The 72,089-nt window shown below is 36.3% G+C and overlaps 3 protein-coding genes and 1 pseudogene across 5 annotated transcripts; 2 read left to right on the top strand and 2 right to left on the bottom strand.

Annotated features, from left to right (window-relative positions):
- Window positions 1-18,560: 18,560 nt before the first annotated feature.
- LOC117932807 (probable inactive ATP-dependent zinc metalloprotease FTSHI 1, chloroplastic) lies at window positions 18,561-39,290 on the top strand. Of its 2 annotated transcripts, XM_034854138.1 has the most exons (15): window positions 18,561-19,301; window positions 19,490-19,574; window positions 20,344-20,778; window positions 20,874-20,927; window positions 21,026-21,091; window positions 21,976-22,071; window positions 22,149-22,277; window positions 30,244-30,296; window positions 32,015-32,210; window positions 32,625-32,739; window positions 35,145-35,419; window positions 35,887-35,970; window positions 36,062-36,174; window positions 36,269-36,518; window positions 38,677-39,290. In XM_034854138.1, exons 1-15 carry the CDS (start codon window positions 18,715-18,717, stop codon window positions 38,860-38,862), a joined length of 2,724 nt encoding a protein of 907 aa, XP_034710029.1. In that variant the 5' UTR covers window positions 18,561-18,714; the 3' UTR covers window positions 38,863-39,290. The 2 variants fall into 2 exon arrangements, with proteins under 2 accessions (XP_034710029.1, XP_034710030.1); XM_034854139.1 differs by lacking the exon at window positions 20,344-20,778 and having other exon boundaries at window positions 18,562-19,301.
- A 344-nt stretch (window positions 39,291-39,634) lies between these two features.
- On the bottom strand, window positions 39,635-53,369 carry LOC117932808 (AUGMIN subunit 7). Of its 2 annotated transcripts, none has more exons than XM_034854140.1 (10): window positions 53,335-53,369; window positions 51,186-51,357; window positions 50,518-50,606; window positions 48,379-48,440; window positions 47,694-47,785; window positions 47,349-47,474; window positions 45,294-45,384; window positions 41,533-41,640; window positions 41,024-41,122; window positions 39,635-40,164 (listed from the first exon to the last, which is right to left on the bottom strand). In XM_034854140.1, the coding sequence occupies exons 2-10, from the start codon at window positions 51,317-51,319 to the stop codon at window positions 39,967-39,969; spliced, it is 999 nt and encodes a 332-aa protein (XP_034710031.1). In that variant the 5' UTR covers window positions 51,320-51,357; window positions 53,335-53,369; the 3' UTR covers window positions 39,635-39,966. The 2 variants fall into 2 exon arrangements, with proteins under 2 accessions (XP_034710031.1, XP_034710034.1); XM_034854143.1 differs by lacking the exon at window positions 53,335-53,369 and adding an exon at window positions 52,456-52,803 and having other exon boundaries at window positions 51,186-51,354.
- Window positions 53,370-65,002: 11,633 nt separating this feature from the next.
- Window positions 65,003-66,979, bottom strand: LOC117932026. The gene has a single exon (XM_034853075.1). The coding sequence runs from the start codon at window positions 66,977-66,979 to the stop codon at window positions 65,003-65,005; it is 1,977 nt and encodes a 658-aa protein (XP_034708966.1).
- Window positions 66,980-67,116: 137 nt separating this feature from the next.
- LOC117932025 lies at window positions 67,117-69,923 on the top strand (annotated as a pseudogene).
- The last annotated feature ends 2,166 nt before the right edge of the window (window positions 69,924-72,089 follow it).

The following is a 72,089-nucleotide window of genomic DNA, read 5'->3' as shown; positions in this document are numbered from 1 at the left end:
ATATTTGTCAATCTGTCCCAATACGTATGGTCAAACAATAATTGCTCCAATTCTCGTCCAAGTTTTGTTTGACTGAGTTTGTGTTGTGCCCATTCATCACTCATAAACAATTTTTTCAAATCAACCCTTTTTTTGAGAAGACTGTCAAGAGCAATATAATTGGTAGCAAACCTTGTAGCTCTTGGTCGAACAATGTCTCCACCACAATACTTTCTCATTTGTGCTAGTAACCAACCATGATTGTAAATGAAGTTAGTTATCTTGCGAGCATTGTTTATCACCTCGATATCACTAGGTCTTTTACCGATGTCTTCAAAGATTAAGTCGATGCAGTGCGCCGCACACGAAGTCCAATATAAGTTATACTTCTTCATCAATTGTTTCCCTACTTTCATGAATGCCGACCCATTATCTGTGACAATTTGGACCACATTTTCCTTATCGACTTCTTTGATAATAGTCTTCAAAAGCTCTTATATATACTTATGGTGTTTGATATAGTTCGATGCATCGACTGACTTAAGGAACACTATGGTCCCTTTAGAATAAACCATGAAGTTAATAATACTTAATTTCATGGGTCCTGTCCATCCATCTGACATTATTATGCACCCATATGTCTTCCATTTTTCCCTTTGTTGGTTCACATAAGCTTCCATTTCTTTGTACTCCATTTCCAAGTATTTGTTCTTTATTTCATATGGAGATGGGGGTTCGATTCCCATTCCTGCACTTCATATGTAAAACATGTCACAAAATACTATACTTACTAAAAGTATAACACAATATAACATTTGATAAATTAGTAATTACCTGCTTGTTGTGCACCAATAATCATATTCTTGAAGTGATGAGACTTTGCTTTTACGGGTGCGATACTCTTATAAATGAAGAATTTGCTGATTAAGCATCCCATCGTTTCTTTAATTGCACCACCCTTGAATATATCTTTGATATTTTTTTGTCTTGCTGTAGAAGACTTGTAAAGCGAAGGGGCAATAGGGGGTGAATGATGCGAATGTCGCATACTATGTGATTTTCGCATCGTCGACGGTATACTAGTAGAAGACTCTCCCGATTTACATTTGCTTCCTACAATATTCTCATGTTGTTCACGTTCCCAATTAGATGCTTTCGAGGCACGAACTGCAGATCGATATGCATCTCGCTCATCTGGGTGCATATCTGTCGGATACATATACACATCTTCATCCTCAGCATCTTCATCATCATCATCTTCGTTTACTAAATGTGTATGATGCGTCCCCATTGTGCCACGTAATTGACTATGAATGTCTTCAATATCAGCATTTTTCTTTACTTTTGCTTTTTGTTTGTCATGCACCAACAATCGTATCTCTTCTTTCACTTCGGGCGGCACTCTTGGACACTTTTTGGTGTTGTTATGCGGGTCCTTATGCATTAAATGAGACTTGAATCGCATGATGCCTCCACTTTTCATTACCAACTCACAAAAATTACAAATTGTTCCATTTCGGTTACCCTCAATTGGTGAACAATACTTCCAAGCCGGATCTCGCCCTGGCACAGCAGAACCACCTTCACTAGCCATGCTAAATCTATTGTAAGAAAAATACACTTAAATTTAAATCTATGTTAATTAAACTAATTAAATAATTTAGTTAAGTTCATGTTTTAAATGTAAATATAATTCTATTCTATGACAAATTTACTAAATATTGAAATTAATCATAATTGAATATGAAAATAAATCGCGATAATATAAAAAATTGAGCATATTTAATATTCCATATATAGTAGTTCATGTTAATTTAACTAATTAAATAATTTAGCTAAGTTAATTTTTTAAATCTAAATGTAATTTTATGACAAATTTACTAATTATTGAAATTAATCATAATTGAATATGAAAATAAATCGTGATAATATAAAAAATTGAGCATATTTAATATTCCATATATAGTAGTTCATGTTAATTTAACTAATTAAATAATTTAGCTAAGTTAATTTTTTAAATCTAAATGTAATTTTATGACAAATTTACTAAATGTTGAAATTAATCATAATTGAATATGAAAATAAATCGCGATAATATAAAAAATTGAGCATATTTAATATTCCATATATAGTAGTTCATGTTAATTTAACTAATTAAATAATTTAGCTAAGTTAATTTTTTAAATCTAAATGTAATTTTATGACAAATTTACTAATTATTGAAATTAATCATAATTGAATATGAAAATAAATCGTGATAATATAAAAAATTGAGCATATTTAATATTCCATATATAGTAGTTCATGTTAATTTAACTAATTAAATAATTTAGCTAAGTTAATTTTTTAAATCTAAATGTAATTTTATGACAAATTTACTAAATATTGAAATTAATCATAATTGAATAAGAAAATAAACCGCGATAATATAAAAAATTGAGCATATTTAATATTCCATATATAGTAGTTCATGTTAATTTAACTAATTAAATAATTTAGCTAAGTTAATTTTTTAAATCTAAATGTAATTTTATGACAAATTTACTAAATATTGAAATTAATCATAATTGAATATGAAAATAAATCGCGATAATATAAAAAATTGAGCATATTTAATATTTCATATATAGTAGTTCATGTTAATTTAACTAATTAAATAATTTAACTAAGTTAATTTTTTAAATCTAAATGTAATTCTATGACAAATTTACTAAATATTGAAATTAATCATAATTGAATATGAAAATAAATCACGATAAAAAAAATTGAGCATATTTAATATTCCATAATTAATCATGTTAATTAAATTAATTACATAATTTACTATATTAATTAAATTAATTAAATAATTTAGCTAAGTTAACTAGTTTAATGTAATTCTAAATGTGAATCTAAATCACAAATAATCATCTAAAATAAATATATCATAATCTAAATTAATTCAATAAAAATATACAAATTAATTACAATTGAATGTAAACATACTAATTAATTAAAAATACATGAATTAATTATTGCAAATAAAATTAATTATAATTTCAAACAAACATACCTTAAAATGATTGAATAATTGAGCAACCTTGGAAAAAATTGGAGTAATAAGAGAGCAAATGAAGAATCAAAGCAAAAATGGATGAAATTGATGCAAAATTGGCTATTTATAGATGAAATTTGGGCCAAAATAGCCGTTGGAACCTTAAGTTACCGTTCAAAATTAATATTGGTCGTTGGATCACAATTTGGAAGCAATCTGGCCGTCGAATCACAATTTGGAAGCAATCTGGCCGTTGGATCTCTTTGTTAATGTTGGGATTCAAATTTGGGCGTTGGATCAACACGGGCGTGATCTGAGTCGTCAAATCACGCTGGAGAGAGAGGGGCGATTTTTCGCCAAAAATCGCCAAAAAATCGGTGATAAAAGGGATTCTCAGGCGATTTTTTGAATAAATCGTCGATTTATCGCCAATCGCCGATATATCGCTAATTTTTTGGCAATTTTTGGCGAAAAATCGCCCCACCGACTTATCTCCTCCATATGTCGTTTCGCTCCCTGCCGACACGAGATATATCGGCGATATTTCGCCGATATTTTTCGACTTTTTCCTCCTTGATACCAGTGACCTAACCCCCCTTTTGGGTTTGGTTGTAAGAAAACAAAGGAAAAAGTTTTGCTTTGTTTCATAAGCACCACTGCCTCACTCGTGCTAGATAGAAGCAGTCATTTAGAGGTCTTACTAGTGCATTTATTCCTCCAAGTCCTTTTACTAATTTAGCTGCATGCATTATTCCTCTGACCCATTTGTACCACTCGTACAATGGATGACTCATATGAGATTTATATTTCGAATGAAATTGTGGTTTGACCATATTTGTATTATTTGTGGATACAATAAAACTTACAATATACACAAATGTTATTCCTAGATTGCATGTATGTTGTTTATATAAATGCCCAAGTTTTTTTGTGCTTGTTACTAAACAATCCTTCTTGTAAAGAATATAATGTGAAAAGTATGGAGATAGAGAAATAGAAGAAAATTACAAACATAAAGATGATTGTACTATTGTTTCTGTTTTGATTTTTTAAAAGTTTTGTGAATGGATTTTCTTGACTTATGTCTTCATTTAGCATAATAGATTTTAAGGTTATTAAATTTTATTGAATATTTAGAGATAGATAACTAATTTAAGCCAAGTTAATCTTATTGTAAGCATATAATTTGAGCTTGTAAACTTTCCAAAGAATGATCACCACTAATCACACACCAATTGTAATAACAAAAATTCAACACACAAGTTCCAAAATTACATTTTGAAGAACTAATCTATTAAATAAGGTTGCTTTGGACTTTTTAGTTGTAATTCAAAATATGCATTTCTCTACCTTGATAGGTTGAATCTGTGAATGGTAAGAAACATTTCTTCATCAACTTTTCTCCATTTCTCTCATTCTTCTCTTTCTAAGCTCCTAACTTAACAAAGTCTTTAGACTTCAAGGAATAAAAAACTATAATTTTCATTTGATGAAAAATGTTTAACTAATAAAAAATAATTTTAATTATTTTAAATAAATTCCATTGATTCAATAATATAATCATAAGATTTAATTAAAGTTGAAATTGATGAAAAAATAAGTATTGAAACATTTTGATTTTATTTTATTGTAGATAATAGTACAAATTAGGGTTGAAGATTAGTTATAAAAATAAAAGTTATTGTATGTATTTAAAAATTTGTTAAACTTTAGGCAAAGTTAATCTAATAACATATATTTTTAAGCATTAGATGAAGTTTAGTTTTAATGAATCTAGTCAAATTTGTGTTAAATTATAAAAATAAATAAATCTTATAATTTCTAAATTGTACTAATATAAACTACATTGATTTGACTTGGTGAATACGTACAATAGAGGCCTACCATATGATTCAAAGGCTAACTCACTGAAATGCACATTGTGTGTTTTTATTTAGGCAGTGGGCATCATAGTGGGTGCTGCTATGTTTAACAAGTTAACCCCCATAGTAACCATATAATTGAGAGGTTGAGGCTAGCCTATCTCAATGATTTTTATTTAAATGATGTGACAAAATGTTTCCCATTTATTTGTTAATGTATGTTATATTTGTGTAATAATTATAATGATCGCATATCAGAACATTATATTCACATTCATATGTCTCTAACAATTTATTCCTTTAATAATGAATTATGGTTGTTTAATGCATTGATATTATGATGAGACATTCTCATTGTTCTAGGTATAAATTCTTTTTGGAATACAATTTCTCTTTGAAGTGAAGAAAGATGTGATAAGAGAACTTGGTTTCGGGAGGCTACTACAATTAAGTTGCAAGGAGTTGAATTTAGATTTATGTTCTTGGTTGTTGAGAAACATAAACATTACTTATTCCCAACTCAAGTTATCTGGAAGGAAGACAGTCCTTTTGACTTCTCATGATGTTGGGATCATGATGAAAATTCCACATGTTAGAAGAAAGTTAATTGTTGAAGAAGAAATTGTTAAACCTAGTCTAGTGTCGAATTTGAAGGATATAGAGGCATTGATGGTTAACATTGATGATATTGATGAATTTAAAAGGCTCTTCTTTATATTCTCGTGTGCAAAGTTATTGGCATCCACATCTTATTTGGAAGGTAGTCACACGTTGTGGAATACACCTTGAGAGCAGTTACTTAGGAACATAAATTGAGGAGAATTAGTATTACAATTTTTTTTATTTAATCTATACATAAACATAGGAGGAAGAAAAGTATTTGGGTTAATGGGTGTTTAATGTTTTTACAGGTAAAACTATTCATCTTATTTATAAGTATACGATGAAGTATTTGACATTTAATAATGGTAATAGATTACGTTGGTCATGATGTTAACACTAATTATGTCTAATATAAAGCAACATATATTTTACCTTTCAATATCTAATTTTGTAACCATGTATATGGAACTTACCACGCCGCACTATGCTGCATGGACTGATTTGTTGGTGAAATAACGATTAAAGTTGGAGTTGGAAATCTTAGGAGGATTTGGTAAAGTTGATGTATAATTGACTGTTGGTTATGTTAAGATAGTTAATGAACATTGCGATTGAACTATTAGGATGACAATTTGCATGTTTTGCAATGATAGTTGGTTAACACATCAGTGGAGCAAGATAAGATAGAAGGAAGTGAAGGTCTTCCGGTTAGTGAGTCGATTGACATAGCCAAGGCTGAAGACTTTGATGTAATCCTTCATATCTAATTATTATAAATGGAAACTTGTATTTAACTAAGTCTCAGGTCCAAATATATGTAATTTAATTACCTTTTATTATGTTTAACTTAGGTTGGTTTTGCTCTTATGGAGGCAACTCAACGTTGGATATAGATGCACAAAGTCATTTGAATAAACTTATTGCATCATACCATCGTGACATGAATGTGTTGAGGACTTGTTTTATGTCTTCACACTATGGCACTAATGAAGAACAACCTTCGAGTTGGCATGAAGATATAAATGAAGTGATGCACCCTTCAATATAAATAATGCTTAACAGTCACATGTTTATTCCGATGGTCAAAGAACATTTGTTGAAAGTAGCATTAGATGTGCTCATAGAGTGTCAGAAACACCATATGTAGAAGAATGTGTGTTCTTTACAAACGAGGATGGCATTCACCCCAAAACACCCAATATGTTGGTGCCAATGCAATCGTGCGGGGACAACAATATGGATGTAGAGTCACAAGCCTTAGGAAAAATAGAACCATGAAGAATTATAATCAAAACATGTCATCATAGGCAACGAGCAATTGTGTGCAAGTCACCTTTTGTACAATTTTATGTATCATAATACAAAAGGGTGAATGAGGAAAAGACACATGTTGCTAACTATGTGTTTGATGAGTCGAGAAATCCTAAGTTAATTTGAAATCACAAGTTTACTAATCATTGTTCTTACAATACGATAATTATGGGTTTGTCTCAAAAAAATAAAAATAATTCTCATAGCTTTTGTTTCATGTAATTAATAGCGAGGTGGTTTGTGCATATGGTGGTTGAGGCGTGACACGAGCACAACTTTAGTGCTTAGCAAATGAGAGATTTATTGATATTCCAATACCACCCCCCCCCCCCCCCCCCCAAATTTGCATCCATCTTTGTAACAAATGAAGAGACATTATTTAGTTGATTTTCATGTTATGTCGGTACATGACTGCAAAAAAAAAAAAAAAAAAAGGAATCTCTGTTGTAGACACTTTTTCTCTCCATACTTTAAGGTGAGGTTTCTTTCCCGATTACACCAAATGTTGTCCCTAATATAATACACATGTATAGCTTTACTCATACATTATGTGAACACGCTCTCAATGACTTTTTATAGGAAATATGTGGTTCAATGAGCAAGTCAATGTTGAAATCAACACTTAAGAAAAGATTAGGTGGCTATTGTGTTGATCTTGAAGAAGGAAATGCATGTACACTTATATGATTACTCATTGGTGAACCTATTTTAGGCAAAAAGAATAAAAAATTGACATGATGAGACATTTAATGTGTTAATTTAATCTCATCCTTGAGAATTGTTTAAAATTTATGAACCTTGAAAATGAAAAAAATAAAATTTAAGATATATAAAAATTACAACAATATATGTAAATATTATATGTTGGCTATCATTATTGATTATAAATAAATATTGATAAAGTCCATTTATTTGACAAGAATGTTATATTTTGGTGTTGAACAAAATGAAATAGAGATTATGAAGTTTAACATTAAGCATGTCATGTAGTGATGTGCCATAAGGTTGGTTAGTGTAGTATAATTACTTTGCACAAAACTTGTTGGAATGGATTTTTGTAGGCCTTAACATTACAGAGATGCATAGTTTTCATTATATATAGTTCCCCTTTTAATTGTGTTATATTTTGTAAAAAAATATATTTGGACATTTCATCCATATTAGGCATCTTCGTTCATTTTCTATTTCAAATTAACGACATACATTTTCATAAATATGTAACCAAACAATATTTATTACTAAAACTCAATATGCTCTGTTTGTCTTAATTGTTACATGTAGATTAAGGACAAACATTAGATTGGTGACAAATATTTGTAATTTCAAAATTATACTTAAAACATTTTACTTCAACATTGTTACTTATGATGATTGTATGTTTTGTAGTTTTACATCTACTTATTTCAATTTAATGAATGGGTGATCATGGTCATCAATTAGAATGTTAAAAGGGTGAATATGTTTTCATCATATCAAAGTATGCAACGGGTTTGCTTTGTTAATGAAGTTTCCAAAGTTGTTGGCTTTATATCGCAATTAATAAAAAATTCCCTTTAGGTGAAACAATGTAAATATCAAGAACTTACTTTTACAGTATGCAAATATAGTAGGACATTCTAAATTGTAAGTTAAAATTGTATTTTTGATTCATGTATTTATTTTTGAGTCTAATCAAGTCCTCTGTTAATAATACAACGCAAATCATGTTCGTTATTGTAGTTGTCATATTGGGATGTATGCTATTCTTTATATGCAACATTGGAATAGAAATGGTCCTAATAGAGCCACTAATTTTGTAAGTTGTTAAATATCATGTTATACCTAGATTTTGAAATCTATAGTTTAAATGTTACCGGGAAATGAGGCCTAACATAAGTTTAATGTATAGGAACACAAGCCTTAAAAGACTTGAATTTGCAATTCAAATGGTTCTCACTAATAAAAATGAAGTTTGTGAAATGGTTGCAGCCAATATTTGGGCAACCAACGATGCATAATAGTTGTGGGTTACCTTCACAATTCATTTATTTTGATATATTTCATTCAATTCTTTGACTATACATTCTAATTTAAAATCTTATCCCACCATATGTAGTGAATAATAGAATCTGAGGTTATGCCATGGCTTCTTTTTGGTAAAAATGAAGGGATAAGTTATAAATACATTTGCTTCAAGTAGATGCATGGTTGATTTTACTACCAGGTTAGCTGATATCCCCTCCAAATAATATCAAACAATAGTAAATGACTTTTATTTATTTTTGGTATAATATTTACAATTCTTTGTGCTTCCATATTAGTCTTTATTAGGAGTATAGTTGTGTTCTATTCATTCTTTGTAACTTAAACGAATTGTTTGAACCTTCCTAAAAATCATATTTCCTTCTCATTCAATTGCCAATCTTTCTTCTATTTTCCTCATTCTCCACAACAACCATATATAACACAAACACAATAACACAAAAATAAAACAAAATTGATGAAAGTTACCACTATCTCATTTTGCCATCATTTTTCAAATTTTAAACTGCATTTCGTTACAAATAAACCCTAAATACATTAAAATATATATTTAGATACAATATTAATGAACATTCAATATGTAGAAGTGTGCAATGTAATCAAGTTTAAATTACAAAAAAGCATAAATCACATAACTAATACAATTTTCAAATCTCAAAGAATCAAAATTACAAATCAAAATAAAAATTATCACAAAATTTAATAAAATACATATACCACCTAGAAAAACCCTTACTTCAAAAGTGAATGCAACTACAATATTTATATGTTTTGTTCCCTCTTTCTCTCAATTGCTTTCTATCTCCTTCTTGAAGGTAAAAGCAAAAGAGGAAGTAAAGGAAGAGGAGAAATTACTTTGTTTGTTGTGAAAAGAGGAGAAGAAAATGGGTTATTTGTCCAACTAGGGTTTATTTGGAATTGACACTTGGATTGTTGTTTTAGGGTTAATGTTTGGTGGGATAATGAAGATGTCGTTTTCCTTATGGTGATGGAGGAAAAAGAAATTAAGGGATAATGTTTGGAGGTTTTTTGGGGTTGATGGGTTATGACGAATTAAGGAGCTAACAAATTTTTTATGAATTGTTTGGGTTGTGGTTGTGAACAAAGAAGAAAGAAAATAGGTTTTTGGAGTTAGGGTTTGGTTGAAAAGGGAATAAGGTGGGGGTAAATCTCAATATATTTTTTTCTTTTTTGAAAATTATTTTTTTAAAACCTAATCCATGCGGATTGTCTAGTTGGATTATGACATATACATGAGCCATGTCATTAGCTTAAGTAGACAGTTGATTTGGAGCTTCCTCACATGACTTTTCCAACTAAGTGATCCAACTAGAATTGTTGTTAAAGTGTTGATGACATTTTTGGAAGGCTTTTAAAATCAGTATGGAAAGACATTTTTGTTCCCCAAATTCCCGTGAACCTGAAAGGTAAAAAGTAAAATTTCCAAAAGAGAATTTTTTGCTCCTAATGTATGGTTACATAAATTTCCCTATAAAGGGAACTGTTTTTATTAATTCAACCAAAAATATTTTTTTATTTTGTTGGAAGAAAAAATCTATTTTTTTTTTTAGAATTCAGCTTCCAAATGCAATTTTACTATTATATATTTACAATTTAAAGTTAATTGAATTAAACACTAATTAAAAAAAAAAACAATAACTTCAAAACATGTTTTACTTATTCTAAAAAAACTTTTTTTATTAACTAAACCAAGCATAATTTTTTATTTTTTTATTTTGGAGAACAAAAACCATTTTTCAGTATTCAATTCTTAAATACAATTTTTGTTTTTGAAAACACAAAGAACTGTTCTTAAAAACTGTTTTCTAAAATAGTTTTAAAAAACAACAACCAAACATACTCTATATAACTATTAGTTTTTTTAATTTTTTGTTTAAGCACCAAGAGTGTCAATGATTAATTTAATTTAATTCCTATTCTTGTAAAACTTAATTGAAAATATTTTTAGATTTTATTTTAAGCCAAAGAAAAATACCCTCCAACCACTTTCCATTTTTTTTTTTACAAGGTCTTTAGAATGGCAATAGAAATATATGAAATGGGTTAAGGGTAAGGATTGTACTCAAAGGTTTTTTATTTTTTATTTTTTATTTTTATTTAAGAATGAATTATTTTTTAAGCTAAAATATGTGGAGAGTTAGTGTGGACCCCGCATTTCTGCTCGTGCGTTTCCCACTCGAATGACACAAACTCACTTTTTATTTATTTTGAAAAATGATTTTTGAAATAACTTGGAGTCGCAACTTATTTTTGTTTTATTTTAAAAGGGAAAACAAAATAAGAAAAAAAACCCTAAGTGTGACTCCTTATTTGGAAAAGCAGGTCTATGAAAAACGGAGTTGGGTTCGGGGGTCAGGTTACCTATTGGGAAGATACAGTGGTGAGTCATAGCACCCCTTTAAGCCCTATAATAAGGTCTCTACTAAATAAGGTAAAGCAAGTGTGACAATTGATAAATCAAACATGGATACAAAGAGAAAATCAATATAGAAATAATCAAGTGAACAAGGAAGACAAGGCGTGTACCTGAATAATGAGTTGTTTGCTTCATGGGAAACAAAGGTGAGTAAACGAATACAGAATAGTCGCATATCTCTCAAAGCAAATCAATCAAGCATGACATTCAATCAACTGATCAAACAATGAGAAAATCACATATGTTGGGCCCCACCAAAGCCCGATTCATTCTTGTTTGAATTAATCCCATTATTTTGAATTACAGAATTAAATTCGTACTTATTTTAAAACATTTTTAAAAATCAAGGAAAATGGGAAAAATGTTGGCCGAAGAGAAAATGACAACAAATTTTATTGAAAAATGGGATTTTCAAGACCTAAAAATTCTAAGGATGAAAAATTGAAGAGTCGAATTATTTAAAAACTGGATTTCAAAAATCATTTGAAAACTAGATTTTGGGAAATTATTTTTAAAATCAAAGAGTAAAAAATTGAAGAATGACACGTGGTCTGCTCCTCTTGTTTCTATTTCAAGCGAGTTAGTGTAACTGGCAAAGCAAGAGTTGCATGCTTCCTCAATACGTCCATCACATCAAGCCCATGATCACCATATAAACGTTCAATGCATCTAAGATTCAGAGCTGTGAAGTAGTCTTCAATACGAATTGGACTATCTGTTTTGATAATATTATTGTTGATCTTATGTAACAATTCTTCCACACGCTTAGTTATCACATTTACAGACTCTAACAGCATGTCCAGTTCAAACCTGTCATCTTCACATCAGAATAAACTCTCTTCATATTGGTTTTTGCGCATGTGCTTTAAAGAATAATCCTCACTTCCCGAAGCGACAGATACCCAATAGTCATTCAACACTTCTGCACCAAGTTCTGTTCTCTGGCTTGCAGAAGGTATTGGATAATTCTTTGGAAGAAGTCGATAATTGGGAGTACAACGCTCACAGTTACAGAGATCAAGTTCTTGAATGGTGTGAAACCAAGGTTTGGTTAATCTTGATTTTGATGATAACAAAACAAGGTTTAGAACTAATGATCATATTTCAAGTGTGATTAGGCAAGACGACTTCCAAAGTGGCAATTCAAAGACAAATCAAGCCAAGGAGAAATCATGAAGAAGAAGACCACCTCAAAGAGAAGAGTTTTTCAAGACCAAAGCTTCTTAAGATCTCTTTATAAGGTTGTTGGTGCACTAGGACTTTCATGCATTTCATTCTTTATTTATGCACCAAAATCATCCAAGAGTAATATTGTTTTAAATATCTTAAGAATTGGATGATTTCATGTTTTCAACTAAAACCTTGTGTTAAATGATTTTCAAACTTGTGTTAAAAGATTTTAAGTTAAAAAGGTTGAGTGTTGAGCCCAAAAAATGGCTCAACCGGTCGACCGGTTGTGCTCGTCCGGTCGAGGATTGATTGAGGGATGCCAAAAAGTTTCTCTCTCCCAGTGGCTTTCTCTTCTCGGTCAAGGTTGAACCTCAACCGGTTGAGGTCCGATTGAGGCCCAACGGTCACTTTTTCTAACGGCTAGTCAACCGGTCGACCCCTAGCTCGACCGGTTGAACCCCCAACGGCTAGTTTGGCTTTTTTCTTCTATAAAAAGGCTCCAATCTTCATTGTTTTATAAGCTTAACCTTTCCAAATCATTCTTGATTATATTTGAGCCTTGGAAGAGTGTTTTTGAGTGCACCATTGTTTCATAACTTGCATATCTTTAGTGCACCATTCAATCCTAGTTTTTCTTGTATCTTTGAGCCTAAAGTTCTATTACTAGGATTTTTGTGAGATTAATCTTTGTATATCTTTGAGAGGAATTTTCTTAAGTGAGGGGTATCACTTGAGAGGTTGTTCAAGAGTGGGATAACTCTTGAGAAGTATAAAAGGTGCTTGGAGCCAAAAGTCCAAGAGGGTGAATTGGAACCATAATCCAATTGTAAAGAGATTGGAAGCTTGGTTGAAGCTTCAAGATAGTGGAACCCTCACTCGGTTAGGAGGTTGAGGAGAGTGAACATAGGCAAGGAAGTGGCGAACCACTATAAACTCTCGTGTTTGCACTCTCTCTTCCCTAACTCTTTTAAATTATATGTAATTGTGTTTATTTTGTTTATTATATATTTGCATATAATTGTCTCTTATTTTTGCATAGTTTAAATTTGTAAAAAGAAACCATCACCCTATTTACCCCCTCCTCTAGGTGATTACCATAGTTTGGATTAGCCTTAAATTTCTAACAAATGGGTTTTGCCATATGTTTCTCCTTGTTTTGGGACAAGTTGATATTTCTTACTTTGATATAATGATAAATTAAATCTCAACTCAAGGTTCTCCTCCAATTCTCCTAAGAACACTTCATACTCTATATTCATCTTCTCTTGGTCAACTATACTCTTGGAATCATCTACTTCCAGGTTAAGGGATTTAAGCTTCCACGAACGAGGCTTTCCACACTTTCTTTGGCCCTTCTCCAACTTTCACCTGAAACCACTTCATAGCATCATCTTTCGTGACCCTGTGTTGGATTCTAACAAGAGGCTTGCACCTTCTACGAAGACCAACACGGTAACCCAGGCACTCCAGAACAAGAAAGAAGTCCATACCATAAATTCCGATTGATTCTTGGGTCATTCTGGATTGCACTATGAGTGACATCAACCAAGATTATCTCATAGTATTTGTAAGTGGAATCCTCATTGATCCAATAAGAGTTGAGAACCTTGAGACCAACCAGCTTCCGTCCAACACGTTCCTCTGTAACTGAACTCTTATTGCGTTGAAATTCCAGCTAAGTGACACCTTGGTTTGTGGGCTTCATATCGACTGAAACACTGATACTGTTGAGAGTGGCAGATGTTGGTGGAGAGACAGAATGAGGGAAATCACAAAACTTGATGGCTCCCAAGCATAGCCTTCTTTTTAGTCACTGCAAATTCCTAGCACGTTGTCTTCATTAGTTCAGTCATGGCATTCTTCATCTCAACGTCATCAACAAACTTCTAGCAAACCGAGGTTGCCAACCACATGAAGAAGCTACTAAGTCGTAGTGTACGATCTAGCTTCTGAAAGAATCTTGCCGCTATCTGTGCTCATGACGGCATAGGTACCAGGAATCCTTCTCTTTAAACTGACTGGCAGTAGTGCTGAAGCTCCCAAAAATTAAATGCATTAACCTTCTCTGTTTGTTCAACCGCTTTATGATTCTCTTCCTTCTATAACGCTCACTCTTTTATCACCATCCAAAGATGCTAAAATGAGAGAGCCACGTGGAATGAGACTCTCGGCACGTCTAAATTGGGTTCTCATGTGGAGTCATGGAAGATGGGTTCGAAAGGCGCACACCATGTAGATGCCCCTTATTGATATGAAAGAATGGGTATGAATGATTAATCTATGGACGTAGAGACAGGTTGGTGTGAGCCTTGCTATTAATGGTTGGTATGGTGGGTATGAAAGATAGGGAATAGGTGAGCATGAATGGTGATATGGGTATGGTGGCAATGGGTAATAAATAGAGAAAGGGGTATGGTTATGAGTATAGTGGATATGAAGTTGGAGGTGGGGGCCCGAAAGTTAGGATATGGTGATTTGTAGGATGAGGATATAAGTGATGAATGTAATGATGGGTATGGTATGAGCTGCAGGTCCTAGAGTTGATAGTTGTATGCTATTTGGCTGTGGATGATGGAATTCACATGTTTCACCAAACTTGCAAAGTTTTGTCTCCACATAGTAAGAACACTCTTTTTCATCTTTCTTGTCAAAATCAGAAGTGAGCTTTAGCTCCACCATGCATCTGCTCCAGATGTTTGTTTGACTCATTCAATTCTTTGTCTGTGGCCTTCTGCAGAAGTGCATGCTCTCACTCTCTTGTTGTCGCTTCATCCATCTCCCCAGAATTTGCACCACTTATAATTTCACCCATTGGATAATCAGATGATTCCATATTCTGCAAGCCCCTCTTGAGTCCATCAGTTTTTACAAACAAATACCGTCTTCTTAAGCATTGGATTCATACTGCCCTACAATAGCAAGAAATGAAGTCCTTGAGGTATCCTTCAAGTAATAATAAACCATATGGCTGCCCTGCTCCAAACAAATTACCTGTTCTTCCCATGCCTCAAAATGAGGAATATTTGCAAGCATTCTGATTACTGAAAGGCCCACTTGAGTTGGCAACTGAGAACAACACCTAGTGTCTTGATTGATAGCAGCCCATGTTCAAAAACCCCCCTAAGACCCATTTATGTGCAGAAGATTCCCTGTTTCAGGAAACCCACTCCACGAAATCATTTTCTTGTTCCAAGCTTAGAAATTGTGCCCATATGAAAACCAATGGCAATGCTAACAAAACTCTTCTCCTCGGGAATACGAATGGCCACTGAGAATAGAGAGTAAACAACAAGGGAGCAAGCATGAAAACAAAGTATCAAATGAACTAAAGAAAGCACTGACCTGAACCCCATCTCATATTGAAGTCGATGGGCTTACGTATAGGTGGGAAAACCAAGTGGAAATGAGATCTAAAGATATGACTCAGACACTCAAAGGAGAGCTAAAAAGGAACTGGATCACTCTTAAACAAATTCCACACAAAGAACAAGGCATATATTTATTAACATAGTCACAACAACCCAAAGAATATCAACGACAATCAATATGTGGTCTAGCAAACATACTTGAAAATGCACCAGATGTCTTCCCTAGCCTCTTCCCTCCTCCTCGCTTTCACTTCCTTTGTAAAAAAAATGCATCTGCTCTTATCTTTTTTTCTCCCAGGCTGCTCACTGGTTCCCTCTCAAGCTCTATCAAAATTTTCTTTTTCTTCCTCCTTCTTTCTTTCCCCTCTCTTGCTATCTTGATCCTCCTCTTCCTTTTGAGCTACAAACTATCAGTAGGAAAGCAAAAGCCACAAGCGCAACTTCGCTCATTTTCACCAAGCCCCAAATCAATCGACCCATCAATCACAACAAAAATACAAGGATAAAGCAAAAACAAAAATTAGAATGAACATTGAGGACAATGCAAATAGGAGAACATGCAACCTTCTGATGTACAGGGCCTCATTTCAGGTGACATCCATGGGTTCAAAACAGGTGGGATCAATGAATCAAAGAAAACTCAAGAACATAGCATGTATACAGAAGAATAAATTCAACCAAAACAAACAAATAACTCTGCCTATCCACACCAAAGCAGCAAACTGATGCTCAGGAAGACAACTAAAAATGAGGGTTAAACAGTGCAAAAATGAGAAAACAAAGAAGCTATAGTTGCCATACTTGGAAAGCTCTCCTCAAGCAACCCTCCGCTCATTTTTTTGAAACTCTGTTTTTCCTCCTTTTCAAGCTCTCTACCACTCCCCTCGGTCTAGCTGATTTTTTTTCTTTTCTTCAAGCTCCTTTCCTCATTTACTCCCTCTCTGCAGCTCGTCTTTTTCAAAATTTTGATTTCTTTCAAATTTAATTTCCAAAATTCTAATTCTTAAATTTAATTTTCAAAACTCCAATTTTCAAATAATTTTCGAAATTTCAATTTCTTTCAAATTTAATTTCCAAAACTCCAATTCTTAAATTTAATTTTCAAAACTCCAATTCTCAAATAATTTTCAAAATTCTGATTTCTTTCAAATTTAATTTCCAAAATTCCAATTCTTAAATCTAATTTTCAAAACTCCAATTTTCAAATAATTTTCGAAACTCCAATTTCTTTCAAATTTAATTTCCAAAACCCCAATTCTTAAATTTAACTTTCAAAACTCCAATTCTCAAATAATTTTCAAAATTCCAATTCAATTTTAATTTTCAAAATTCCAATTCTTAAATTTAATTTTCAAAACTCCAATTTTCAAATAGTTTTCGAGACTTCAATTTTCAAATAAATTTCAAAACTCTAGTTTTTTTTTTCAAATAATTTTAATTTCACTACAGTTTTCAAATATTTTTAATTCTACCACTTTTCATCATTCATTAGGGTTTTAAGTCACTAAAAATCTTGTTTTTAAATAAACTTGCTACCTTTCCTTTTAGGTAAACACTTTTCTCAAATTTTCTTTGATTTTAAGATAATTTTTCATTTTCTTTAATTTTTAATAAGCATGAATGAATTTACGTAATTTCAAAATAATAAAATTTATGGAATTGATTCATGCAAAAATAAATCGGGTTTTGATGGGGCCCAACATGATATTTTCTCATTGATTAATTGATTGATATGCTATATTGACTTGCCTCACTTTATCACATGCGTGCGACTGTTCTGCGTTCGTTCACCAACTTTTGTTTTTCATGAAGCAATCGGTTCACTACTCAGGTACGCTTTTTGCCTTTTTTGTTCATTCGATTATTTTTTGGATTGATGTTCTTTTTGGGTATCTACGTTTAATCAATCAATTGCCACACGTGCTTCATCTTATTTAGTAGAGACTCATTTTTGGGGCTTAGAGGGGTGTTACGATCTTTACCATATCTTCCCAATAAGTAACTTGATCCTCGAGCCCAGATTTGGTTTTTCGCGGACCATCTTTTCCAAATAAAGAGTTATACTTAGAGTTTTTTTTTCTTATTTTGTTTGCCCTTTGAAAATAAAACAAAAATAAGTGGCGACTCCAAGTCATTTTCTAAAAAAAATAAATATTTTTCAAATAAAATAGCGTTCGTGCAATTTGAGTGGGAAACGCACAAGTAGAAATGCGGGGTCCATAGTTAGATTTGTAATGTGGAATTATTTCATGACTTTAACTCTTAATGAAACAAGCAAAGTAATTTTAAATTACATTATCAAACTAAGTCATTTTATTTTTTCTTTCTCTTTTCAAAGCCAGAATGAGAAATTAAAAATTGGTGTTTTTTTTTTTAAATTTTTGTCACAATGAAAACCTAAAATTATGGGCAAAATATTTTGCTAAAATGCAAAAATTTAGTAATTTTTTTTTCTTAAAAAAATTCAAAATTAGTTAAAGTATTTTCTTTTGGGGAAAAATTCAATTGTACTTTCGTTATTCACCAAATATTTATTTTAAGTCTTTTATTAAATATTAAATAAAAGTATAAATAAATGGATTAAAATATTAGAAAATAAGATCTAAGTATGAATAAAATAACGAAACTAAAATATAAAGAAAAAAAAATGAAAAAAGAAATCGTCTCAAGATATAAAAGAATGGGCGCCATAGCTAAGAAAACATTTTTATTATTTTTTTAAAATTTTGATTGTGATTTTTTTATTTCCGATTCCACATTCGAAAATTACTTGGGAAAACCTCTTCGGATAAAAATTGAAAAAGCGGCAAGAATGGCAGACACTGAAGCAATCCTTCCTCTCTGCCACGCTTCAACACCCAATCTTCTACAGAAGAGGATGACGACGACGCTGCATTCTCATTGATTACAACCACCATCATCGCCAACATGCTCTTGCAAACGACGCCGTTTCACCCCCACCCTCATCTCCACATCCGAAAACGCTTCCATTTTCCCAGAAATCCATCAGTTCCTCTTCGCATTTCCGCTTCTCAAAACGGAGACAAAGAGGATTTCATCACCAGGGTTTTGAAGCAAAACCCCAGCCAAGTAGAACCCAAGTTCCTAATCGGCCAAACTCTCTATACCCAGAAGCAGAAGGACGAAGCTTTCAATAAAAGTCGACAAAATCGATGGAATTGGCTAAGGTTGAAGCTGAGGAAGGGGGAGAAAAATGGGGTTTTGGAGAATGAGGAGGTGGGTTCTGAAGCTGTGTTTCTGAAGGATATTCTGAGGGAGCATAAGGGGAAATTGTACGTGCCGGAGCAGATATTTGGGACGAGGTTGTCGGAGGAGGAGGAGTTTGATCGGGACTTGGAGTCGTTGCCGGTGATGAGTTTGGAGGAGTTTCGGAAAGCGGTTGAAAATGATAAGGTTAAGGTGGTGATTTCCAAGGATGAGAGTTATGGTTTTGGGAATTTCATTGTAGAGCTCAAGGAAATTCCTGGTGACAAGAGCTTGCAGAGGACCAAATGGTGTGAAAATGGGGTTTTTGAATTTTGTTTGTGTGTTTGCCTTCTTTTTTTGCCAAGATGGGTTTTTTTAAATGTTCGTCATTTGTTTTGGTTTCTATTTGATTGTTTTCTAATATTGTTCTGTGATTTTCATTTTTTATTTTTTTTGTATAAAGCAATAGTTAATTTTTTAATGCATGAATTTTTAGGGCGATGAAGCTGGATGAGGATCAAGCATACGAGGCTATGGCGGGGTACACCGGCCCTCGATATGAAATAGAGAGGACGACCAAGGTGATTATCGATTCTTTGATAAACGCAAAGTTATTTGTCCATTTGATTTTATGTTAGTATATGCCAGAATCTACAAGAAGTTTCTATGTTCAAGATGAATTCACTGCTAGGCCTTTTGATGTGGTTCCATCTTAGCTCTGTGAATAAAAGAGCTGGAAATTAGGTTCACATTTGGAAGGGAGTGTTTCTTGTTGGCTGGGTTCTAGGTTTGTTTCTCATGAAGTTCCTTTTCTTATCCACATTAATGGAAAATAGAGCCTGAGTAGAGTTCAAACCTGAATATGTGGTAATAAAGTAGAACTGAAATATTAATACTTAGAACAAAGGTCCCATTATCAAAATCTCTATGAAATTTGTTTGCATGAAGGGGATAAAATAACAAACCAATCAATGATAAACATTGCTTAATTTTTGGATTCTCATGTCATCAAAGAATTGAGGGTTAATTTATATTTTCCAATATTCATCTTTAAGGCTTTTTTAGTGTGTGTAGTGCTTCTTGCTTTTGAGGAGCTGAAGTATCAAAGCGTAACAGACACATATACTTATAATTGATATTGTAGGCATTGTCTGTATCATGCAAAACACACTGCAGAAAATGGCTACACTGTTGAAACTTACTGTTCAAGAATTTAAAGATCTTTGTTTTTTGCCTGTTAATATGGGAGGCTCCATGTTAGATTCCTAGCAGGAAAAAAATGTTTTATATATACAGAAATGTATTTGCTAGTTCTATTATGGTGCCTTATAGCTGAATTTTCTGTTGCAGTCTTGGGTGGGGAAATTGCCCGAATTCCCTCATCCGGTCGCATCTTCCATATCTAGTAGAATGATGGTAGAGCTTGGAATGGTAACAGCTGTAATGGCTGCTGCTGCAGTTGTTGTTGGAGGATTCCTTGCCTCAGCAGTATTTGCTGTAACCAGTTTCATATTTGCAACAGCTGTATATGTTGTATGGCCTTTAGTCAAACCATTTTTAAGGCTTTTCACTGGTATCATCTCTGGAATTTTAGAGAGAGTTTGGGACAATGTCATTGATGTTTTTAGTGATGGGGGAGTTTTCTCCAAGTTGAATGAAATTTACACTTTTGGTGGTATATCTGCCAGTCTTGAGATGCTGAAGCCAATCATGCTGGTCTTTTTGACTATGGTCCTTCTTGTCCGTTTCACCCTTTCTAGAAGACCTAAGAATTTCAGGAAATGGGTAAGGCATTATTTGCCACATTTTAACGAATTGACTGATATTGTGCTTTATTTGATCACCATGAATTTTCCTTCATACTGTGTTTTTGTTGACAGGATATATGGCAAGGCATTGAATTTTCACAATCTAAAGCACAAGCTCGTGTTGATGTTAGTATCTTTTAATTACCTACTTCACATATTCTTGAATGTTGTTATAGTTAAAATTGAAATCCTAAGGCTTCTATTTTGCTATGAAATTCTTTCAGGGTTCAACAGGAGTCAAATTTAGTGACGTTGCAGGGATTGAGGAAGCAGTTGAAGAACTCCAAGAGGTTAGGGATTTAATTCCATCCATCACTTGAAATAAATCATGTGTGCAAAGTGTTGCAGCATATTTTGGTTGTTGAATTATGCTCATTTGCTTTCTTTCATACCACATTCTGTTCCATTTAGGTGTTGTTCAAGAAGAGACCCTTGATTATATGTTCCCTTGTATTTTATCTCTTTTATATGTGTAGGGACAGAATGTTTGTTTGTTGGTTGCTTTTTTTTTTTTTTAAAACGATATAGTCAAACAAAAGGAATTCATTAAAAGGTGCCTAACAAAGAGGGGGAGAAACCCTAGTACACATAATGTATACAAACAGCTCAAAACACTCAGAAACACCATAGCTAAGCTAACCAACAAAATGGCTTCTGTTGATTGCTTCACTTCCTGTTTCCTTTTGAGCAGAGAGATCAATTTGAATCCTTTCTGAAAGATACCTGTGAAAAAAAATATCCATTTTCAGTTTTGTGTCATTTGCATCAATGAAGTTTTTTATCATCACGTGCTTGGACTTTTGTAGAGTTCTTGTTCTATTGGGCTGCTGGGCCTTCTTTTTGGTTACTTTTCAGTTCCATCATTTTAATATTTTGGAAGGTTGAAAAATTAAATTTTCTGTGCAGTCCTTTTTTAATTTTTAGTTTTTAATTTTTTAATTTTAATTTATTTATTTTTAAATTTCATGCTATCCCCTCTTCATCAGTTGCTGATATGTGTTTCGACATTTTATTGTTTCTGATGTTGGTGATCCCTTGCCTATTAGCTTCTATCATTTTTTTTCCCCAAATGTATTTCCTTCATGTATGGATATATATATCATTTTAGATTTGAATCAGTATTTTTGATTTAGCAAAGGCAATTGACTCCTTGTTTAATATTTTGTTTGATTAGCTGGTGAGGTACCTGAAGAACCCAGAACTATTTGATAAAATGGGAATAAAGCCTCCACATGGGGTCCTTCTAGAGGGCCCTCCTGGATGTGGCAAGGTTAGTTAGATTCTTCCACTGGTTTGCCATATGTGAGACTGTATAAAAAATTTGAAAGATGCATCATGATTTGCCAGACATTGGTTGCCAAGGCCATAGCTGGCGAAGCTGGTGTTCCATTTTACCAGATGGCTGGGTCAGAGTTTGTTGAAGTTTTAGTTGGTGTTGGTTCTGCTCGAATCAGAGATCTATTTAAGAGAGCCAAGGTGATTGTTCTACCCATTTATGTTTACATTTTATGTGTGGGTTTGCCTGTTATCAATTGTCATGACATGATTGCAGTGAATTGTGACCACTTTCTCTTTGGTCCAGATTTTATGTCTCAACACTTGAAATTGAATAATTTGGTGAGGCTTCACACTTTGAACTAACTTTCTCTAGTTATTTCACTAGGTTGTGCAGGGAATTTAAATTCCATAAAAAACAGTAAATTGATACCTTTCTCTATTTAGCTGTTGTATCAGTATAAAGAACAGCCTTAAAGAAGTGTTTCAGGAGTATTGGACTTCCAACCCACTTAGGGTGGGCATGAACTTCCATTCTTATGTGAGTTGACCCATCTCTTTCAATTGAACATGAAGACCATTCTCTAAAAATGAACATGAAGGAGCCTTTAAGCTGAGGTAATATATCCTAACAATTGCCACCTTCTTTTGGTAAATAAGTTTAGGATGATCTAGATGAACTTGTTTTACAGTTGAGGTAGCCTAAAACTGATGCAGGACAAGAAAGTAAAATGCAAGGAGAGTAGTGTAATTGTGAGAACTCTAGGAATCACTCCTATAAACCTTTGGCTTTACACCCAAGTGCTCTTTGTATCACACAAAGAAAATAGTGGCTGTTGGAAATTTTATCATTCATTCACTAATTATTTTCGAAAGACAGATCATGTACCATATAGAACTTCTCTAGGAACTTATAACTCTTTGAAACCAGTCACATAGTAGTGATGCAACTTGAAAATAACAAAAACTTGGACTAACTATTAGATCACATTAAAGCCTCTTGGAAAATGACAATATTAATGATTGAAAATAGTAGCTTATAACTATTGACTAGGCCCATAAGTTTATTTCTGAAAAGTACTTTCTAGGTTGAACCCATATTAAATTATATAAGATCCCAACTAAGCCCATTATCATCTAGAGTGTCAAATCAAAGTTTGGACCTTGGACCCCATTCCTCTGCACCTTTGATAAACTTTTAAAGGTGGCTGCCACTTGTTTCCATCAACACCTTGGGCTTTGGAAAACTTGACCCTAATGAGTTAAAGGCATGAAATCTTTCATAAAGGTTTTTGATTCAAGTGTTGGAATTCTCTATCTTTGATCCATGTGCAATCTGAAAGTGGCCTCCCTCTCTATTTGGCAAGATACTTTTGATAGCCCCCTCCTTTAGTTGAAACAATTTGGTGATCAATGACGTCTTCAATTTCCTCTTTTAATTGAGGAGCTGGTGGTGATTGAGCATTTGGGCTACCATTAGTTGTAGTATCTTCAAGTTTAGAACATGGAATGAGTTCCTCGATGTTGATGATGTTACTAATGCTCATATTTTCTGGCAAATCAAGAACATAAGCTTTGGAGCTAATTTTCTTGAGTACTTTGTATGGACCAACATTCTTTGAGTGAAGTTTCTTGTATGCACCTTTAGGATATTGTTCAGGCTTCATCCTTACCATAACCATATCTCCTTCATTAAAATCAACAGATTTTCTTTTCAAATCAGCATGTGTCTTGTAATTCTCATTGCTGACAACGATCTTCCTTCAAACATCGTCATGTAAATCATATATATGCTTACTAAAAGAATCAGCTTCAACACTTGGTTTTGCCTCCATTGGTGATAGAACTAAATCAATAGGCTTCCTAGAAAGCAAGCCAACCGCCATCTCAAAGGGGCTGCGACCTGTAAACCTATTTACTGAATTTTCTTATGTAAACTCTGCCATTGTAAGAATCTGATCCAAATTAGTGACATGTTCTCCAACTAGGCAGGAAAGTAGATCACTTAAACTTCGGTTAATACCGTCTATTTGACCATTAGTTTGGGGGTGAAAAGTAAACGAAAATTTCAGCTTTGTGTTCAACATCTTCCATAAGCTTCTCCGAAAATAACTCATTGCATCGCGATCAGAAACAATAGTCTTGGGCAAATCATGAAGTTGGACAATTTCTTTGAAAGAGTTTAGCAACATGGGCAGCTTCCAAAGTCTTTGAAGATGGGATAAAGTGCACTGTTTTAAAGAATCAATCTACCACGACAGATTTGGAATCAGGTCCCCTGAAAGTTTTTGGCAAACCAATGGAAAAATCCATGCTTAGGTCTTGCCATAGCTCATGTGGCACAAGGTGTGGCATGTAGAGTCCTATATTTTCCTTCCTTCCCTTTGATAGTTGGCATTTGCGACATTTAGAAACATTCTTAGCCATATAAGCAATCTTTTGTCATTGCGATTGTTTTATCTCTTCCAAAATGACCAGCTGCCCCCTAGGATGCAACTTCCATATGACGTGCTCCCGAAGTGATGTGTTAGGTAAGCAACGGCAGGTCCTTTTGAAGAGGTATCCATCATGCAACAAAAAAATTTGGATATGCTCCCAAGTTCCTTGCTGGCTGCTACTAGTGCAACATATATAATGCTGAAATCCTTGCAAGAATGATAATCTGGCTTCAACAAATTAAATCCAACAAAGCCATAAAAGAAAGAATATACACCACTCAGTCAAGAGAATTAGTTGCCTTATTCTCAACACTTGATTTATGCTTAATAACAAAGGTGTATTCTTGTAAGAAGGAGACCCGTTTCCCATGCAGATGGTTTAGCTTCTTTTGAGAGTTGACATTCTTTAGAGCTTCATGATCAAAATATAAAACAATCTGCTTTGGAAGCAGATAATGGCACCAATAGCGCAAAGCTTGAACCACTGCATAGAATTTTTTGTCATAGATCAAATATCTTTGCTTTGCTTTGCTTCATTTAATTTTTCGTTGAAAAAGGCAATAGGATGTCTTTCCTGACTGAGTTCACCTCCATTTCCCACATTTGATGCATCACAAGCTACTTCAAATACTTTTGAAAAGTCAAGTTGTAAAACAGGTGCTTTAGTTAGCTTCTTTATTTTTTCAAAAGCCTTTGTTGTTGCCTTAGTCTAACTAGATCGGTTTTTCTTCAAACAATTTGTGATAGGAGCCATAATAATGCTGAAATTTCTGATGAAACATCAATAAAATGTTGACAACCCATGAAAACTTTGTACCTCCTGCAATGTTCTAGGAATTAGCCATTCTAGGATGGCTTTTACCTGATCAGGGTCTACTTCTAACCCCTTAGTTGAAACAACAAAACCTAGGAACACAATAGTTGGGGTTATGAAGGAACATTTTTTTAAAATTTATCTAAAGTTTCTCTTGTCGAAGAATTCTTGTAACTTGTCGCAAATGGGAAACATGATCTTCCTCAATCTTGTTATAGATTAAAATATCATCAAAGCAAACAACTAGAAACTTGCCAACAAATGGTTGTAATACTTAATTCATGAAATGCATGAATGTGCTAAAGAGCATTTGGGAGGCCAAATGGCATGACTAGCCACTCGTAGAGACCATCCTTTGTTTTAAAAGCAGTCTTCCATTCATTCCCGGGCTTTAACCATATCTGATGATACCCACTCTTCAAATCTATCTTTGAAAAGGTGTAAGAACCGACCATCATATCCAACATCATTGAGCTGAGTAATGGGAAACCGATATTTAATAGTTATCTTGTTGCTTGCACGATTGTCTACACACATGCACCAATTGCCATATTTTCTTGGGGTTAGTTAAGGCAAGGACAGCACAAGGACTTAATACTTTCACAAATAAATCCCTTGGATAGCAGCTCCTCCACTTGTCTTTGAAGCTTTGCATATTCAATTGGATTCATACAATAGGCCAGAAGATTAGGCAATTGAGATCCTGTTATGAAGTCTATAGCATGCTGAATGTTGCAGAGTGGCGGGAGTTTACTAGGTAGCTTTACTGGAGCTATATTTGAGAAGTCGTTGAACAATTTAGTGACCTTTGTAGGTGTGGAAGAAATGCTTCCAGCATCTGTCATGTCTACTTCTTTCATCACTACAACATATATAACCCCATTTTCCTTGCTTTCCTGCTGAAACTTCTTAGTAAGAATATGAAGAGAACTACCCTTCATGCCTTCAACAAGTTTTGTTAACTTTTGAATTCGTTATTTTCCATTTTAGCAGCAGTCATGGCTTTCAACACAACATTTGGTTCTTGAACTATGTGTCCTTGAACATTCTTCCCTTTACTCTATATAATTACTTGAGGACCTTGGCCTGTTGGCTAGAGCAAAAGCTCGTTAACGCACATGGATTGTTTGTACATAGATATCTGTAACCTTTACCTATGCAAGAGGGAAGAGATTCTCTACTACTCTATGCATAGCCTTCCTTTGATGCACCAACTACACTAGTCCTTTTTGACTTATTCTAAGGTTTGTTCATGCCTACAGCTATGAATGTTTGTAAATTATAGGTTTTGCAGAACTTAGGATTCATTCTGGGCATAGAGCTAAACATTTTTTGTGTGGTTCACGTATGTTGGTGTCCTATATGAAGATCCTAGGAGTTGCTTCTAGTACAGATGGAATAGCCTAGCCTGACATGCCTCCTTGCCCTTTTCTAAATTTCTCTGAAGTAGCTAAACTACTCTTCTCAAGCTAAGAATGCCTGCCACGAGTTCTGACTATTTGACTTTATATATTTGGTGGTAAGCATGCTGCTATATTGTATTGCAGATTTGTTATCCTTTAAATATAATAATAATTTGACTTTATATATTTGGTGGTAAGCGTGCTGCTATATTGTATTGTAGATTTGTTATCCTTTATTATCCTTTAATATAATAATAATAATAATAATAGATAATGTATGTTGGTGTCCTATATGAAGGTACAAGGTACATAATAATAATGTATGTCGGTGTCCTATATGAAGGCACAAATGAAATAGCCTAGCTGGCCTGACGTGCTTCTTTCAAGGAAAATTTGAATTGAGTCAAAATTATTCAATTAAAACTGAAGAACAAACTATTTCTCTTAATCAAAATCTTGAAAGTCTTCAAATATTGAGTCAAAACACTATTAGTCGATATAAGATAAAATTTAATTATATTCATATATGATTAGTTCAAGTTGCAATAAAACCCTTGTTTTGCTTAGTTCTAGATATTTTTGTGTTTGTTTGCCTAAGAGATGGTAGGGCAGTAAAATTTGCTGATTCTGTTCTTAGTATGATAGATTCAAACCTTGCAAATGGTCTTGTCTATTTAACTGTTATCCAAAATTTTCAATGAAAATAAATGATCTAAGTATTTTGTTAAGTTTAACTTTAAACATAAAAACAAAAAAATTGAATTTTGTAGAAGAAGCTCAAACAATAGCAATAATTTATAGGATATATTATAAAGTAATGACTACTCAATTAAATCCTAGAGTTGTGTGTCAATCTGTCAAAGATGAAACATTATTACTACAATATACTCCTCATAATACTCGAGCTTTTGTTCTTAAAAAACTTAAATGGAATGACATTACTCAAGGAGGTTAATGAGAATTAAAAGATTTAATAAATCCAAAACCAATCAAACCTCTAGCAACTTTTTCAAAAATTATACGACATACGGATGGTACTGTTCAAATAAAATTTGGTCAATCTTCAAGATATTTATTTACTCAAGAATTTTTCTCAATTTTGCTCTAAATATTCTTATTCCTGTTTATCAACAACAAGAATCTTCGTCCATTTACCCTACTCATTCTGATATGTGTCCTTCTCAAGTCAATATTATTCATAAAAGAAATTATAATAAAATTCCTTTGGAGCCTAATGTTGAATGGATTAAATTAGATTATTCCCCTTATAATGATTCTAGAAGAGCCTATTTCAAACACTTCCTTCTTAATCTAGAAATGCTTTAAGAAAATAATATGAAAATTACATGGAATAAAAGAAAATGACAATTCATTTTTTCCATTGGTTTTTAAAATTTAGAAAACAACGTAAATAACTTACAACTTTAAAAGATGAAGGTGACTTACAAATATCATTAAAACATTTATCCATAATTAAACAACAAAAAACAATTTCAGCAATAACAACAAAATTAGGTTCTCAACCACCTCTAAATAATCATCAATTTAATTTTGATAATAATTCAATTTTTGCTTTATCCTTCAAAATTCCAAGAACAAAAGACGAACAAAGACCCATAATTTTCAAAGATATTAGAAAAATTCAACAATTAAATTATACAAATCATTCTCTTCAACATTTGAATCAACAAACAACAAAAATTTCTCAATTTTTGTTTTTCTTCTTAATGAATTTACCCAAAGGTGTTAGGAATATTGAAACATTTTCAAAACTTGCAACTTGATAACTTTGAGGGTGTCAAGAGCATTGATGAGAGGTTAAAAAAGTTACTATTGAGGAATAGCAATTTGTCTCCTCACTTTAATTTATTTCATGTTTTGAATTAGCTTTTAGGATAGGAAACTTCACCATCCACTTTTGAGTACACCAACTACTTTTCAACTTTGTTTTTTTTTTTTTTTTTTTTTTTTTATCTTCACATCTTCATATCTTTTCACAATTTTTTTTTTTTTTTTTTTTCAACTGTATAAACATGCATATAGAGATTCATTCATTTTGGAGTCTCTTAATTCATCATTTCTTGAAGGAGGAGATTTTCAAAATCTTCTCTGTCTGGTCTTTCTTTTGACATGTTCTTTCTTATAAAAATTAATAGATAAGAAAATTGAGATTGATATAGAAAAAGAACTTCAGGAAGGTCACTTGAAAAAATGATTTTTTGAAAGTTATCTTTGGCAATGAGTTTATTTATAGTTAGAAGAACTATAAATCTTAGAGTCTAATTGTTTGACAATTATTCTTGATCTCCAATGACGAATTTGTTTTTTGAGACTTGCTTTACAGGGCTAAAGGGCCTTTAAACAAAGGGTGTTTTCTTGAATTAGTTTTGAGGAAAATGAGATATTGAGCAAGATAGACTCCTCCATCGTTCGATCACTCAAGAGGTGAATCATTGAATGAAGGAATTCAATACACATGTTTTTAATTTTCTTCCAAATCCATCAATTTGCTCAGGATTGGAGAAAATTAGTTGATGAATCAACCCATAATCCATGAGGAGAGCAGGGGTTAGTTCAGTTTGTTCATTGTTGAATCTTATTGTTATTGGACGAAAACTGTCTAAGTCTACGTTTGTTTTGAAAATACTATAAGTGAGAGTGCACTTATAGTTTTACCTTTCTAATGAAATTTATCTACACAAGGGATCAAACTTTGAGCACTTATAGTTTATTTGAAATGAGTTTTATTTGACAAACTCACTATGACAACACCAATATTAAGTGCCCAATATTGGTGTAGAGAAATTCCATGAGAAAGGCAAAATTGTAAGTGTGTTCTCACTTGTAGTCTTTGCAAGGCAAACATAGACTTAGACAATTTTCATTCAATAACAATAAGATTCAACAATAAACAAATTGAATTAACCTTTGCTCTCCTCATGGATTATGGGTTGACTTATCACGAAACCAATTTTCTTTGGTCCTGAGCAAACCGATAGATTTAGAAGAAAATTAGCACATGTGTTTTGAATTCCTTCATTCAAGGATTCTAACAAGCTAGACTCATAATTGAAAGTAAGCCTCCTGAGTAGTCAAACAATGAAGGAGTCTATTTTGCTCAACATCTCATTTTCCTCAAAGCCTGTTCAAGAAAACATTCTTTGTTTGGAGTCCCCTTGGCCTTGCAAATCAAGTCTCCCTGTAAATCAAGTCTCAAAAAACAAATTCGTCATTGGAGATCAAGAATGATTATCAGACGATTAAACTTTGAGATTTATAGTTCTTCTAACTATAAATAAACTCATTGCTGAAGATAATATTCAAAAAATCATTTCTTCAAGTGACCTTCTTGAAGTTCATTTTCTTTATTAATCTCATTTTGTGTCATCATACCCCCCCCTCCTTTCTTTTTTGTGTGTGGTGGTGGGGGTTGGTTTTAAGGAATGATGTTTTGGCAGGTTTGTTTTCACTTTTTAAGTTATTTGATAAAAATGTATGATTTCTCCATGCAGGTCAACAAACCTTCAGTTATCTTCATTGATGAAATTGATGCATTGGCAACTAGGTAAGGACATTCCTGTCAGTGACTGTTATTGATAGTGATATTTGATCAAGCTTCCTTCTTGGTTTATGTTGTGTGTATGGATGCACATGTGTACCTCTCAGATCATAAAAGAGAACCAAGGGCAATATGTGATGGACTTAATAAGAAAATGACGGTATTATACACATGACCCTCTGACAATTAAAATCATAGGAGACATAAAAATAAAAGTCCTTCCCCACAAGAATAAAACTTCATTCAGAAAAAGAAGACATCATAACAAAATGCTGCTGTGAGATGATTAGATCAAGAGAAAAAGAGATGAACAGTTATAATTCTTGAAACTAGCTGGTTTGATTTGATAATTATTGGATAAAATGTTTAGTGAGGTAGTTGACCTGAAATCTATTTTTGATAAGGGACCTGATTTATAGAAAATGTTGTTGGCTGAATGTGTTTTATGTGAATATTGTTTTCGCCGGTAATATTTTTTTTCTTTTATTCATGTGTATAGTTTTTTTGAAAAGTCATTAATTATTATGAAATGGAATTATTAATTATTCACTGGAACCAAGTTGTCTCATGACAAATCATCAATCTACCAGTTATTACTCAGGAGTGAATTGTATAATAAAATTCCATGGTAATAATTGTATCCATTGCCTTTATTATGACTTCCATTTATAATTTTGTTTCCTAAATAAGAGTACATTTGGTAGTGAATCTGGAAAACACTTTTAACCTAAAAAAGTGTTTTTGAAAAAAAATTAGGTTTTTAACAAAATTTAGAAAACACTTTTAAAAATTTTAAAAATCACTTGTAGTGTTGGAAAATCACTTGTAGTGTTTTTTGGAGAAACACGTGATGGGTGATTCTCCTAAAAACACTTCTAGAGAAAACACTTCCACTAAAAACACTTCGAGTAGAGACATTGTCAAACGCACTCTAACTCTACTTGAGAGTACTTGCCAAATTTCCGGTAAGACTCTTTCTTATTCAATTAGCTCCTGTTACAAATCCAGGATCTATAAAACTTAACTTCCACAGTATATTTGTTTTCTGCAATAATTTATTAGAATACCTTGAATTAGTATCACGTGTATTGGAATATTCCTTATCTATGCTGATGAGCCTAGTTGGAAGCAAGGTGCAAAAAGAACTGGTTTGATTTAAGTATTTTCTGATTTGATAAGATGATATATAACCAAGTGTTAACATATCAATACCGATAAGAGTATTGAGGGACTGAATATACATTAATATTGATGTAAATTAAGAATTTGTAAAACAAAGATGGAAATTAATAACAATAGATGGAAATTTTGAATGAAACTTTGGGAGGCTCAAGTAAATAGAGACATTAATTTATAATTTAGGGCTGATAAAAAAATTATTTTTTAATTTAGAGACAAAATCTTGTAAGAGTTTGTGTAAATTACTAAATATGTAGGCTGCACAAAATGGGCGCTGCTCAGAAGTTGTATTATGCATGTAATTGATTTTGAGATGAATAGTTATTTCTTATTGATTTTTATGAATTTGTGTTCTTATGAATTTGTGTTTTATTTTCACTTATTTTTAGAATTTAAATTAATTAATTGATAATTGGAAAGCTTTTACAAAGGTATCCTACCCTTTATATTCACACCCCTGTAAAATTTTCATTTTCTTTTTCTTATTGCACTTAAAATAGAAAAATAGAACTCAAAATTACAATAATTTTCCAATTTTGTGTTAGGCGTCAAGGTATTTTCAGTGAATCCACGGACCACCTGTACAATGCAGCTACTCAGGAAAGGGAAACCACATTGAATCAACTCCTGATTGAACTTGATGGGTTTGATACCGGCAAAGGTGTTATATTTTTGGGTGCTACAAATCGTATGGATTTGTTGGATCCGGCACTTCTTCGACCTGGCCGGTTCGACCGGAAGGTTTGTTTCTGTTGTTGACCATAATCAATGAAACTCTATCTGCCCAACTGTAGAACATGCAGGCTATGTTGCCTTGGTTTGATGTGACTTAACCATTCAAATTAAGCTTTTTGTCAGTCAACTGAGCAGATATCTCAATCTGGCTTCATTACATCAATTTACTGTTTACCAACTGTTGCTGCTATTATGCATGGTGCTTATTTTATTGTTATATTTACAAATGGAGAGTATGTGCGTCTTTTTCTATTTCTTTTCCTTTCCTTTTTCCTGTTTTGATAATGGGCAGTGGATAATGTGGATTTAAAATGTGTGGTCAAGTCAGTGTTCTTCCATCTTTTGTTTAACTTAAGTTCTGGGATATCTTTTTCATACTGTTTAGTTATTTATAGTCATAATAGTTTTTTTGTCCTGTAGATAAGAATTCGACCTCCTAATGCAAAAGGGAGATTGGACATTTTGAAAGTTCATGCTCGCAAAGTGAAACTGGCAGAATCTGTTGATTTGTCCACTTATGCGCAAAACTTACCTGGTAAGCAATCCTTGTGATCTTATTTGACCATATGCCATCATATCATGCTTTGCAAGTGAAATCAACCCAAATGCTCTACATCTCAGTTGTTGGACAGAAGAACTTGAATTATCCTTTTGTAGGGAAACTGTCTGCTTTAAGCATGTAATATTTCCTATAGCCTGAGAATTTTGTGTTATTAAATTAATGTTTTATCATTATTGTTGTTGGTGTTATTCTTATTATTTTTATTATTATTATTATTAGTAGTCATAATTAGTACATCTCATTTGTTATGCTCTATTTTTTTATTTTGGTAGTAGTATATCCCATTTTGATATAGTTTTATCTTTTATTTTTATTTTTGGATTTTGATAGGTATTTTTCCTACAGCTTATGTTTTTATGTCTTCATTTTGTTTTGTTATGTTATTTTATAGCAGATTTATTAAAAAAAATCCAGAAGGACACTATTCAAATATAAAGGATGAGTGCAAAAACAAAAACACACTCTCCTCCAGAACACCCATACCATTAGTAAATCTCCAAAGGATTTCTTCTTTCAGCAATTGATTCAACTGTTCACTCTTGTAGTGATTATGCAACATATATCTCCTTCACCCCTCACCTTCCTCCACACTTTCTTCTTGCGCCTTCAGGAAAAATTGTTGCGCCAACAGGGGTGGCATGTTTCATGCAAGTTGTCACCATGCTGGAATATGACATGGAGTTAGCAGGCTTGGGTTGAAACTTGGGTCAACATGTAGAATTCTTTTACTGAATGGGTTGTGTTCGGTTTTGAGCATTCAAACTGTTTAATCCATTTTCATATGTTTAGTTGTTGACACAATTACAACCCAACTTGCATATAATTTGTTTAATAATAAAAATATTTTATAATTATAAAATTAAGTATTTTATAATTATAAAATTAATTAAAATTCTATAAAGAAGTTTTAAAACAAAAGCCTATCTTATCTTCCACTTCATAAATATTTTACAATTAAAATAGAGATTTGAAAGAATAAGAGGTCTAGTACTTTTAAAATCTAAACAGGTTAAACAGATCATAGTTGTTTCAACCCAAATAGGATTAACAAGTGATTTGTGTCAACTGAAAGATGACCCTTTCAATACATTTATTAAAACGGTGGGCACAGGTTGTATTGTGTTATCTGTGTAATAAATCTCATGCTCGTCTTGAGTCATCTTAACTCATCATCAAACAAGTTGTATTTGGGTTGAGTATGTTTTCAACATTTATTAAATCAACAACTCATTCCTGCCCTCATCCAACTTGAAGTCACTTTCTATGTTACCTAAACTAACGCCAAGTGGCATGAAAATCATTTGATCTTCTGGCTTCTGGGCAAGGAGCAGTGGAGCAGAAAGTGGTTGGTGCTTCCCAGCCCTTTGCCACATTCAACACCAATTCAGGAAGATTCTTCCTTTTCTCACACTCTAGTCAATGGCTAATTCCCCCCTAAACTGTCATATAATTGAAGGATGACAACTTTATGGAAATCATAGAGCCCCGTATATTTTCTCTAGGAATAGCAACCCTCCACTATTCATTACCACCTGAAATAAAAATGTGACTGAATTTTTTTATCTGGTCTGATCTTCCTACTAATTGCATCAGGTCTACTTTATGATCTTGCACCCAACTGCATCTGCTCTATCCATGTACACTTCCACCCTGTAATTAAGATCCAGGGAGGAACTCATATCCTTTATATCTCAATCTTACACATCGCTAATGAACATTGGTTTCCAGTTTTTTGCCAATCTCCATCCATACATGATAATATGTCACTCCTACCTCCTTTTATGTTGCTGCTTTGAACAAATCTGGAAACCTCCTTTCAAATGAAGCACCCCATACCAGATGTCACACCTGAACATCACTTTTGTCATCCCCCATATTGTAGCTCCTGTTTTTTTGTCTTTTGTGCTTCCTTTGTAATGGTGCTTCCAATTTGAATGGTAATGCAGGAAAAGACATTCAAGTGGAGATACTAGAAAAAGATCAATGATTATAGCTAGTGGCTAGACTGAATGTAATTTTTGTACAATCAGTTGCTTTTCTTCTATACTATGTCTCCTTCACACCCCTCACCACCACCACAAAAGAAAAAATGGTGAACAGAAAAAAAGTCATACATTCACACATGCAAGCATTAATTTAATTTACAAAAACATGGAAAAATAACAAAAGGAAATTGGTACATATTTTAAAAATAATCCTGATAAAATGTGATCGTTTGACTTCCCTTTTTTGACTCGTCTTTCTTCATCCAATATACTAAAAAAATTTGAGTTCTTTCTGTAATTGTTCTTTTTTCCTCCTTCCTTCCTTTGGGTTTTAAATCAAGAGTCATTTAATTTGATGATTTTGACTTATGAATCATGCTTTCTGTTTATCAGGATGGACAGGAGCAAGGTTGGCACAGCTGCTCCAAGAGGCTGCTCTTGTGGCTGTAAGGAAAGGACATGAAGCGATTCTTCAGTCAGATGTGGATGAGGCAGTCGATCGACTTACAGTAGGACCCAAACGTGTTGGTATTGAGTTGGGCCATCAGGGACAATGTCGTAGAGCTACTACTGAAGTGGGAACTGCAATTACTTCTCATCTGCTAAGGCGATATGAAAGTGCAAAAGTTGAACGATGTGACCGTATTTCAGTCATCCCTCGTGGCCAGGTCTTCTTTCTGTTTTCTTAGATCCATTGTTTCTTTCTTATGGTTACTCTTTTTAGGCTTTTGTTATGCTTATGCAATAGAAGCACCATCCCTTTACCTTTACTGCACTAAAAATGCCATGTGTACTAGAATCCACTCAGTGGAGGTCACATCTAAAAATCTATTGTCAGATATGGACTTTATCAGATGAACTAACGCATTGATTTGTAGTTCTATTATTGGAGTATTGGGTCTCTCAATAGATGGTTTCACTATTGGACCATTGGTCAGAAGATTACATGATAATCTGATTGAATACAAAGATTAGCCACAATCACTTAAGATTTAGATTTGTCACCCATCTGCTTTGGATGGATCCACCATCAAGAAGGCTCCATATTTGTGTCTTCTAACTTAATTTTTCTTTCTTATGAAGTTATCATTATCTTTCCCTCATTATTCTTGGTTAAAACATGTGACCTGTGCAGACGTTGTCTCAAGTTGTATTTGATCGACTTGATGATGAGTCATACATGTTTGAGCGCCGACCACAATTGCTGCATCGCCTTCAGGTGTGAACCTCAAGTTCTCTAGTATTTTGCTGTCTCTTTTTTTTTCCTCGTTGCATCATAGTTTTTCATTTCACTACATCTCTATGTATAGGTGTTACTTGGAGGGAGGGCTGCCGAAGAGGTCATTTATGGGCGTGATACTTCGAGGGCATCAGTTGACTACCTTGCAGATGCCTCTTGGCTTGCTCGTAAAATTTTAACCATGTAAGTCTTCATATGTTAAGCTACATTTGAATTGTCCTGCTTGCTATCATGGGTTTACCATCTAAATTCTTCCTCTTCCTCTTCCTTCCACCAGATGGAATTTAGAGAACCCAATGGTTATACATGGAGAACCACCTCCCTGGAGAAAGAAAGTTAAATTTGTGGGCCCTAGGCTGGACTTTGAAGGATCGCTTTATGATGACTATGGCCTGATTGAACCTCCAGTCAACTTCAATTTGGATGATCAAGTTGCTCAAAGGACTGAAGAGCTTATAAGTGACATGTATGGAAAAACGCTTACTCTGCTTAGGAGGCATCATGCAGCATTGCTCAAAACTGTGAAGGTAACTGGATGTGAAGTGTGTGCACACTTGTTAAAATATCTTGCTTTTTCTTTCGTTTGTCCACTCCATAAGTCCAATAAAATATTGTACAGTGCTTAAAGAACAAAACTCTTGGCATCAGCTTTTTTAGTTTAAAGGAAGGGTAATAGTAGGACAAAATGAGAGGGAGGCCCAATATTGTGGTGTTTATTTTTCAATCAAAGAGATAGTAATGTTGTTGATAGGTTCCAGTAGGAATGACAATTCTTGGAGGCTGGTAATGTGGTAGTAGTCATAATTGTTAAAAATTTATGATACATGGTACATGTAACAATACAATACATTAAAAATTAAAAATCGATACATATCCTGGTTCATATCTTATTTAAAGTGTATCTTACGATATGTATACGATCCATGATATAATACGCAATACAAAGATACAACAATACGTACACCTTCAACTAATAATTTTTTTTTAAAATTCAAATTCAAATTTTTTTAAACAATTATTATTTTATTTATTGTTTAAAATGTATGATAAAGTAAGAAATTAGTCATAAAAGGGAGAGTGGTAAAATAATCTTACATGAAAAACTATATTTTTGTTGTAAAATAATGTTGGAAGTTAACTAAATTTATTCTCATAATAAATATTGTGGAAATTTTATTTGAATGATTTGAATATTGATATTGAAAATAATAGTAATAAGAAATAAAAACTTGTATTTATTATATTAGTTCCTTTTTTTTTGAATGGGGGAAGAATGATGGCAAACATAAAAAGTTAGAATCTTAGAGATGATATAGACGGACATACTTATCCTCAGCACATATAAGTTCATATACCTAGTTAAATTTTGGAACTAAAAATCATATCTAAAGGTTCAAAAAGTTTATTTTTGTGGATATTATGATAAACCAATGCATTAAACTCATATTTTAAACCTATAGTATTCAATGTTTTTCATATAGTTTGATATAATTTAACTCTTTAAATCCTACTAACTTTCATGAAATTGGTTATATACTACTCTGTACTTCATTGTTACAATATTTGTGTATGTATGCATATTTTTTATTTTCGTTTTTCATTATATAAGAAAAAAAATATGATATATAATACAATATACAATATGGAAAACTAGAAAAATAGGAAAACTGTATATAATATTTTTTGTGTCAACAACTATGGTAGTAGTGTTGCTATAATACAGGTGGCCAAATGATGACAACTGCAGTAATTGTAACGTAGGATGTTGGAACTTGGAACTAGTAACATCAGCCTTGGGTGGTAAAGCTGATTGTAGCTGTGGGTTGTGGTAGTGAGCAGGTAGTGGTTTCTTGGTATTGGTGTTTTGTGCCGTTGAATTGGAGGTGGTAGTGGCAACAACACATGGATAATGGTGGTTTCCTGGGGCAGTGGGGTTGATTAGGTTTTATTAGAACGAGAACTAAGAAGCTTCACAAAAGAGATGCAGACTAATGAGCCAAAGGATAAAGGAAGAGCAGATTAAGTCTTATATAAGCTTAACTAGATTTCAAGATTCACATTATTTTGGTACTGGCAGCAGTTGCAAGGTGGTGTTGGTTATGGTATTAATTAGGTTCTTATAGAACTCTAATAAAATACTTATCAAACAAATTCATAGAATAAGACATAATTTTCAATGAAAGGATAAACTTTACCCATCATCTTTACTAAGAAAAAGGCAATGGGCTATTGTTTTACATAGGGGAATTCCTGGAAAGAAATAGGCCTGATGATAACATCCTCTAGCATTATAATTGCTCACCAGATTATCAAAGCTTTTCAAGTCTCTAGCAAGATTTTGTAATTTCTGTTTCTTATATTAGGCACAGAATTAATTAATGGAAGACTTCATGTTAAAGTCTACCGACATTTATAACACCATCATACACTTAACTTTTAAAGTAAGATCAGCTGAGACTTCTAATTCTGGAGTGAACTTGTGGGATCTTGTGTAATCTCATGAAAGTTCAAAATCATGGTTTTCAGTTAATGTAAGGGTAAATGAAATGTACAGATTCCAGAATGGACTTTGCTGTTAGCTTTATCTAAGGCATGTAACGAGTAATTCTTTAGAGAAATTCATATAAACCTTTGAAGATGATGCTCCAAGTTTTCTGATTCTTGGGCTCTCTGCTCGTGTTACAGGTTCTAGTGGAACAGAAGGAGATCAGTGGGGAAGAAATTGACTTCATTCTCAATAACTATCCTCCACAAACACCTGTGAGTTGTCTTTTAGAGGAGGAGAATCCAGGGAGTCTTCCATTTGGTAGACAAGAACAGATGCTGAAGTTGGAGGACACGCTGCTAACTCCATCAAAGGGCTTCTTGTGATATCCTTAGAGGACACAACTATCTGGATCTTAACACAGCACGGAGTCTGGACTACAAGCGGGCACTTTCAGCATAGAAAGTGGCATTCCATGACCCAGAATATGAGGGGTGCACAGCTCCAATTGATACAAGCCTATTCATTGCTCTGTCAAAGAAAATCTGGTTAAGAAAAATCGCAGATGTAATTGTTTTGTTTGGGTGATGGCCTTTTGGCATAATTCAATTTTTTTTTGGGTATGCAAATGCTTGCAACAGGAGAAGCATTGAGGACTGGTGCAGAGTTAGAGATGAGACGTGTATGGGAAATTTTTGTTGTATTTATTGGTAATTACTTACTGATCACTAGTTTTTTTGATGTAAGATTGAATTTGTAATTTATTATACTTTGTTTTTGGTTTAAAATAAGACAATTGTTCATTAGTGACCTTCCACCATTGTGTTTGTGTACAAGTTAGATGGAGGAGCTGAGACTTTCAGTGAGCAAAGCTGAAGCTAATTTGATCATAATGTGGATTCAGCTTGAGGAGTTAGGGACAAGCTTGTTCTTATCATGGGATAGCATATAGCTAACGGCCTAAAAGAAAATTCATCCAGGTTGACAGGTTCTATGATTACGACCACCTTGGGTTGATCTGGCATCAATATTTAGGAATGGTTGTTTTCAAGAATAAAATTATTTAGGAACTCAAATACAATCATTTGCAATATAAAAGATCAAAACTATTTTCCGTATTTTCAATTGTATTTTAGACCACTTCATAACAAAATAATCTAAAAACATATCAACATTTGTTATAAAAACAATCAGAACAAATTTTGACTTGTTAAAAACAATCCAAACTGGATCAAAAAGTATATGATCCATCAGATCATGTTCTCAGATACAATTGAGGGCTGCACGGTCTCATATTTGGACTTCATCTTTGAAGAACACAAGACACAACATTCAATTCAGTCACTGCCAAAGATAGGCAAAAATAAAAGTTACTCTTACAATCAATTCAATCACTGTCCAAGACCAAGTATTGCAACTCTGAATGTCCTAGAGGAAGGGGAAGACTGTCTTGGTAGTTTCCCAACTGTTTTTTGTAACATAAGCTGCCTTCAAATGGTGAACTCCTCACCTTGCTCACGGGCAATAGAAGCTGAAAGAATCCCCAGATCCCGGTTCAAGAATGTTAATGCGGATTCACACTCAGAGATTATTCTCGTGACTGGAGAGGGCTGACCAGCTATGGTTTCAGATGATCCAACAGCCACGGCTGCATGCGAGTCTCGGAGATTCCTCAAGTTCCCTAAGAACTGCCATGGATGCAGAACAACAAGAGGCATTATTACAAAATAATGTCATGTTTTATCCCGTCAAAATTGCAAATTTATTTAACAGTCAAATGACATAAAGGGGTCATAGAATTTGAAATCATCCCAACTTTCAGTTGCCATGCAATTTCTTTATTTTCACAAAATGTGTGCATTTTTCTAAGGTGTTAGCATAGACTGTTCGCACAAAATTTTTATCAGAAAAATGTTCTCATGAAATTTTTTATGTTGAAGACAAAAAACCAAAAAAAGAGAACAGACATTTATTTTGCAGATAGCTAATCATTGCTGGTCTCTACTGGGAAACAAAGTCATCTTTGTTACATTGAGCTTGTTATTGGAGAAGGGCCCTTTTTTCTTCCTAAAACTGTGAAGTTAACTTTCCTCAGTTGCCATGATAAGTTTGCAGGAAGAAGAACGGGACATTTGAGGATATTGAGTTGATGAGCTGGAAACCTAAGAATAGGGTATTGTGTTCTCTTTTTCCTTACACCTCATAATGGCAGGAAAACACAAGTTTTAGGTATTAAAAGATGAAAGAATAAACATAAAGATCAAAATCAAAATGATTTTAGAAGATCTAACTATTTTGTAGTTCAGATGAAGCAGCAGAAGTTGAAGATTAACTAGAAGGTGAAACTTACAAATAAATAACATGATCATGTTTGGAAAAAGCTAGGGACATCTTGATTGTAGAAAGGCACCATATCTACCAATTGTATATAATTATATAAATTGCTATCATTGTTTTAACGGGCCTCCTGAAAGTAACAGAATAATTTGATAGCAAAAAATCACTTTTCAGGTAAGAAATTTGTAGAAGAGTTTAGCTTTGGAATACCTTCAAAAGCATCTTGTATGCCTCCAACAAGCGATTGGCAGCTGGTCCAAACCCATGAAGCTGTGGTACCTCCATCATGTGAGTCCAAGGGCGAATTTCCTACAAAAACCACCAAAAATGCTGTAATTACGAAGACATAAGACTGTTCACAGTAAAGTATCAGGGAAAAGATTATTTGGTGTCAAGATGGATGTGAGCTTGGAGAGGTTAAATCTCAAGACCTTGCAATTCTAGAGCAGCATCAAAGAGTGAAAGCTGCTTAAAGGCAATAACGCCAAGGAATGCAGTATGGTGTTCCACCAAAAAGCTTCCAACTTCATTGAAGTGAAAACATATCATGGATTCTTTGCTAATAAAGTAAAGTATCCATTAATAAGTTGTGTTCAATTTGACTTATCCCAAAAAAAGAAAAGAGAAAAGAGAAAAGATTTGGGTTCAATTTGTATACACAAACGAGTAAGATCAAAGAGTTTCCAAGGAAATCAAAAGAAATAAGAACATGGCACCACCTTGGTATAAATCACATTGAACGATCTTGCAGTTTCTAGAAAAGATTCCAAATGTGCCCGCAACTGGGATTCCACTTCTTCATACTCCTCATCTGGGTTGTATGCATGCTAAAATGCAGAAGCCACAATAATGAATGATATTTAAACAAAAAACGTAAAAACAAGAAAATAAAATTTATGAAAGACGTAATACAGCAGTAAAGGACTATACTGTCATTTGGAATTCTGCATTCACTGGCAAAAATAAATTGGGATTTAGAATCAAGTAGGTCAATTACTTTGAATAAGCCAGGAAGCGTTCAGTAATGGCATAAAATGAAGTGAATATAAAACTAAAGGCATCTTCTGTCATTCTCAAATTACAAAATATTTGGGAATTTTTAAAAATAATTTGGGAATTATTGCAATCATAATAACCTGAAATTTATTGAACTACACAAGATGAAATTGACCTAATATGCAAACTAAAGATGAAATAGTTTAGTCCAATAAAATGGTTTTATGTGTGCATACAAGGATTTTGGAATCTTGTCCAAAAAGATTAAGAATTACTTCCTAAAATGATTGGGGCAAACTGACAATAAAATTCTTGTCAGTCAAGGGGAGCATAAGGACCTCAACCCTTCACAAATCCAAGAATGCCCATGCAATCAACAAGTTGGAGAAGGAAGAAAGCTAGAAACCAAATTTTAGGCAAGGATATATGTTAAACTGTTGAAAAAGAGAAAAATATGAAAAAGAGAGGAAAAGAATGAGGACCATTAATACTGTAGACTCAAATCTTAATAGCTTAAGCTTTTCACAACTAAGTTTGTTGAGTCTATTGGGTTTGAGAAAATTGAAATATGAATCATGTGAAATTGGGAATTATCATAGATCTATTTCCCTTCTCAGGTTAATAAAAAAAGTGTTATTTTTTTTCTTTGGTCCATTCTGATGGCCACTACAAAATACCTGATTGTCAAGGATTTTTAGTATCTTGTGAATCTTTTCAAGGTTACATGGGTTCTTTAATTAAAAGAGATACTAGAAGTACCTCATGTATACCAAACCTCCTACAATGAAATATATATTAAAAAAAAAAAATCTTGTTATCTCTCTTTGCACTCTTCATTCTGGTAAATGCTTTTCAATGTAGTTGTCAATCTCCTTCCAAATTTTGCACTACCCACAGCATTGTTTATCAATCTTCATACTTTTATACACCCTAACAAAATGGAGTCTGCTGAGAGGAATAATTGTTACTTACTGGAAATTGTCCATTCAATTATGTTTCATATGAAGGTTGACACATCTTATTAAGGGAATGTCATTCTTGCTGCTTGTTTCCAAATAAACTGATTACCATCCACAATTTTGAATAACCATACTTCGTTTTATTTCCTATGTTCCCACTGTTTTCAATTCAATCATGAACATTTCATTGTGTTTGCTTTGTCCATAATCCTCATTCACATCAAGAAAAATTCTCTCCTTGTTGAACTTGAATCCATTGTTCTTGGTTATTATGGGACACCAAAAGGTTACAAGTGTTTTGATCTCATAACCCAGAATACTTTGTGAGTGCTGATTTTACTTTCTTTAAAAGCATTGCATATATATTTGATGAGAGTTCTCCAAATTCCTGTCACCATACCTAGCACTTCAGATAATTCACAATCCAACCCCTTGCAAGTTCATTAAAGAAGGAAAGTGTTTGCAAGCAGTGGATCAAGTCAATTTCAACCTCCTACTCAATCATAGTCCCCAGGAGAAAATCATCCCCTAATGCCCTAGTTCCTTTTTTGCTAGGTGATTCTGCCCTTCTAATTGCTATCAAGAACAAATGTAGTTGCACTTAACACCCTATTGCTCAATTTTTATTAGGAGAAGATCCATCTGCTGAAGTAACAAAGGAGTTTTTTTGTTAATTTTTTGAAATTATAAAAATAGGGAAAACCTACTATTCACATGAAATGATGCTCCTGAATCAATAAGCCATAATGAGGAAGAGTTGCTAGCAACAGAAAAGCATATGAGTACCAGTATGAGCTAGTGTTATAAGATTGATTGATGGATCTTTGTTGCAGCCATCAAGTTCAAAACCTACAATTTGATTTTTAGAACCATTATCACCAAGAAGATGCAACCTGATTTGCCAAAGCAATCTGCCAAACTTGTCCCAACACTTGTTGAAGGTATAATTTGTTCTTCACAAGAACACTATCTATCTTCTTCTCTCTCTACCTCTACTTTCCTCCCATGAACCTCTACCATCATCTCTATTGTTAGCATCCCTCTACCACAACTTGCTAAAATCAAGGTTGATGCCTTACTGGCATTACTAAAACCGGACTGGGAAGAAGCCTCATTGATATGTTGCAAACAGAAGTACGCATTACTCAGAGAAGGTAGTTTTTGCAGCTGAATATATTGTTCTTTGCCTCAGCATATCCCAAAGCACACACAAGAAGGAACTTGGCCACTTGGAACCCTCTGTCTCCCTTGTACTTCAAGATCATTAAAAGGTCACTGATAGACATTCCACTCCTACTTCCCTTCAAGCAAATTGCAATACTCAACAAGGGACCAACCGTTTTGGTTGAAGGAAAAGATAATTTCTGCCTGACAATAGGTCTCAGAAATATTTTTTTCCTGTGAGTACCACTCTTTAGCAGCGTTCTAAATCTCCTTCGCAGTATTTAAAAACATAACATTACAACTTACAATTGTCTCCATGCTTCACAACCATGTCATAATCATGCAGTCATCTGGTTATTACTCTTCAAATCCTTTTAATTAATTGGAGGCAGATCTTCAGTCAGATACTTTAATTTTCCCTTTGCTCAAATTAGACTTTCATAGTTTTATCCCAAACAAAATATTTGGGTCATTCAACTAGACAAAGATGATTAAAATTCCCATGTCTTCAGAAGTAATGGCCTTCACTTCACTACTTGTGGCCATAATGAAAGATAAAGAATCGAATCAAAGAAATAAAAATAATGACAGATAAATAGCACATGAAAATTACCCTTTTTTTAAACTGGAATATGGGAAAAAGAGCACTCTTAAGCAGCACACCAGCAAGCTTAGCACCTAGAGATCACACACGTCACAGCCACAGCCACAACACAAGGAACTGACCACAACACAGTCAGCCCTTGATACTGATCCATGGACAAGGAAGATTTTGGGTTTTTAAGGATTGTGGCATCTTTCAAAGATTCAGGGTTGGTGACGACTAGGGTTTGGTTTGTAGAGGTGGCAACTAGGGTTTATGATAAACAGAAACTAGGTTCCAAACCTTGCTATGATACCATGTTGAAAAAGAGAAGAAAAAAACAAATGAAGAAGAAAGGAAAAGATTGAGGGGAAACAAATACGAGGCAACTCACCTATTAGCCTATTATTAGAGACTCTCTCTTTATATATTGATTAAAAAAATGTACAATTACAAAGTTACCTTGTAACTGAGATAACTCAGATACCCCTACTATTACATCGCAATAAAAAGGCATAAGAATTTAAGAATTCAAACAGAGTAACTTAAACAAATGAATTATCCAAAAGAAGCCTCATTGAGGAACACAAAAACTGAGAAATAGCCACTATATTATATGAACATTGTAATATAAAGAGCATCCATGAGAATTACTAACAGGGATATAATTAGGTGAAGCTGATCAAGCTGCAAAATATTTGTATGTAACAGTGAATAATAAGTCCAACAGACAATTGTGAAAGGCAAGTCAACTATGGGCTAAGAAGTCAGAATAAACCTTTGATGCCAAATCATCAACCTTCTGTTGAAGATTTAAGAGTAACTTTGATTGTTCTGAAAGCTTTGTCTCCAGCTCAGAAATATCTGGCCTGCAAATGAACTTTGATTAAAGTAACAGAATGTTACCACATCAGCTACAAAATAAAATAAGAATCTCTTCCGCACATAAGCAAAAAATTACTTCTGTTACAAATGCAACAAACCTAGACCAGATACATAGCTTTCTCACAAACAAAGGAACTGAGCCAGTAATCCCAGAATCAAGTTCAGTTAACAAACCAAGAATGACCGACTAGCTAAATATAAAAATTAAAATAACCGAAGATTATTGTTAAATCTAAAAAAAAAAAATATATGGGACTGAGAGGTGAGGAATAAGGTGCAGTGCCATTCTTCATTATTAGCTCCAGAGCTCCACTTTGCAATAGCACAAGAACATAGAATGGCAGAATGCAGAATTCCAAAAGCAGAACTCATGCTACCCTATTAGGAGTTATACAACATCAAATCATTTGTCATTTTTTAAGAAATCCAAGGATAAAACCATATCATTTATTTGCTCAACAAAATCATTTATCAGTTCCTTTGCTGAAATAGTTGAGACAAGCCACTAGTAGTGGTAAGATACTAGTAGCAGTTGTAGTAGTAAGACACTACTACTATAGGAGAAGCTGCAATGGCAGTATAATAGTAGGAGCTGCAGCAGTAATGGAACAGTAATGGCAGTTGCAGCAAAGTGGCAGTAGCATTGGTTATTTAAGGGAATAAATCACTCAGTAAGATGCATCATCCTAGGCTCTATTAGTTCAACAAAAAGAAATAGAGACTACAAAACAAGGACACTTTTAAAGAGGAGTTGAGTTCATGTCAGAAATTTAGTAACTGATATCATACTCATAAAGGAATAGCCAGAACAACTCAGCTGGTGGAGCAGGCTGAAATCCTAATGCCTCCAGCTCTTTACAAAGATGGGAAAGACTTCTAAATTTTACAGCCAATTGAAATCAAGCATCCTTGAATTAAATAAATTTAGCAAGGAAATAATCTTCTATGCTTTCAATAAAATGGAAAATGCAAGATTTTGCATGCTTATAAAATAGAATTAATAGGAGATGATGTCAAAAAGTTCTAACTAGGCAGAATACCTGATGGCCAGTTCCTATTAAAATTATGTTCCAGCAGCAATCTTTAGGTTATCCAGTGGGGTGGGCTAAATTGATGGTCATCAACAAACAGATGCACAGGTCTTTCTCTGACAAGACTATGCCTGACTAACAATAGGTAAACATCTCATTCTCAGGGACTTGGAGAAAGTAATGCAGCTCTTAGAATATCATGACTTTGTTGGGACTGGATTAAGGAAGAAGAGAAGAATGAAAAAGAAGAATAAGATGTCTCTAGGCCCTCATTCAATATACCCTTCTTATATGCACAATTTTAAAGTGATAAGATAACAACAAACTTCTTTTTTCTATTAGCCTTCATTATTTTGATGTTTATAAGACCATAAAGCTCAACATTCAGATGAATTTCTACAGCTTTGAAGGGCATTCCTCTCAACATCGTCCAACTTGATTAGATTTTGATATGCAGATCAAAAGGGTTAAAATAGCAATGTCGAGACATTTTGATGTCTATTGGATTGTATTCATTATCCTCTGTTTTGATCAAGTTTTGTAATTAAGGAAGGATTTCTCATCCTTCTCTTGTATATTCTTTTTAATGAATATATTTTTATTTCTGGCCAAAAAATAAATAAATATATAAAGCTCAACACTAAGAAGACTCTAGAACCACTTTTTATTCTTAAAATTGCATCTTACTAAATATATTACAAGAATTGAACTTAATCCTAGACTTATTTCTGTCCTGCATAGTTATAGTTTTTGTAGGTTCAAGGCAATAAATTAACTTGCTTCAAGGAAACAGGGAGAAGCTAAATGTTGCAAAGATAACGTGAATCCAGTACTGAAATTGTAGGAGCTTTAATTTCACATTCGTGCATACATTCCAAATCCATGATGGAAATAGAGCAGGAAGGGGGGAAACCTACAAAAGATATTTTGATTGAATCTGCACATCTGCAGGAAACAACTTGCACTCTTCTGAGAAAATTTGAGCTTGTCTCTCAGCAATAGAATCAATTAGTTGTATATCCTTAGCAACCTGCTCATCAACACTGCAGAAAGCAGAACATAAAACCAAATTTCAGATTGAAGGTGATTTTGAAAAACCAGAGAAAAAAGATGGAAAGCAAGTTGCATTTTGAAAGTTTAACAAATTTTGCCCCAAAATAATTTCTTATCAAAAAAAGGATCTCTTGTTCCACAAAAATTAAAGTTTCATTATCAAACATAAACAACTTATCAACCACAACCAAACTCAGAGTCATCTCAACCTCCATTCTGGATTATCAGCATAGATGCTTGCCTCCACAAGATCAACAATAAGACGGAGCATTTCTGTGCGATCTTCATAGGTTCCTCGTCCCTGCAACCAAAGTCATAACACATGATGTCCAATTGAGAGTATGATCAGCATTTCTTTTTACTCCGGATATTATAAAAACATAGTTAAAAAAAATGTCAATGGTGATCAAAGAAGGCATGATTACAAACTAGTCAAGTTCGGTATATGTATGCTGGTTTCACTCATTGAAGAAACTCCTTTACATGAAGCAAGATGCAAAACTGCAACCCAAGGCATTTCATCAAAAGTAATAAATGTTTAGTTTTTGAGTAACAAATCATGAAATCCTAGGGACCACCTAGTTTTTCTCCTCTTGACAATCTTTTCATTCTCTTCTAAACTTCCCATCATTTCTGCACATATCTCACCACCTTTGTTCACAAGACGGCCCTTATCCTAACGGCTTTGAAAGTCATCCTGTATTTTTTATAGGCTTTGAAGGTCAACCTGCATTACAACTGTTTCTATTGTCATTATCATGCCCGTGTAGCCATCATATGTATCTTAGCCGAAAAGAATGTACAGTGGAAACTGTATATTTGATGTTCTCACAGTATGTTGCAACAACCATTAGTTAAGATAATACTGCATATACAAGGAATTGAACAACTCACTTGGATGGCTTCTGTATCTACAGTAGTGGTAATACCCAGAAACTTAGCTATCTCTGCCAGATCTGCAAAACAGCAAGATATTATATGCAATGGTCTGAATTGCATAAAAATGTTCTAGTGAAACATTTGTATAAAAAAGATGAAAGTATCTCCATAAAAATTCTAACAGCCATAAAAATACACTACTAAGATCTAACAATTGCATCTTATGCAATCTTCACAACAAATCTATCTGCCATAAGAATGCATTACACTGATCTAGCATATTTTGATAGACATATACACAATGGCAACAATGGAATGATAAGCTGTTTCTTCTTATATGACCACAGACTCACATCCAGGCATACTTTTTCAAAATTCATGTGCCCAACCATCCAAATGTCTCTATGCATCAGATCCAAATACTTATGTAAAGCATTGGTCAGGATAGACCTACCTTCTGACACAGAATTGTCTGGATTTTGGTCCAAAACATTTATTAGATGTCCAATACCAAGCACAAATATCATATGCCACTTTTTTTTTCTGGACTGAGAAGTGGAATAGAAGCGGAATTTTCTTGAACTGTTTTAGTTTTTATCACATGCCACATTTTGTTTCACATTATAACTGAAATGTATAAATGGTTTCTGAAATGAGGAGGACAACAACCTCTCTTGAAATTGCTTATGAGCCAAAAAAAAAAAAAAAAGAAAAAAAAACATTTGATTCATGATGTAAGATAAAAAATAACGTAATATGCGTAGGGAAAAGAAAACTATACTTCAGCCAGAAAGAGGATTGGCCCCAGTCAGAAATCAAACATCACAACACTTGCAGAGTATGTGTGTTGTAAAAGAACTACTAGTTCAAGTGCAATACTAGAAAAGACATTTCTAAGTTTTGAAGTCCTTATAAAGGTTCAATACTCAACAATTATTTCTACTACAAGTTTGAAAAGAATATAATGGTTTTTCATGTTGTCCCACCTACACCAATCTATGCTCTCAAACATAACAGTACATAAGATGTGCAGGAAATTCATTTTTGGTTAAATCCACTAATTGATCATCACTTTGCTATGCTACCTAGAAAGCTGATTATGTAAGTAAGCCTCCATTGCTATGAAAAATTATAGAGTTTACCCCAAAATTCATTTCATTTTATTAGCCTTGTATATATTGTGGACCCATGTCCTATCAACTTAAACTTATAAGAAATTGGCAGTTTAATGAGGTAGCAGAGCTACATTTAACTAGAGGTCTCAAGTTCAAGTCTTTTCAACATTATGGGCTCATATCCTAGCATTTTAAGCTTTTAGAAAATTTACACATTTCTTTAACCAAACTCTTGAGAGATATTTCTCTTACTCCTTGGATATGTTGGTGTTTCATCATATCCAAGGAGCTAGAGACCAAAATGAACAATGTTTTTTAACATTAGCATGCAGAGTGATGACACCGCTTTCAAGCAAAAATTTAAATAAATAAATAAATGAATAACCACTATTTTCCAAAGTAAATAAAAATATATTAGAAACTTTGAGTTGCTTCCCACAATTTTTGTGCAATACCATTTATTTTGAGAACAAATAAAAATTTATCCACTGATGGTATTTGAATTCAGGGATTTTTCCAGTCAATTTGTTGTAAATATATCTTTCCTTTTCTTATACTAACAGGCATTTTCAACAGAGAAAATGAAATGATGACTTAAAAACTCTTTTAACAGGCCATAAATTTATCTCTTTGAGTAATACACTTCCAGAACATCAAACTAGCTAAACTAACACAGGCAGATTAAAAGGGAAAAGGAAAAAAAAAATAGCCAACCATAAAATGATCTCCCTGAAGTAAGAAACTCAACAAAGGTGTAACAGGTTCTTGGGCTAATTAAAAACAACAATACCATGTACATTTTTGCAAAAGAATAAGACTCAAACCTTTAACACACATTTTAATTGCATTCCAGGATCCTATCAGTGATTCACAACATAGATTTATTAGCAGCTCAAGTTTAAGATTAATATCTAGATGCTTATTAAAGCATCTGAGCAAACCCGAATAAAAATAATGAAATGTATTAGACCCCAGATCAAATTTCATCCCTATTGTAAAAATACATTCAAAGATTAGAATATAATACAAGGGAACCTACATTGGATGCGAGCAGTCTCTTCGTCTCGATCCATGCCATTTTCCCCTTGCAGATTTTGTTGAGAGAAGGGTGATTTATCACCCAAGAGCCTATAGTTAAGAGTTGAAACAAGAGGTAAAAGAGATTCTTATCAATATGCTACTTTAAATTTGTGAATAAAATTAGTAACAGATAAGACATCAAACTGAATGGCCATTAAAAGATTAGCAACAGTTGGGTTTTAAGTCTTAAGTTTTGGAACTGATGTATAAAAGATTCATGAAATGATTAAAAAAAATTCACTAAAAAGGCAAAAAAGCTTTTTTTTTTTTTTTTTTTTTTTTTTTTTCTGTTTATAGAATTGTTAAATGATATTCCAGCAAGAGAACTTCAAGGAAAAGAACTCAACTCTTCATTTTGTTGCCAAGGGTAAGGAGGAAAACAAAAGAAAATTAGGAAACTCATGTTCCTAAAAGAGTGTATTAGTGACATCAGTTGAGAGGAGTTTCAACTTTTCTAGTTGTTCCAAATAATGAAACATATGAGACTCAAAACCATTTTTTTCTTTTTCTTTCCCTGCATTTTGCAGTAACCAATCGGAGCATAGCTGAAGCTGAAAAATGAAGAAATCTAGAACCAAATATAAGAACAAATAGACAAGACATAATTGAGAAAGGGGGGGAAGATACCGGAAAAAGAGCCATTCAAGAAGGGCATAACGCTCCATGCCAGCAAAAAGGAGAGACTGAGCGGGTGCATTGGCTCTAGGGTAGTTTAACATTCCCAGTTTCTTCTGTATCTCTTCCATTTGCTTCGCTGCCATTTTCTTTGATTTTCACTTTCTTCTTCTCTTCTCTTCTGTAGAAATAAGTACTAAAAATCAATAATAGAACCAAGGTCTGAAGAGAGAAGAAAAAGAACTACGTTCCATTCGAACTTCCTGCCCATCTACTTCATATATTCTTTTCCCTTCTCTGAAAGAAAACAAATGGAGGCCACTTTGAAATTTGAGGCCTGTTTGGTAGCAGAAATGGGTCCTGTTTTCTGTTTTCATAAACAAGAAAAATGAACAGTGCACAGAAAACATGTTCAACAACATTTTTTTCAAAAAAATGATTTTGAACACAATTCCTGAAAATGGGTCATTTTTAGAAAATATTAAAAAAAATAAAATTTAATTTTGTTTCTCATGTTTTCAAAAATTCAAGGTCATCAATAGTTCAAAACCATCCAAAACCTCACATGCTCACCTTTTTTATTTTCAAAAGTTAAATATTTCTGAAGAAGTTATTTCATTCCCCATGCCAACAGTTGAAAATGGGGAAATTTACAGTCCACAAGAGGCTGAGGCATACACCCACCACAGTGGTAAGTTTATTCTTTGGCTAGAAAATGATCACTATCAACCTAATCATCTGAGAAGTACAATTAGAATGTGCATCTCATTCCCATTCTAGGTTTTAGGGATTGCATCCATTCGCACTGCAGTTTTGGAGTTGCTAGAGGCACGGAATTAGTATTATTGCAGTTTCTATTCTCTTCTTTTCTTTTCTTTTCCCATATTTTCTCATCAACCAAACAAAGCCTGCTATCAATTTAACAGTAACATTGATAAAACTACATAAATTACACACTCAGTGAACCACGGAACTACAATTCCCTGTTCAAAAAAAAAAACCCAGTCTGAACAAACTTGCCTCTTTTCTCCTTTTTCTTTTCCCGCATAATCTCATCAACCAAACAAGCCCCACCAATAATGCAACTCAAAAACTACCAAAATAAACATAATTTACATATGTCTGAGCCACAAATATCTACTTTATGAGATCACAGAAACCCACAAAACAAATCCTCGTACAATCAAATATATGATCAAAAAATGAAATCACGGCATCACAATTCCCGATTCAAAAACACGTAAACCTAGTTGAAACCCCAATTCAAAACCCCGTTTTTTACCTCAAAAATGAAGCTCTTTTCTTCCTTTTATTCTCCTTCTTATTCCTCTTCTTTCTCAAAGGTTCAATTTGGATCAAACCCGAGGAAAACCCACTAACATTACATCTAAAATGAACTTCTCAAACATGAGAAGAGAGAGAAAACGAGAGAAAAGCAGAGAACACGAAGTCAGAAGAGGGAGAGCGTGGCTCGAGCTGTGCTTCTGTAAGATCCTGTTTCGCCTGGCCCTGAAAAATGCGCTGCTGTTTTTTCTTTTCCGGTTGGTTTCAAATTTTCTCATTTAGGATTGGTCACACCCATATGCAAAGATGAAAGTTTCCATTTTTTCGCCGAAATTTCGCCGAAATTTCGGGTTTCGGTGGCCGGTGATACGAAAGAGGGGGCAAAATGTCGATGGGAGAAATTTCGCCAAATTTCGGTTAAAATAGCCGAAAATTTCGCCGAAAAATGGATGCAGGCGAAAAATCGGCAAAATCTTCCAAAAATCGCCGGATACTACAATTTATCGGCGAATTTTCGGTTTGTATCGCCCGATTTTATTTCCGATTTTTCGGGAAATTTCCCGATATTTCCTACCAGTCCAGCCCGCGCACAGGATACAAAATCTGATCATGATTTGCAGGCAAAGGTTGTGTTTTTTAGCCTGGCTCAAAAATCGTAGATTTAGGGTTCGTGAAATTTAAATCCAATGGCACAAAAGCAAAGCGACCCCTAGAACAGATCCAGAAAACACAGGAAGCAAAAAGGGTTTTGCATGGATTTTCTCGGAAATCAAACGAGGATGAACTTTCCCGGAAAACGAATGGGGGATGGATTTTCTTGGGAATCAAACGGGGTTGCAGAAAAATAAAAATAAATAACAACATTATATTAGTACCTGGAGGATTGAGAGTGGCAGAGGAAAATAGGGCCTTTTTAAGGATTCTCTCGTCTGGAGGGCAACTTCAGAAAAGGGCTTCTGGATGCCCGAGTGAGAGAAGTGGGTGGCCCTTTTTATTTTTAGATTTAGTAGAGATTAAAAAAGAAGAAGGAAACATATCATGAGAACGATTTTCCACTCTCTATATAAATAATTATTAATTATCCATCTTTATTTTGATTAAATCACTATCACGGATTAAAATTTCCATTTTTATCATGATATTTTATGAATTAAAATTAATTTGATAAGATAAATTATTAATAATTTTAATTATTTAAATAAATTAATGTTAATAAAAAAAAGTTATTACCACATATTTTTAATAAAGTTTTAGAAATTAAATCTTAAATAAAATATTTTATTGATATTTCAATTTGAACCCTTGTGCATCTGATGGTTCAAATTGAAGTTGGATGTGATCCAATTGTCAGAATTGAACCTCAAACTATGTAATAATATGTATAAATTATTAATATTTACTAAAATAAGTTTTTCATGAAACTTCATAATGAGTGTATAAGTACAACTGATATAATATAATTATGTATAATATTGCAAATTGTATTATATATATATATATATATATATATATATATCTATATATATCAAATTCTTCACCAAAACAACTTTAAATTATCTATTATACTTTTAATTATATTAATACAAGGTTTTTTTTTACATGTCCATGAGTTATGATCAATTTTTTGCTTACAAATTTTTTTTTTCAAAATATCCATCGATATTTCTCCGATATATCCGTAAAATCAAGTTATCGATATATCCGTGATTACCGATATTTTCATCCTTACCCATATGTACATCTATTTCATATATATATATATATATATATATATATATATATATATATATATATATATATATATATATATATATATAATTTGAAATTTAACGTTTTTTTTTTTTTCTCATTTATACAAAAAAATACCATAATCATTTTCTTATAAAGAAAATTGTTATATTTAAAATCTATACGTAAATACTTGAAATATCTTAAAATAATAAAATATATTTATATAAAAAAAGTTATTTTTTAAATAAAAACAAGAGAAAGTTAGATTCATAAACTTTGGGTCATTTAATCACTTTTAACTAATTAATTAAAAAAATATTTGTAGACCCCGTTTCGGGCTCATTCTTTTGCATCTCTACAGGTTATATTTATTTGCCGAGGGCTCTCAAGGAGCCACATGTCCATTCATGGTTGGCTGGTGAGAATCAAGCTAATGGTTTAGAGGACCAATGAGGATGAGACACTTGTCAAGAGATATTCTGAAAAGCTGCATGGCGCATGGCGTTAGTGAGCTAAGGGTGGTGTTTTTGTTGCTGGTTTGGAGAGATATTTTGGGGGGTGGTCAGAGGTTAACTTGGGGGAGGTAAGATAGAGGTGAGAGGAGGAGCGTATTCGGCATCCACAGAGAAGGAGATATCTTTGAGGGGTTTTTTTTTTTCCTTGGCTTGGAGAGCAAGCTGCCAGGAGAGAGGGGTTTTGGTGAGTGCTTTTACAGAGTTTTTTTTTTAAGGTGTTCTTTGAGCTGAAGAAACTGGGTAACAGAGAGAGTATGGAGAGACGTTTGTGAGAGGAGAAAGTAGCTTGGGAGGCAAGCAAACCGGGGGGGCATTTTTTTTTCTTTTGCTTGAGAGATTACCAGAGAGAGAAGGAGCAAGGGAGTTTTTACAGAGAGGAACAGAGACTGCAGGTTGTTGGAAGCCAAGCAAATTTTTGTTCGAAGGGAGTCGTTTAGGTTTAACTATATCTCACATTTTAGGATCTCCATTTTCGCGGTTACATTATGCTTCTTGTTGGTATTTAGATGCTTGCTTTGACCATCTAACGAGTTAAACCTGATTCTGATTTTTGTTTACTTGGTCCCTGTTTTCCCCTGTATGAGTTTCATGTTGGTTATGCTTTGTGTTTGTGTGTTAAGTTCATTCAGACCCTCCCACCAGTCTCTTTTGAAAGCTCCTTGATCTTCATGAAATGGAGCTTGGATTTAACGACATTATCTTCTCTTCTATATGCTCTGTTTTTTTTCCTTCTTCTTCTTCTTTTTTTCTTCACTTTCCCCTCTATTTCTAGCATCTTTTGGAGAGGGTATCATGTTTGGGCTAGCTGTCGGGATTGTAGTGTTTCTAAAGGAGCTCAGCATCAGAGTTTTGGGAGATGACTGGACAAGGAAAACAGATGAGATTGCTTGGGCAGTTTAAGTTGATGAAGCTGTCGAAGCTACAGGCTCTGCTTTGTGTGTATCAAAGGCATATTTAGTGCCTCTGATGCAATCTGTTCACCAGCTGCTGGTAGCCCTGCCTCTGGTCCATTGTTCATCCTTTGGATAGCTTCAGGAACGTTCGGCATGATATGCCTATTCCTTGTGGCGGGCATAAAGGGGCATTACTGATGGTCTTCAATACACATACCGATGCATGAACTGGGATCTTCTTCAAGAATGATACGGGAGGAGTATTTGCACAATACAAGGTTTGATCTAAGCTTGATAATGATGTTAGAAGTGATGACATTGTGTGTGAGGTCCTATATGGTCTACTTATTAGAGGCAATCAAAAAGAGACGATTTCCATTTTTATTGGAATAATGCCTGCCGACTCTTACTCCGTAGAACCCACAGATAGCAGGTGGCTATTCCATGCCCTTTTTGACGTTGGACTTGTGAGAATAGCAACTAGCGATCGTATGTTTGGTGCTCCGAAGGGAACACCGAATAACGGCTTGGATGTACCTCACAGTGACAAGGGATTTGTTGGACTCTCAAATGATAGCAAACAGCTTGATGCCAAGGTTCACCGAAAGTGTATTTGTGGTGACCGTGACAGCGCATATATGGAGACTTTGATGAATAATGAACCAGGGAAGTACCAACCTCATTTCAAGGAATATATCAAGAAGAGAGTTGAATCAGATGGTCTTCCTTTCACAACTCCATTGGTGAGGGAGTTCGCAAGAGATCCCAATCTCCACCTTGTGCAGTCCCCTGCTCTTACTCCTCCAGCAGTACGCCTTGACTCAATATCCATGCAAACCCTACATGCTTATATATCCTACCCAACATGCATAGCCATCCCGTAATACCCATGTAAATACCCATTTTCCACACCCATATATGTCATCAATTCTTTCTAAACCCATTAAACCCATTAAACCCATTCCATGCTTACCATCTTCTCCACCCTAGTCTCCATCCAACCCATTGCTTCATACCTACTGCACCCTTCGTACCCACTTTTGCCACCTCCCAAGAATCATATTCCTTGTCCAGCATGTCTCTCATGCCCCTCATACTTCTTTCTCTTACTACCCGCAACCCCATTCAACACTTGCAAACCCGTCCCATTTCACCACATCTTTCAACACTCACCAATCCTTTTTTTTTTCTCACTACCTAGTTCACTAAGGATACCCATATCTTTAAAGCCCACCGTACCCATATATTCACACCGTGTACCATACCTGCTTGTTGCTCTACATGCACGTTCATCCTCCTTAATACCCTTCATACCCACTGTCAATTTCCCACTGATTTGTGCTACCCCGTGGCTGTATCCCCATAACGCACCTTTTCATTGATTTCGAAGAGCAAACTCTCATATCTGGTGAGGGTTCAGAAGCTCGTCCTCAACATCTCCGTTGAAGAAAATGGGGATCGTTTCACCAAAGCTGCTAAGGTTGAGGAGACCCAATTGCCGAATCCATGTTCTCTCTACATCGAGGTTTCCACCAAAGCGAACACGCCTTTCTGAAGACTGGTGCTGTGAATGTTGAAATAAGACCAGCTCATGCAGAGTTTTTTTTTTTCATCAGCATCACTACAAAAAAATATATCCCAGCTTTACAAAATGCTGCCAATGAAGCTGATCTGGCACAGTTCACAAAAGCATATCAAACCACTAATGTTCTATTTGGGGTTTTGGAAGCTGTTTATCATACTCAGGCTACTGAAGTTGATCGTGAGATTTTAGAAGCTCAAAATCAGGTTGCGGAGAAGACAGAGATATATGTCCCTTACAATATTCTTCCTCTTGATCCTGATAGTGCAAACCAGGCAATTATGAGATATCCAGATATTCAAGTTGCTGTTTATGCTCCTCGTAACACAAGGGGTCTTCCATGGCCACGGGATTACAAGAAGAAAAACGGTGAAGACATTCTAGACTGGCTACAGGCAATGTTTAGATTTCAGAAGGATAATGTGGTCAGTAAAAGGGAACATTTGATTTTATTACTTGAAAATGTGCAGATACGACAGTTTCCTAAGCCTGATCAACAACCCAAGTTGGATGAACGCGCACTGACAGAAGTGATGGAGAAACTGTTCAAGAATTACAAAAAAATGGTGCAAGTACTTGGATCAGAAAAGCAGTCTTTGGTATGGAGAAACTGTTCAAGAATTACAAAAAAATGGTGCAAGTACTTGGATCAGAAAATCAGTCTTTGGTTACCAACTATACAGCAGGAAATGCAGCATCGCAAACTATTGTACATGGGCTTATATCTTCTCATTTGGGGAGCAGCTACAAACTTAAGATTCATGCCAGAATGCCTGTCATATATTGATCATCATATGGCATTTGAGCTGTATGGTATGCTGGCTGGGAANGAGAGATAAAAGCAATTGGCACAGTTGGCCTTTACTTGGTATTGAAAGGCTTACCTTCTTCTTTGCGCGAAGGTTTGTATATATAGTTCTTTGGAAATTCTCTCTCCTCCATAAATGATGGAAGGCTTTTTGGTTTACCATGATGCCACTAGGTGGTGGCAGGGATATCCTCATCCTACGAACGGCTGTCAGAGATCGTGGGAAGTGACTTGCTGTCACTTCTGTCTTTTCACTCTGCAGTTACTGGGATATGATTTGTGACAGGATGTCAGAATGACGTAGTGAGGCATGCTTGGCTTGGCTAGTGATCCGGATGAACATATCCGGGTAGAATATGAAAGGTCGCCGGATGAGTAATGGTGGTGGTCCGGATAGGATGTTTTGCGAGTCCCGTGTGCTCTTTATTTCAGGGGTCCGGATAGGAAAGCGCGCCACGTGTACTTTTGGGGAAATCCGGATGTGGATACTCCGGATAGGATCACGTGCCATGTATCGTCAGGGGACGCGTGCCACGTGTCATCAGGGATGGGTCCTACAATGCCCCCTTTTTAACTTGTCGATTTTGCTTTAGCAAAATGGGCGGGTTAAAAAAGAATGATTGCCTTTTGAAACCGAAGCTTGCTTTTTGTGCTCATTGGACCACGTGGCGAGCGGGGACGAAGAGACAGGAGAGCATTTATGGCGAGCCAGTCTCTGGGTATTCCCTAGGCAATGTGTCGGTTTAATGATAGCGTTTGCTAAACGTTTGGAATACGAGGGGCTGTCTCCTATAAATAGCAGCCGGTGGCCTCCCGTTGCATTTTTCTTACTGCATTTTCTCTGTTATTGCTTCATCTGCCTACTGCGTGTCTTCGCTTGTGAGTGTATCGACAGCATTCAGGTTGTGACGGCGACTGCATTTGCGATTTCTGTCCATACTTTCCAGTTTACATTTGGTACGTATGCTATTCTGGTTTCTCTCCTTCTTGTATTCTCTTTTCTCGGTTTTTTAATTTGCTTGGAAAAGCTGTTTGGGCGACTGACTGTTGATGTTAGCTTCTAGGGTTTTCTGCATTTCAGATATGTTTGGGGTTTCTGTTGCCCCCCTGCGCTTTTGGTGGGGTATTGAATCTTCTGTGGGGTAGGGTTTGAGGTTTTGTGGGGTGATGCATTTTGTTTGACTTGTTGGATTTCTTCCATGCAGATTCTGCTGCATCTTTAGGCTAAAAAATGTTTGCTAACAAGGAAGTTCTTCACCTCGCTCGTCTGGTGATCTCGTGCTGAGAAATCTGTGGAAAAGTTGAACGTGAAGGAATTTTGCGATCGGTTTTGTATTCCCAATGGTGTATCTGTGGAACTCTTTGATGGAGAGGGCGTGTTGCCTGAGAAACGGAAGATAACGCGATCTTTTTTACCAAGGAGCAGTTCAATGCTGGACTCCGGTTCCCTCTCCCGTCTCTGGTCAAGGAATTTCTGCATTTCACCCAAATTCCTCCAGTGTATGCACATCCCAAATGATTCGGGTGCTGATGGGGTGCAGCATTCTAAGTATGTTGTTTAATTTGGACCTCTCACTATTGGAGGTTCTCTTCGTTTATTCGATCAAGAAGGTGAAGAGTAATATCTTTAGCTTCGTCGCCAGCCTTCCATTCTGCAATGGTGACCAACCTGCCGGATTCGACTAAAAGGGCCGCCAAGGGACAGGTACTGGTCAAGGGCGTATGGGCAGGTTTGGCGGAGCTCCGGATAGGCCTTTGTTCCCAACCAGTCGCTGAAGGTTCCAGGTATAACTAGGCTACTTGCTGTTTTTGCGTGGTTTGTAAGTCAGCATTGTTTAGGTGGTTGACATATTTTGCTTGCTTGGGTGCAGGCCAGAATAAAAGGGGAAAACTGGTGGATTGGGTGGAGAAGCCTCGTTCAACTCGTTTGAAGAGGCTTTTCAAAATCACGTCGGCCGAGGAGTTGTGAGCTGCTTTTTTCTGCGCAGAACTCCGCTTGGTCGTCCAGGGGCTCAGGCATACGTGGTGAACATACTCCCGAGGCGGCTGCCTGAAGAAGTGGTAGCTGGGGAGCATTTCACCCTTGAAGACTTCCTTCTATGAGAGGGCGCGGAAGGCAGATGCCCGGACACGCAAGGCCCGTCTCAATAAGCGGAGAGAGGAAAAGACAAGAGGGGCTCTTGCGGAAGGCTCCGGGTGGGAAACGGTCCGCGTCCTCTCCACCTGTTGATGCTCCAGCGAAAAAGAAGAGGAAGCTGAGTAAGAAGAAGAAGGGAAAGACAGTGAAAATCCCAACTCCTCCGAAGGAGTTTGTACCGCCTCCCATTGGCTATGAAAAGGATGTACAATACAAGAGTCGGAAAATCCTCTCCCGCCTTTGTCTCAAGCGGTTTTGAATTTATTAGGGCCTAAACCTTTCGGGCCTCAATGGCGCCGGACGTTCGGATGGCTCTTCTGACTGAGGAAGCGCCTTCAATAAATCAACCCGGCTCCCCTCATCCGGATGTGGCTGCGGCCCTGGTCTCTAGCGCTGCGACCTTGCCTCCTGCGACACCCCAACAGGAGAAATGGGGGCGGATAACCAGGGGTTGCCTTCTCATGGGCCGAGCCCTCGTGCCTTTGTACTGTGAGGGGGCCAACCAGGAGAAGGTCGCATCCGGTACGTGACTTGAAATTGGCCTCGCTAGGCGGCTTGAGGGTCGGTTTTAGAAAGCATCGAGGTAGCTGCTCATCCGTCAAGGAGGGTCACCCGGAAGGCAATGAGGCGGAGATGGCGGAAGAAAACCCAGCCACCCCAGTGTTGGTGCCAGATGAGGTTCATCCAAAGAGACCCAGCCTGTTGAGAATGCTGAAGCCATGGTCCCGGATGAGGAATCACTTCCAATGCCACCTTGGAGGGGAGTCTTTTTGATGATGCACTTTCAACTCTGCTAGCCCTTTTAGCTATGCGGAGATGGAAGAGAAGCTAAAACAGATTCCTTCCGATCTGACGTTGGAGTGCCTTCAGCCAAGATGTTCGAGACAGTAGAGATGGTATAATTTGTGCTTGATTTCTTTGTCATATGATGCGTTTGTCACATGGTTTTGTAACTTGGTCTTTCTTTGTTTGAGTATTTTCCTGCAGCTGGTGAGTGGCCTTCGCGGCATGGCTCATCAACGTGATCTTCTTTCTGACCTGCTGGAGACTGCTGATTACACAAAATCTTCGTGTCTCAGCGAAAGAGCGATGAAGAGAAGTTGCGTTTGAGACTGGGCAGGCTGAAGCAGTTCATCTACTACTCGAGAGGAGAACGAGGTTCTTCGAGAGGAGTTGCTGAGGCAAAGAGCAGGGAGGATTTTATGGAAGCCCGCCTTTTTGAGACGGAGGACGAGATGGCTCTTTTGAGGAGGGAGGTAAGGCAACTCCGGACAGAGGTGTCTATTGAGAAGAGGCAAGAGAAGAGTTGCAGTTGCGCTTATCAGCGCAAAAGAAGAGCTGGAGGGTGAGTTTGCTGCGGAAAGGGAGGAACTTGAAGCGGAGTACAGAAGCAAGTTGATGAAATATTTCTTTGGCTATCGCTGCTGTATGAAGAAGCATGGAATCAAACGGGATGTCCTTCAATTCCTCCGGGTGAAGAGGAGAAGCTGCGTCGCAAACCTGCTCAATGAGGGTCTTTTCTTTGTAAAGAATTTTACTGCTATCTTTTCTTTGCATTTTGTAGTCCGGAGACTTTTTGTATGTGATTCTTTTCACACAAGTATCAATAAAATATACTTCTTCATTTTGTCTCATCCTTTATTGGTAATACTGCTTTAGATTAGATACATTCCCATGGTCGCTGCAATGGGGTTCCATCTAGTTCTTGTAGATGATAGGCTCCACTTTCATTTGCTTTAGACACTATGTAGGGGCTTTCCGTTGGCTTGGAATTTTTCCTACTCCTATGTTAGCAGTATTTTCAAAAACTTTCTAAGGACCAACGTACATTTTTGAAGCTTCTGGGCCTTACTTGCGATTGTAGTGGGCTGATGCCTTTGTTGATAATCTGCCATCCGGATGGCTGAGTTTCTCTTACTTCGTCCGCCCAGTCTAAGTTTCTTCCTAACTCTGTATCTGCATCAGTCTCCCTTTCTACCTCGGTCCGGACAGTGGGTAAACCTATTTCAGTAGGAATGATTGCGTCCATACCGTATGCGAGGCGAAGGGAGTGTTTCCTGTTGGACGTCCGGGTGTGGTTCGATAAGCCCACAGGACGCCGGGTAGTTCCTCCACCCACTTTCCTTTGGCTTGCTCGAGTCTTTTCTTTAAGGCAGTGATTAGCGTTTTGTTTGTGGCCTCCGCTTGACCATTGCTTTGGGGATATCGTGGCGTAGAGTATGAGTTTCGGATGTTTAGTTCTGAACAAAAATTCCGGAATGCGATACTATCAAACTGTGGCCATTGTCTACTATGATGGTCTGGGGGATTCCAAAGCGGCAGATGATGTTTTCCATACAAACCTGGTGACATCTTTATCTTTGATGCTGGCATAGGCTTCAGCTTCTACCCATTTAGTGAAGTAATCCGTGGCTACAAGCAGGAATTTTTTCTGGGCAGGTGCGGCTGGTAGAGGTCCTACTATGTCATGCCCATTGTGCGAAGGGCCAAGGTCCTGAGATTGTTTTCAGTTCTCCTGACGGCATGTGCTGAATGGGGGCATGCCTTTGACATTTGTCACATTTTTTAACATATGCCGCCGCATCCTTTTTCATCGTGGCCAGTAATAACCTTGTGAATGGGCCCTGTGCGCCAGAGACCGACCTCCGGCATGATTTCCGCATACTCCCTCGTGCAATTCAGCTAATACGTACAACACCTCTGAATGATTTATACATCTGAGGTAGGGACCTGTAAAGGATCGCTTGTACAGATGCTCCCCTATTAGGGTGAAGCGGGCGGCTTGCACCCGGATCTTGTGTGCTTGCTTAGTGTCTTCGGGCAGGGTGCCTGTCCGGAGGTACTCAATGATGGCTTTCATCCAGCCTTTGTCGTCTGTTTTGCTTTCCTCAATGGTATGGCAAGTGGAGGTTTCGACGACGGAAGACTTGGCTTGCACATATATAGGCAATAGTATAGCTTCTTTGACGGGAAGAGAAGCGGCTATGCCTGCTAGGGCGTCGGCACGCGAGTTTTTAGTCCGCCTGATTTTCTCAATCGTCCATTCGGTGAATCGCTGCAAGGTGTCCCTTACTTTGTTTAAGTATCGCGCCATGCGTGCATCATTGGCTTTATATTCTTTCTGAACATGTCTTACCACAAGTTGGGAATCGCTATAAATTCGGAGTTTCGAGACGAATAGAGCCAGAGCGAGGTCCAATCCGGCTAAGATGACTTCATATTCTGCTTCATTGTTAGAGGCGGGGAATCCCAGCCGGATGGCTTGCTCCAAATATTCTCCGGTTGGGGATTGCAACAGGAGTCCTACCCGGATCCGGACGACCGGGAGCCCCATTAACCCGCAAAGTCCACCATTGTTTTTCGCTTGGCTCCTCGTGTTGGGAGGGCCTTCGAGAGTATTCCAGCACGAAGTCAGCCATCACTTGGCCTTTTATGGATAATCTGGGTTGGAACTCGATTCCATATTCACTCAATTCTATGGCCCATTGAAGCATTCTTCCGGTTAGGTCCGGCTTGTGTAGGATATTGCGAAGGGGTTGGTCAGTTAACACGACCGCCGGGTGTGCTTGGAAATAGGGTCGGAGTTTCTGGGCGGCACTTCGAAGTGCTAAGGCCGTTAATTCCATCTTTGAATATCTGGTTCTACATCTGCTAACGCTTTGCTTATGTAGTAGATGGGTTTCTGCTCCTTGGCGATGGGCAGCGGAATAAGACAGCGCTAATTGCCCACTCTGAGACAGCCAGGTACATATACAATTTTTCTCTGGGGAGAGGGCTGCTTAGGATGGGTGGTTGCATGAGGCACCGTTTAATTTTTTCGAAAGCGTTTTGACAGTTGTCCGTCCATCCGATTGCTCCGCTTTGTGGATTGCCAAGAAGAAGGGTTGTAGCTCATCGGTGAAACGGGCTATAAAACGCCCTAGGGCGACAAGCTTGCCTGTGAGGCGTTGTACTTCCTTCTTGTTCCTGGGGGGTGGTGTTTCTATGACTGCCTTGATTGATCTGGGCTAACCTCTATTCCCTTTGACTGACCATAAATCCAGGAATTTCCAGCACTTACGCCAAAGGCGCATTTAGAGGGGTTTAGCTTCATGTCAAACTTCTTAGGAGGCGAAAACTTCTTGTAAGTGGAGAACATGCTCCTCTCGGGTTTTGCTTTTGACACGATATCGTCGATATATACCTCTACTGTACGGCTGATTAGTGGTTTAAATATCTTTGTCATCAGTCTTTGATAAGTAGCGCCAGCATTCTTGAGGCCAAATGGCATGACTTTGTAACAATAAAGTCCGTGTGGCGTTATGAGGCTGTCTTCTCTTGATCATCCGGGGCCATGGGGATTTGGTGATATCCGAAGAAAGCGTCCAGGAAGGAGAGCATCCCTTGCCCAGCAGTGGAGTCCACAATTTGATCTATTCGTGGCAAGGGGAAACTGTATTTCAGACATGCTTTATTGAGGTTGGTGTAGTCAACGCAGACCCGCCATTTGCCTTCTTTTTTAGGCACCACTACTACATTTGCCAACCAGTCCGGATAATCCTACTTCTTTGATGAATCCGGCCTCCAGTAGTTTGTCGATCTCATTCCGGATGATTTTTTGTCTGTCCGGGTGGAAACGTCTAACCCTCTGCCGGATGGGTTTCGCTGTTGGTAAAACGTTAAGTTTGTGAGAGACTATTGATGGATGAATCCCCTTCATATCAGAGTGCGCCCATGCGAAAATGTCATGGTTTTGTCGGAGGGCGTCTTGGATGTTCTGGGTTTCTTCAGGTGTTAAGAGGGAATTGATATGAGTAAGGTGAGCATCTTCTTCCGAAATTTGGATTGTTTGCAAGGGATCTGCTACCGGGGGATCTCTGTCCGTCGGGCACGGTGACTGCTATTGGTCGAGTGCGTGCGTGGACTCAGGGAGAGGTTCATTCTCTTGACTGGTCCCGAATTCTCTTGCTATCTGGTAGTATTGGCGAGCAGCTAGCTGGCTGCCGTACAGGTTGATTTGCCCACCCTCAGTAAGAAAACTTACCATATGATGATATGTAGAGGGGATGACTTTCATGTCGTGCAGCCATGTGCGCCCCAAGATAATATTGAAGGGTGACAAATCTTGTACCACCGAAAATTGGACGTTGAGAGTGATTGGGCCGGCTTGAACTGGTAGCACAATATCTCCTAAGGAAATGGTTGATGCCCCGTTGAATCCGGACAGGATTCTCCCAGGGTTTTCGAGACCGACTAAATTATGTCCCATGTGGCTTACGACTGATGCTTGTACCAGGTCAGCTGAGCTGCCTGGGTCAACTAAGATGCGTCTTACATCGAATTTGTCTATCCTTAAGGATAGAATGAGGGCGTCGCGGTGCGGACGTAATATCCGTGTGGGGTCTACTGGTGGAAAAGTGATTGTTCCGTCTATGGGGTGAGGGCTTCCTCCAGTTATCCTAGGTCGGATGGAGTTGACGCGCTCACGTACCATTGCCTCTCGTAATAATTTTTGCCTCTTTCGTTTGGAATTTATCTCTTCATCCGACGGACCTCCATTGATGTAGTTTATAACGGCTTTGGGGGTGGCTGGAACCGTGGGGGCTCCAGAGTCGCGGCTCCGGGAGGCGTCTCTATCTCTGGCATCTGAGCGGAGGTATTGCCTTAAATGTCCCGCCTTTATAAGCCTTTCCACCAAATACTGGAGGCTTCTGCACGTCTCCGTAGTATGGCCATGCTCCTTGTGGTAAGCGCATTTTTTGCTGTGATCTCTCCTGGATGGGTCCGATCCGAGGGGTCTGGGCCACCTGAAATCGGACATGCTTTGGATCATAGGGAGAAGCTTCTCATAAGTTATAGAGAGTGGTGTGAGGGGTGGCATTTCCGAGCGGCCTGGCCCTTCTTGCCTTCGATCGGATGGCCTTGGCCTGTCCGGAAGTTTAACGCTTCCTTCTATATTCCCTTTGGACGGCTGTCCGGCAACCAATACTTGCTGGGTGGCTGCCCGTACGTCATCCTCAAGCATGGAATATTTGTTCGCACGTCGAAACAAATCGTCCATCGTCACGGGAGGTTTCTTAGCTAGTGATTCAAAAAATGGAGTGCCTGGACAGATGCTTCGCTTGAAGATCTGTAGGACAGCGTCCATGCTGCAAGCTTCCACTTGTAGGACGGCTTGGCCAAATCGTTTCACGAATTCCCTCAAGGATTCATTATCCTTCATTTTTATATTTTGCAAGGTGCTGATGTTCTGTTTATGCCGAGCGGAGCACAGGTATTGTCCTAGAAAAGCTTCTGAAAGGTCTCTGAAATTGTCCACCGAGTTAGGAGGTAGGCGATGGAACCATGAGAGGGCCTGTCCTTGTAGACTGGCAGGGAATACCTTGCACAGCAGCGGATCGTTGCCTATATCGAGGGTCATGAGCTGCCGATAATGCATGATATGGTCGAAGGGGTCACTGCACCCATCGTACGTGGAGAACTTTGGTACGAGGAACCCCCTTGGGGGCTCGTAATGAATGATATGAGAGCAGAAAGGCGTGGAGAGCATGTCATCCAGCCTTTTGCTAATAGAGCCGATGGGTGGCTCGTTCGGGGGATTTTTCCCAATGGATCGTACCGCTTGGTGCGGTGGAACGTTCTGCACCATGGGGGTGACCAAGGGGTCATGGTGCGAGAGAACGTTTTGTGGTATGGGGGTGACCGTAGGGTCATGGTGCACTCCCCTTGTGGTGTTTGCTGGTGGCTTGGGCCTGCCAGGCTGCTGGGGTCCTAGTCTCGCACGTATAGCGCCCGATAACTGGGATCTTCTGTCACGCCGTCTCTTTGACGAGAAATGAGTGGAATCTGAGCTCTCTTCACGGGGAGCTCGAGGCATGGGTGTGTGTGGCTCCTGCGGCCTAGCGTTGCGTGTTTCAGGGATTGCCTCCGCTGTTCCGGGGTAGATCGACTCCAGATGAGGCCTTGAGTTGGCTACTTGGCCTCTAGAGTGTTGACGACGGGGTGGCCCCGTCGATGATGCCTGGATTCGCAATATTGCATTTTCCTCTCTTAACCTTGTCGTCTCCTGGAGGAGAGTTTGCAGTTGTCGCTCGCTTGCTAATTGCCTTCTTTCGATGGCTTAGCGCCATTCAGAATTGTCTTCCTCTCCTCTACCAGATGAACGGCTTTGGGAGGGCGTGGCCATCTTTGCTAGTTACTGAATCAGCGAAAAAGTTTCCCACAGACGGCGCCAATGTTGAGGCCTCGTATTCTCAATGATCCACATAGTTGCCAAATGGATGGACGTACGATCTCAACTGTGATTCCTGATTCAGTTGCTCCTGCAAAAGGCGTCCGGACAGGGTGTCCGGACACACCCTCCGATGGTTTTGTCAGCCACGGAAAGAGAGATAAAAGCAATTGGCATAGTTGGCCTTTTACTTGGTATTGAAAGGCTTACCTTCTTCTTTGCGCGAAGGTTTGTATATATAGTTCTTTGGAAATTCTCTCTCCTCCATAAATGATGGAAGGCTTTTTGGTTTACCATGATGCCACTAGGTGGTGGCAGGGATATCCTCATCCTATGAACGGCTGTCAGAGATCGTGAGAAGTGACTTGCTGTCACTTCTGTCTTTTCACTCTGCAGGTACTGGGATATGATTTGTGACAGGATGTCAGAATGACGTAGTGAGGCATGCTTGGCTTGGCCAGTGATCTGGATGAACATATCCGGGTAGAATATGAAAGGTCGCCGGATGAGTAATGGCGGTGGTCCGGATAGGATGTTTTGCGAGTCCCGTGTGCTCTTTATTTCAGGGGTCCGGATAGGAAAGCGCGCCACGTGTACTTTTGGGGAAATCCGGATGTGGATACTCCGGATAGGATCACGTGCCACGTATCGTCAGGGGACGCGTGCCACGTGTCATCAGGGATGGGTCCCTACACAACCCATTGCTTCATACCTACTGCACCCTTCGTACCCACTTTTGCCACCACCCAAGAATCATATTCCTTGTCCAGCACGTCTCTCATGCCCATCATACTTCTTTCTCTTACTACCCGCAACCCCATTCAACACTTGCAAACCCGTCCCATTTCACCACATCTTTCAACACTCACCAATCATTTTTTTTTTTCTCACTACCTAGTTCACTAAGGATACCCATATCTTTAAAGCCCACCGTACCCATATATTCACACCGTGTACCATACCTGCTTGTTGCTCTACATGCACGTTCATCCTCCTTAATACCCTTCATACCCACTGTCAATTTCCCACTGATTTGTGCTACCCCGTGGCTGTATCTCCATAACTCACCTTTTCATTGATTTCGAAGAGCAAACTCTCATATCTGGTGAGGGTTCAGAAGCTCGTCCTCAACATCTCCGTTGAAGAAAATGGGGATCGTTTCACCAAAGCTGCTAAGGTTGAGGAGACCCAATTGCCGAATCCATGTTCTCTCTACATCGAGGTTTCCACCAAAGCGAACACGCCTTTCTGAAGACTGGTGCTGTGAATGTTGAAATAAGACCAGCTCATGCAGAGTTTTTTTTTCATCAGCATCACTACAAAAAAATATATCCCAGCTTTACAAAATGCTGCCAATGAAGTTGATCTGGCACAGTTCACAAAAGCATATCAAACCACTAATGTTCTATTTGGGGTTTTGGAAGCTGTTTATCATACTCAGGCTACTGAAGTTGATCGTGAGATTTTAGAAGCTCAAAATCAGGTTGCGGAGAAGACAGAGATATATGTCCCTTACAATATTCTTCCTCTTGATCCTGATAGTGCAAACCAGGCAATTATGAGATATCCAGATATTCAAGTTGCTGTTTATGCTCCTCGTAACACAAGGGGTCTTCCATGGCCACGGGATTACAAGAAGAAAAACGGTGAAGACATTCTAGACTGGCTACAGGCAATGTTTAGATTTCAGAAGGATAACGTGGCCAGTAAAAGGGAACATTTGATTTTATTACTTGAAAATGTGCAGATACGACAGTTTCCTAAGCCTGATCAACAACCCAAGTTGGATGAACGCGCACTGACAGAAGTGATGGAGAAACTGTTCAAGAATTACAAAAAAATGGTGCAAGTACTTGGATCAGAAAAGCAGTCTTTGGTTACCAACTATACAGCAGGAAATGCAGCATCGCAAACTATTGTACATGGGCTTATATCTTCTCATTTGGGGAGCAGCTACAAACTTAAGATTCATGCCAGAATGCCTGTCATATATTGATCATCATATGGCATTTGAGCTGTATGGTATGCTGGCTGGGAATGTCAGTCCCATGACAGGTGAACATGTGAAACCAGCCTGTGGAGGTGAAGAAGAGGTTTTCTTAAAGAAAGTGGTTACTCCTATCTATGAAGTGATCGCAAAGGAAGTTGATAGGAACGAAAGGGAAAAATCTAAGCATTCCCAATGGAGGAACTATGATGATTTAAATGAATACTTCTGGCCAGTTGATTGCTTCCGACTAGGTTGGCCAATGCGTGCAGATGCCGATTTCTTTTATCTGCCTATAGAAGAGATCCATTGCGAAAGAAATGGGGATGGCAAACCAACTACCAGAGAGCGCTGGATGGGAAAAGTTAATTTTGTTGAGATACGTTCCTCTTGGAATATTTTCAGAAGCTTTGATAGAATGTGGAGTTTCTTCATTTGTGCTTACGGGCCATGATAATTGTTGCTTGGAATGGTTTGGGGGAACCAAGTTCAATCTTTAGTGGCGATGTTTTCAAGAAAGTATTGAGTGTCTTTATAACTGCTGCAATACTGGCAGTCTCCTCTATGAAGATGAGTTCATCAAGTATCTCAAAGACTATCTAGGTCAGTTTAGATAAAACATGGTTCTTATCAGAAGACAAAAGAGCAAGAATGGAGGCACGATGCAGGTTCAGAATAAGATTGAGGAATAGTGATGAGATTTTCAAGCTCTTGAATGGTGGAATCTATATACACTTTTACGGGCTTGAGGAAATGATGTTTAGGATCCAAGAAACTCTTAAGAGAGTTGTAGACCAGAGAGGAGAAAACTGGAAAGAGAAGCTGCAGGAAGAAACACTCATTGCATGGTGTGCCATATGCATGGCCACCTTTCGGGCCACATGTTACCTACTGTTTCCTCATCTTCGACTCAAACCCTCTTTTGTGAATAATCTTCAAATTTTGATTTTTAAATAATCCTAATTCCACATTTTTCTTCTTCCTTGGAGTTTTTAGGTTCCAAAAACCTATTTCCCGATAAAATATGGCCGTCATTTTCTTTCCGGCGAGCCACTTTCGAATTTTCTTTGATTTTCAAAATGTTTTAAAATAAGTGTGAATTTATTTTCATAATTCTTAGTGATAGAAATCATGAAATTGATTCACTCAAAAATAAATTCGGCTTTAGTGGGGGCCCAACATTATTGGATGTTTCTCTTGAAAATCAATTTGATTGAATTGTGATATATGATGATTTCGTACTCGATTTAGTGGCACGTGAACTATGTTTTATGACCATTATTTGTGCACTAATCTCATTTCTTGATAGCTCATTGTGGCTCGTCGCCCAGGTACATATCTACTCGCATCCTGGTCATTCTCTATGCATGTTCTGATTCTCATATGTGCATGATCGTTCTGCGTATTCATTAATTAACTCATCAATTGCCATGATTGTTTCATTTTATTAGTAGAGACCCATTTTTAGGGACTTAGAGGGGTGCTACAATTTTTATTGTACCTTCCTGATAAGTAACTTGACCCTCGAACCCGATCTGGTTTTTCACAGACCACCTTTTCCAAAATAAGGAGTCACACTTAGGGTTTTCTTTCTTATTTTGTTTACTCTTTAAAAATAAAACAAAAATAAGTGGCGACTCCAAGTCATTTTCTTAATTAATAAAATCATTTTCAAATAAAATTGAGCTCGCCATCGACCGGAAACTCATGAGCCGAAATGCTGGGTCCACAATATATATTTCATATAAAACTTATTTTTTTTATAAAAACATATTTTATTTATTTAAAAAATAAAATTTATTTTTTAAAGAAATGTCATATTGTAGACCCCCTCATATGGGGGACATTTCTCTTGTTTTTCTTTTTTCTTTTTTCTTCTTTTTTTCTTCTTCTTCATCAACCCGAGAATAGGCTGTATGGGGCAGCTGGATAGGACTGGGAGTGAAAGAAAGCAGTTGATGAGTGAGCTATTCATGAGCAGCCAAGAGGAAGATGATTGGAAGTGAAAGAAAAGCGGCTGATGGGCGAGTTGCTTGGTACAGAGGGGACAACTGAGAAGAAAGGAGACACAACCGTTTGGAAATGAAGGACAACTGAACAAAAGATGGCTAGTTACAGAGAGGTAGAGTGATAGCTTGGGAAAAGGAGATTTTTTCTGAAGGAGAAAAATACGTTTTTTGAGAGCAAGGAACGGGTTCGAGGAGACAAGGGAGAGTTTTGAATTGAGGGGTAGAGAGCTTGAAGAGGAGAAAAAAAACAGAGTTTCACAGAGGGGAGGAGAGAGTTGCTTGAGAAGAGCTTTTCTAGGTATGGCAACTATTGCTTCTTTGTTGTCTCATTTTTGCACGACTTTATCCTCATTTTAAGTCGTCTTCTTGAGCATCAATTTTCTGTTTTGGTGTGGATAGGAAGAGCCACCTGTTTGTCATGGTTAAATCTAGTCTTCTGTGTGCATGCTTCATTTTTTTTTTTGGGTTTTCCTTGCCTTTCCTCTGCACAAGATTGATGAATGAGTTCATTTATGAACTTGATATATGAGCCACTTGTTTATTTTCTTTGTTAATCTCACTCATCTTGAGCTCATGGGCATTACCAAAAATGAGGCTCTGTACCATTATGTGTTTCATGTTCTTGCATTTGCTTAATCCTCATCATTCATTCTAGTTATTGTCTTTGTTGCTACTCCTACATTTGTGCTATGTTTGGTGAGTTGTTAGATCTGGAGCTTGGTGAAAATGAGGGGAGCCATGCTTGTGGTTTTTATTCTCC

This window comes from Vitis riparia, chromosome 15, assembly GCF_004353265.1.
Source record: "Vitis riparia cultivar Riparia Gloire de Montpellier isolate 1030 chromosome 15, EGFV_Vit.rip_1.0, whole genome shotgun sequence".
NCBI classification, from domain to species: domain Eukaryota; kingdom Viridiplantae; phylum Streptophyta; class Magnoliopsida; order Vitales; family Vitaceae; genus Vitis; species Vitis riparia.
The sequence above is the reverse complement of the archived record's forward strand: the minus strand, read 5'-3'. Positions and strand labels throughout refer to the sequence as shown.

Bases quoted from the DNA above. Each gene is read 5' to 3' on its own strand.
- LOC117932807 (XM_034854138.1), top strand. From the start codon at position 18,715: ATGCTCTTGCAAACGACGCCGTTTCACCCCCACCCTCATCTCCACATC. The intron at 20,779-20,873 runs GTAAGGCATTAT...TTTTGTTGACAG, and splicing joins CTAAGAATTTCAGGAAATGG to GATATATGGCAAGGCATTGA. The intron at 21,092-21,975 runs GTTAGGGATTTA...TTGTTTGATTAG, and splicing joins CAGTTGAAGAACTCCAAGAG to CTGGTGAGGTACCTGAAGAA.
- LOC117932808 (XM_034854140.1), bottom strand. From the start codon at position 51,319: ATGGCAGCGAAGCAAATGGAAGAGATACAGAAGAAACTGGGAATGTTA. The intron at 48,441-50,517 runs GTAGGTTCCCTT...GCTGTTTTGCAG, and splicing joins AGAGACTGCTCGCATCCAAT to ATCTGGCAGAGATAGCTAAG. The intron at 41,641-45,293 runs GTTTATTCTGAC...TCTGCATTTTAG, and splicing joins TTGATGATTTGGCATCAAAG to CATGCATACAACCCAGATGA.
- LOC117932026 (XM_034853075.1), bottom strand. From the start codon at position 66,979: ATGCCTCGAGCTCCCCGTGAAGAGAGCTCAGATTCCACTCATTTCTCG.